This window comes from Coregonus lavaretus (genome assembly GCF_964263955.1).
Source record: "Coregonus lavaretus genome assembly, chromosome: 37".
Classification (NCBI taxonomy): domain Eukaryota; kingdom Metazoa; phylum Chordata; class Actinopteri; order Salmoniformes; family Salmonidae; genus Coregonus; species Coregonus lavaretus.
The window spans coordinates 25,021,617-25,084,116 of record NC_140024.1 but is presented as its reverse complement, the minus strand read 5'-3'; the positions used below and the strand labels follow the sequence as shown (position 1 = coordinate 25,084,116).

General features: G+C 44.0%; 3 protein-coding genes across 3 annotated transcripts; 1 reads left to right on the top strand and 2 right to left on the bottom strand.

Moving 5' to 3' along the window:
* Nucleotides 1-14,634: 14,634 nt before the first annotated feature.
* Nucleotides 14,635-16,019, bottom strand: LOC311111244 (RING finger protein 148-like). Its single transcript, XM_084153957.1, has one exon. The coding sequence runs from the start codon at nucleotides 15,983-15,985 to the stop codon at nucleotides 14,828-14,830; it is 1,158 nt and encodes a 385-aa protein (XP_084010083.1). The 5' UTR covers nucleotides 15,986-16,019; the 3' UTR covers nucleotides 14,635-14,827.
* A 13,162-nt stretch (nucleotides 16,020-29,181) lies between these two features.
* On the top strand, nucleotides 29,182-42,493 carry LOC311111155 (sodium/potassium/calcium exchanger 5-like; the record flags this gene model as incomplete). Its single annotated transcript, XM_084153844.1, has 9 exons — nucleotides 29,182-29,341; nucleotides 29,662-29,841; nucleotides 29,942-30,025; nucleotides 30,238-30,341; nucleotides 31,880-31,980; nucleotides 32,584-32,855; nucleotides 33,001-33,207; nucleotides 40,665-40,766; nucleotides 42,171-42,493. 9 exons carry the CDS (start codon nucleotides 29,182-29,184, stop codon nucleotides 42,491-42,493), a joined length of 1,533 nt encoding a protein of 510 aa, XP_084009970.1.
* Nucleotides 42,494-44,907: 2,414 nt separating this feature from the next.
* Nucleotides 44,908-54,725, bottom strand: LOC311111915 (myelin expression factor 2-like). Its single transcript, XM_084154838.1, has 17 exons — nucleotides 54,562-54,725; nucleotides 52,949-53,343; nucleotides 52,060-52,112; nucleotides 51,070-51,077; nucleotides 50,052-50,145; nucleotides 49,523-49,720; nucleotides 48,786-48,939; nucleotides 48,425-48,474; nucleotides 48,197-48,257; nucleotides 47,869-47,970; nucleotides 47,465-47,509; nucleotides 47,287-47,349; nucleotides 46,605-46,709; nucleotides 46,132-46,191; nucleotides 45,738-45,886; nucleotides 45,410-45,461; nucleotides 44,908-45,236 (listed from the first exon to the last, which is right to left on the bottom strand). Exons 1-17 carry the CDS (start codon nucleotides 54,645-54,647, stop codon nucleotides 45,073-45,075), a joined length of 1,839 nt encoding a protein of 612 aa, XP_084010964.1. The 5' UTR covers nucleotides 54,648-54,725; the 3' UTR covers nucleotides 44,908-45,072.
* Between the last annotated feature and the right edge of the window lie 7,775 nt (nucleotides 54,726-62,500).

The window sequence follows — 62,500 nt, the reverse complement described above, 5'->3', positions numbered from 1 at the left end:
ACGAGCTAGCGAGATCCTATTGGCGCGTTCTAGCAGACATCTGCATGTTTCCGTTAGGGAACACCTCCTCTGTGAAGTGCACGTGTGCAATAACTCAATTCGCCTTTGCACTCCTTCTAAACAACGCAATTTAAAAAAAAACTTTGCAAAGGATAAAGTCTACAAAACTTATTCCACTCTGTTCATGACAGATTCTAGTTTTGGGAACAGAAAACTGTATTGAGATCAAATGTTTCATCGATTAGAAAATGTGCAGAATGTCAGCCAAAATCCATCTCGCACCATCTTCTCCCACTGCCGGCCAGTGGGCTTCCTCTCACTACCATATTGATTGTGAATGGAAACGCTAAGCGGATGCTTCACATCTATCTGTTGTATAACCCTATAGCCTCTTGTGATGATCAGTAGATTTACCGTTTTTTTCGATTGCTAACAAGCATTGTTCAATACTGTGGATACATGTGCAAAACTCTAAATACAGTTATCACAACAACACTCTATGTGGCAACCTGTGGGTCATTTGTCATTGCTTTGACACAAAATGCATTCAATGACATCTTTCAAATTACATACATTCTTGTCTCACAAAAACACATTTACCAACAAAACTGTATCTACAGACCATTTTACAAATGTTAAGATACCCTTATCAAAACTGTTAAACTCAAGTTCAAAAGCTACTGAAAATTGAATTAGACTGCAATTTTTTACATTGCTACAGTAAAAGCAAAATAGAAATTCTAAAATAAAAAATATAATAATAATAACTCTTAATTATTCACAGCTGATTTTCATTCTACATTACGTAACTGAAGACCTACCCAGGTGTTTTCCATTTTTATGTCATTACCATCTCTACAAAAGGCGACATCTTTGGAATATATTTTACATAATCATGGACCCAGCCAGAGATCGTGTAGTGGCTTACAGAGGTGGAAGAGTTGCTGAGAGAGGCAGAGGATTACGTATCCGTGGTGGAAGACGACTCAGGGGAAGACCCAGAGTTGTAGTGTCAGATGAGATTAGGGCTACAATCATTGATCATGTTGTCAATCATGGTCTATCAATGAGAGATACTGGTCTCAGAGGGCAGCCAAATTTGCAACGCTCAACTGTGTCATCTATTATAACCTTCCAGCAAACTAACAGGTAAGATATGCATTCTGCATGGGCATCTAACTGTACTGAATATTACTGTAGAGTAGTAAATCGAGCAAAAGCTCTCCGAACCACTTGTGTGTCATTTTATTTATGTTTTAGGACCCAACGGTTAACAAATGGAGGGGGGAGAGGTAGGATTTTCTCTGCTCAGCAGGAAGCTGTAATTGTTGACATGGTCATTAGCAACAATGCCATAAAACTGTTACCTCCCGAGTGGCGCAGTGGTCTAAGGCACTGCATCGCAGTGCTACAGTGGGGAAAAAAAGTATTTAGTCAGCCATCAATTGTGCAAGTTCTCCCACTTAAAAAGATGAGAGAGGCCTGTAATTTTCATCATAGGTACACGTCAACTATGACAGACAAAATGAGAATTTTTTTTCCAGAAAATCACATTGTAGGATTTTTTATGAATTTATTTGCAAATTATGGTGGAAAATAAGTATTTGGTCAATAACAAAAGTTTCTCAATACTTTGTTATATACCCTTTGTTGGCAATGACACAGGTCAAACGTTTTCTGTAAGTCTTCACAAGGTTTTCACACACTGTTGCTGGTATTTTGGCCCATTCCTCCATGCAGATCTCCTCTAGAGCAGTGATGTTTTGGGGCTGTCGCTGGGCAACACAGACTTTCAACTCCCTCCAAAGATTTTCTATGGGGTTGAGATCTGGAGACTGGCTAGGCCACTCCAGGACCTTGAAATGCTTCTTACGAAGCCACTCCTTCATTGCCCGGGCGGTGTGTTTGGGATCATTGTCATGCTGAAAGACCCAGCCACGTTTCATCTTCAATGCCCTTGCTGATGGAAGGAGGTTTTCACTCAAAATCTCACGATACATGGCCCCATTCATTCTTTCCTTTACACGGATCAGTCGTCCTGGTCCCTTTGCAGAAAAACAGCCCCAAAGCATGATGTTTCCACCCCCATGCTTCACAGTAGGTATGGTGTTCTTTGGATGCAACTCAGCATTCTTTGTCCTCCAAACACGACGAGTTGAGTTTTTACCAAAAAGTTATATTTTGGTTTCATCTGACCATATGACATTCTCCCAATCCTCTTCTGGATCATCCAAATGCACTCTAGCAAACTTCAGACGGGCCTGGACATGTACTGGCTTAAGCAGGGGGACACGTCTGGCACTGCAGGATTTGAGTCCCTGGCGGCGTAGTGTGTTACTGATGGTAGGCTTTGTTACTTTGGTCCCAGCTCTCTACAGGTCATTCACTAGGTCCCCCCGTGTGGTTCTGGGATTTTTGCTCACCGTTCTTGTGATCATTTTGACCCCACGGGGTGATATCTTGCGTGGAGCCCCAGATCGAGGGAGATTATCAGTGGTCTTGTATGTCTTCCATTTCCTAATAATTGCTCCCACAGTTGACTTCTTCAAACCAAGCTGCTTACCTATTGCAGATTCAGTCTTCCCAGCCTGGTGCAGGTCTACAATTTTGTTTCTGGTGTCCTTTGACAGCTCTTTGGTCTTGGCCATAGTGGAGTTTGGAGTGTGACTGTTTGAGGTTGTGGACAGGTGTCTTTTATACTGATAACAAGTTCAAACAGGTGCCATTAATACAGGTAACGAGTGGAGGACAGAGGAGCCTCTTAAAGAAGAAGTTACAGGTCTGTGAGAGCCAGAAATCTTGCTTGTTTGTAGGTGACCAAATACTTATTTTCCACCATAATTTGCAAATAAATTCATAAAAAATCCTACAATATGATTTTCTGGATTTTTTTTCCTCAATTTGTCTGTCATAGTTGACGTGTACCTATGATGAAAATTACAGGCCTCTCTCATCTTTCTAAGTGGGAGAACTTGCACAATTGGTGGCTGACTAAATACTTTTTTTCCCCACTGTAGCTGTGCCACTAGAGATCCTGGTTCGAATCCAGGCTCTGTCGTAGCCGGCCGCGACCGGGAGACCCATGGGGCGGCGCACAATTGGCCCAGGGTAGGGGAGGGAATGGCCGGCAGGGATGTAGCTCAGTTGGTAGAGCATCGCGTTTGCAACGCCAGGGTTGTGGGTTCGTTTCCCACAGAGGGTATAAAAAAATAATGTATGCACTCACTAACTGTAAGCTAAATGACAAAACTTTTTTTTTTAAACAATTTGTTGCCCTGTGGATTTACAATATTTTAGTGTCATGGAGCTTGAAGCCAGGCCAACACCCCACATGTTCGTCTTTGTGGATGAGGCTGGTTTTAACATGGCCAAAACACGCCGACGTGGAAGGAATGTGATTGGGAAAAAAACAACAGTGAATTTCCCGGGTCAGAGCGGTGCCAACATCCCAATGTGTGCTGCAATATCCTCTGAATGATTGCTGTTACATAAACCACTAACTGTTGCCATACAACACAGAGCACCTCATTTCATTCATGGATGACCTCTATGGAAGGCTTTTGCTAGGAGAAGAAAGAGGGCAAGTCAGAAGAAATATGGAAACCTGGTTAATTGAATGGGACAATGTGGCATTTCACCACTCCCATGTGGTTTGCACTCCCAGCCCATCCCGGGATGGTGTCACTTTTCCTCCCCCCTTACTCTCCCTTCCTCAACCCCATAGAATAATGATTTTCCTCATGGAGGTGGAAAGTTTATGACCACCATCCACATGATCAAATGTCACTCTTGGATGCAATGAATGCAGGATGCCTGGATATCTCTGCAGAAGATTGCCAGGGATGGATCAGCCATGCAAAGAGATTCTTTCCCAGGTGTATTGCGCGAGAGGCCATACAGTGTGATGTGGATGAGAACTTGTGGCCCAATGCAGCAGACAGGGTTGACTAGCATTGTTATATATCTGTTTCATTTGGACAATATGCTATGCATATTCATAGTGTGTATACACTTTTTGTTTGTTTAACAGTACTGGAATTATTTATTTTTGTGTATTTTGGAATTACTCTGCAAAAAGCAAAATACAGTAATTTGCAAAACTACAGTAAATTGTATTGAAGCATGTTGCAGCCTTTCTGCTTTATTTATTTACATATCTTGCAGGACATTCTATACAGTACAGGTTTGCCACTCTTCTTTTGTAAAAATGACTGTTGGTTCATCTAAAAAAATATGATATTAAAGACAAATTGACACATTTTCAAGTGGTAGCTGTTTTTAGAGTTTTGTAGGTCATGATACTATGAATGACAAAGTGTGCATGTCGTGAGAGACTGTTAGCTTTCATTTGGTAGAAAGATTTGCTTTTGAGACATGTAGGATGTGCATTGCCAAGTTGCATGTTGTTTTGATAACTGTATTTAGAGTTTTGCACATGTATCCGCAGTATTGAACAATGCTTGTTAGCAATCGGAAAAAAACTGTAAAGACACACACGCACATCCTGTACTTGCATGTACACACGCACGCATGCACGCACACACACACACACACACACACACACACACAGGCAAAGTGACTGAGACAGAGGGTGCTTGTGAATGCAGGCAGTTCCTCAGACCTTTTCAGCTCTAAAGGTTCAGACAGATACTCTACGTATACACCCCTGTGTGTGTGTGTGTGTGTGTGTGTGTGTGTGCGTGCATCTGTGTGCGTGCGTGTGTGTGTGTGTGTCTGTGTGTGACTGCAGTGGGGAGTCTACGGGGGTAGAGTGGAACAAATTGCAGCATTTTTCCTGCCAAGCAACAACACAGCGAGAGGTGCCACTGATCAAAACGCAGATCTGAGAATCACACACAAACACACACTAGTACCGCTGCTGAGAAGTACACGCAAACTCTTATGGCTCACAAATGGCCTTCTCAGACTCTCTTTAATCTGTCTATTGTGGGCAGCGAAGCTCGTAGTGAAGCTGGCAAATCTGTGTCTGACTGGGAGAGAACAGAGGAAGAGAGAGAACAGAGGAAGAGAGAGAACACAGAGGAAGAGAGAGAGAGAGAGAGAGAGAGAGAGAGAGAGAGAGAGAGAGAGAGAGAGAGAGAGAGAGAGAGAGAGAGAGAGAGAGAGAGAGAGAGAGAGAGAGAGAGAGAGAGAGAGAGAGAGAGAGAGAGAGAGAGAGAGGTAACTCCCATAGGCTCCACATGCCATGTTACATGTGTAATATCAACATCTCGCCAACAGGAGGCAGTGTTCAGCTCAGATACTAATGAGTTCTATTCAGATTGAAATGTGTTGCATTATATTATCAACACATTTTATAAACTTTTAAAAAGTTTGTCAGTAGGCTATAACTGTGTGAACGATCCAATGACTGCTGACAAGTGTTGACAGTGATGAGTACTTCCTATTACTTATATGGTCACTGTGGCCTCACATCATCCAAATACCCTCTTATTGGATATACACACACTCTCTCACCCCACCTCTCTCCTCTCTGCCTCAACCCTCCTTACCCCTCCTCTCTCCTCCTCTCTCTCTCACCCCTCCTCTCTCCTCTCTGCCTCAACCCTCCTTACCCCTCCTCTTCCCTCCTCACCCCTTCTATCTGCCTCACCCCTGCTCCCTCCTCCTCTCTACCTCAACCCTACTTACCCCTCCTCCTCTCTGCTTTAACACTCCTCATCCCTCCTCCCTCCCTACTTACCCCTCCTCCTCTCTGCTTTAACACTCCTCATCCCTCCTCCCTCCCTACTTACCCCTCCTCCTCTCTGCTTTAACACTCCTCATCCCTCCTCCCTCCCTACTTACCCCTCCTCCTCTCTGCTTTAACACTCCTCATCCCTCCTCCCTCCCTACTTACCCCTCCTCCCTCCTCCACTGCCTCAACCAACCCTCCTTACCCCTCCTCTTCCCTCCTCACCCCTTCTCTCTGCCTCACCCCTGTTCCCTCCTCCTCTCTGCCTCCCTCTCCTCACTCCTCCTCCCTGCCCATATCCCTCACCCTATATGCGTCCACATGCTTCCCAGCCGAAACAGTTTGGAAGAGTTTGTGCATATATTATGACGACATTTTGTGAAATTTTTGTTCGGGCACACAACATTTTTTCAGGAGGCAAGCCGTAGTCGGTAGCCGACTTTGGCTTGCAACGTTTCGTCGGTGATTGGTCAACAGTAGGGATCTTCAGTAAAGTCTTTGTTGTCATTCAATGAGAGACGACTCATTTTCATGCAAATTTTTTCATTGAGAAATACTGCACCAAACATCTTAGTTAGATGTAACATTGCAAGACTAAGATCTCCTCGGTAAAAACGTCAAAATTAATGACAGATTTCTTGAGTTATCTTAGATTCATTCTGACTATTTTGAGGAAGTGTATACTGGCTACGGCGTCTCAAGATGGACTATTGGCGCTTTTTTCAAATTTTTCAAGTGAAGGTCTTTTAAGGGAGTATGCGAGCACACTCATTCAGTTCGCCTAGCTAGGTGCCAGCTGAACTGAAGCATGCTGACGCCTTAAGACCTGGCTGGTTGGTAGTAGCAGGAAAGACATAGTGGACAATGAGGGACAAAGAGACAAGATGACAGCTGACTGTATTGTTCCTCCTCGTGGACTGTGTCTATTGATCATCACTATCTCATCAGCATGTTATCAGGTTGTGATCTGCTGTGTGTTGGGGTTTGGTGGGGTTGTAGAGGGGGTCAGGTTAGAGGGGGTCTGCTGTGTGTTGGGGTTTGGTGGGTTTGTAGAGGGGGTCAGGTTAGAGGGGGTCTGCTGTGTGTTGGGGTTTGGTGGGGTTGTAGAGGGGGTCAGGTTAGAGGGGGTCTGCTGTGTGTTGGGGTTTGGTGGGGTTGTAGAGGGGGTCAGGTTAGAGGGGGTCTGCTGTGTGTTGGGGTTTGGTGGGGTTGTAGAGGGGGTCAGGTTAGAGGGGGTCTGCTGTGTGTTGGGGTTTGGTGGGGTTGTAGAGGGGGTCAGGTTAGAGGGGGTCTGCTGTGTGTTGGGGTTAAGTGGGATTGTAGAGGGGGTCAGGTTAGAGGGGGTCTGCTGTGTGTTGGGGTAAGTGAGGTTGTAGAGGGGGTCAGGTTAGAGGGGGTCTGCTGTGTGTTGGGGTTAAGTGGGATTGTAGAGGGGGTCAGGTTAGAGGCGGTCTGCTGTGTGTTGGGGTAAGTGAGGTTGTAGCCATCGTACCAACAGGAACAGCCTGAGGTACAGAACAAAGAGGGTCAAGAGGACTGAGCTGATGATAGTCTATCAGGAACCAAACAATGAACCTACAACACACCTCCTGGGAGTTAAGACCAGTGGTAAAGACACACACAGAAAACACCTGAAGGGACATTTACCTGGTAAAGAACAAGATCTAGCCAAATACTCAAACATTAGATGATGTATTATCTTATTGACAATGTATTAACATATTTTCAATGTATTAAACATAATGTATTAAAACATATTGTTAATGTCCTAACCCTTACATATCTACCCATGTATTCAGTTATAAAGATGGGTGGTGGAGAATACTGTGCTGGTTCCCAGAAAACACACAGCACAGCAGCTTTCTAGTTAATAAGTACTGCAGAGGACAGACCAAACCCACTTATCCAGCAAATGGATTCATCTGACTCCGGTCCTATATTTCTCTGATCTAATGAAATCTCCTCCTTCATCTAGCTAATGACCCAGAGTAGAGAGCCAGAGTGTGTGTGTGTGTGTGTGTGTGTGTGTGTGTGTGTGTGTGTGTGTGTGTCAGACTTCATTACAGAAGCTTTCCTCTGAGGCAGCACTTAGGACAGAACACACACCCACACACACAAACACACACACACACACTTGCAGACTGTCAGAGAGTGAGTGATGGTGCTGCTACAGTTAAAACCTCCAGTTTGCTGATTGAGAGGAAGAGGAGGACTTCTGAACTCTTCATCCTCTGATAGATGGGCCTTTCAGTTAAGACAGACTGATTTAAAGTGGTTTTAAATAACATTAAGTGAATGAGGAAGAATATGTCCACACTGAAACAGCCTGGAGGTGTCAGCTAAAGCCTTGCTGTGGCCACCACAGTAAATACTGAATGAGTACAGTCATCTTTATAGGTGAGCTTTGTATGACAAGGAATGCAGAAATGATACAGTAGTCTGCATGTATTATATTCATAATCATGAATGAGATTCAAGTGAAGTTGCTAATCTATTCCACTAGATGGCAGTGCAGTATTAACCATATTGAGATGCTTATTACACCACAGATTTACATCATTTAGCAGACACTCTTAGCCAGAGCGACTTACAGTACAGTGAGTGCATACATTTTCATTCTTTTTAATACTGGTTCCCTGTGGGAATCGAACCCAAGCGTTGCAAACACCATGCTATACCAACTGAGCCACACAGGACCACAGCAGAGTAAGAGTATCCAAAACAATACTCACATTCAAAAGTAATATGTTCCTCACACTCAACTTTAGCTACCATCCACTGGTTTAACACACACATAAAACCAGACTAGCTTTACCAATGTGTAAGAGCTAAGCTACAGTATTGTATTGGTGGTCCAGCTAGCTCTAATGAGTTTGACTGTTGGATGGATGTCTAGCACTGAAGGTCAACACAGGAATGGGGCTAAAGCCACCTACACCACGAACGTGTCCCAATCTTTTCCCTTCTACGGCTGTTATCAATCACCCACCACAGTAACAGTCTGAATGACTCCAGTTCATTATCACCTGCCTCTCTCTCTCTCTCCCTCGTTGCTCTCTCTCTCTTAGATTTTTCTCTCTCCATCCTCTCCCTCCCTCTCTCTCTCTCACTCTCTTTCTCCGCTCTCTTCTCGCTCGCTCGTTCGCTCTCTTTCTCTCTCTCTCTCCTTTCTCTCTCTCTCCTTTCTCTCTAATCTCTCGCTCTCTTTCTCCGTTAATACCTGTTCAGCCAGTTAGGTGTTTATCGATTTTCTGTGTCTCTCTTATACCTTCATAACCTCTGACCACCACACAACACTAGGACTCTAATCTGGTTCCCTGCTCTGACCACCACACAACACTAGGACTCTAATCTGGTTCCCTGCTCTGACCACCACACAACACTAGGACTCTAATCTGGTTCCCTGCTCTGACCACCACACAACACTAGGACTCTAATCTGGTTCCCTGCTCTGACCACCACACAGCATGAGGACTCTAATCGGGTTCCCTGCTCTGACCACCACACAACACTATGACTCTAATCTGGTTCCCTGCTCTGACCACCACACAGCATGAGGACTCTAATCTGGTTCCCTGCTCTGACCACCACACAACACTAGGACTCTAATCTGGTTCCCTACTCTGACCACCACACAACACTAGGACTCTAATCTGGTTCCCTGCTCTGACCACCACACAACACTAGGACTCTAATCTGGTTCCCTGCTCTGACCACCACACAGCATGAGGACTCTAATCTGGTTCCATACTCTGACCACCACACAACACTAGGACTCTAATCTGGTTCCCTGCTCTGACCACCACACAGCATGAGGACTCTAATCTGGTTCCCTGCTCTGACCACCACACAACACTAGGACTCTAATCTGGTTCCCTGCTCTGACCACCACACAACACTAGGACTCTAATCTGGTTCCCTGCTCTGACCACCACACAACACTAGGACTCTAATCTGGTTCCCTGCTCTGACCACCACACAACACTAGGACTCTAATCTGGTTCCCTGCTCTGACCACCACACAACACTAGGACTCTAATCTGGTTCCCTGCTCTGACCACCACACAGCATGAGGACTCTAATCGGGTTCCCTGCTCTGACCACCACACAACACTATGACTCTAATCTGGTTCCCTGCTCTGACCACCACACAGCATGAGGACTCTAATCTGGTTCCCTGCTCTGACCACCACACAACACTAGGACTCTAATCTGGTTCCCTACTCTGACCACCACACAACACTAGGACTCTAATCTGGTTCCCTGCTCTGACCACCACACAACACTAGGACTCTAATCTGGTTCCCTGCTCTGACCACCACACAGCATGAGGACTCTAATCTGGTTCCATATTCTGACCACCACACAACACTAGGACTCTAATCTGGTTCCCTGCTCTGACCACCACACAGCATGAGGACTCTAATCTGGTTCCCTGCTCTGACCACCACACAACACTAGGACTCTAATCTGGTTCCCTACTCTGACCACCACACAACACTATGACTCTAATCTGGTTCCCTGCTCTGACCACCACACAGCATGAGGACTCTAATCTGGTTCCCTGCTCTGACCACCACACAACACTAGGACTCTAATCTGGTTCCCTGCTCTGACCACCACACAGCATGAGGACTCTAATCTGGTTCCCTACTCTGACCACCACACAACACTAGGACTCTAATCTGGTTCCCTTCTCTGACCACCACACAACACTAGGACTCTAATCTGGTTCCCTGCTCTGACCACCACACAACACTAGGACTCTAATCTGGTTCCCTGCTCTGACCACCACACAGCATGAGGACTCTAATCTGGTTCCATACTCTGACCACCACACAACACTAGGACTCTAATCTGGTTCCCTGCTCTGACCACCACACAGCATGAGGACTCTAATCTGGTTCCCTGCTCTGACCACCACACAACACTAGGACTCTAATCTGGTTCCCTACTCTGACCACCACACAACACTAGGACTCTAATCTGGTTCCCTGCTCTGACCACCACACAGCATGAGGACTCTAATCTGGTTCCCTACTCTGACGACCATACAACACTAGGACTCTAATCTGGTTCCCTGCTCTGACCACCACACAGCATGAGGACTCTAATCTGGTTCCCTGCTCTGACCACCACACAGCATGTTGACTCTACTCTGGTTCAATACAATACAGTACAGTATAGTACAGTACAGTATAGTACAATATAGTACAGTATAGTACACTACACTACAGTATAGTATAGTATAGAACAGGATAGTACATTATACTACAGCATTGTTGAATACTTGTTTCTGAATGACTAGAAGGGCATTCTAGAATGGACATTAGAACCAGACAATGGGACAGTTGGAAAATATATCAGGACAGTTGGAAAAGATATCAGGACACCTTGCAATCATGACACAATATGCATCTACACATGCAGGCCGCACTTCCTACAAAGTTACAGAACGCTAAACCAACAACTATACAAACTGAAATGGGATACATTATAAACGCAGGTCCAACAAGGAAAATACTTACAGTAGCTAGCTAGCATTGATTTGTTTTTGCAGATAAATACTTTTTTTTGAGCATTTGAGTGATGAACATGAATTTCTCCGGTCCCCTCCGCCACTAAAGCTGTCCAATCCTCCCACATGTTTCTAGTTTGACCAGCTGTTTTCAGCAACTGATATTTTTGAATTTGGTTGTCATATTGGCAGGTTTGCTAGCAACAAACTATTTAGCTAGCTTCTAGACTAGAGTTTGATATGCAATGCGATCTCCTCGTAATTAACAGTCAGTATTGACGAGTGTCCTGACAAGAAGGCAAACTTTTCTAGTTGTGCCAGCGAAATCGGGCATTATCAGCTCATTGTTATGGATGTATCCAAATGAATGTCAATAGAAAACAGCTACCTTGCTGTTATTCTGGCTGCAGAGGTCATGACTGTTTTAGCCATAGCTAGCTGGCTAGCTAACAAGTAAGGGATAGGGACATTGCCAACGAGCCTGGCAACGGAACATAAAGAACGAACGGCTGGGTCGCGTCTCTAGCAACCAAAAGATGAGACAGTGAATTTGCTTATATAAATGAAAATATTAACTCTTTTTTTTCTACCGGTAAATGTGTGCTTAGTATTGTTTTCTTTGGCAACTGTGGTATAAGCAGGATAAACAGCTTAACCAAACACAACGCAATACACTTAGCTATTATTCTGGCTGCAGAGGTCATAACTGTGTAGCCATAGCTAGTTGGCCAGCTAGCAGCAAGCAAGGGTTATAAGCATGTTGCCATGCTATAAAGAACTAATGACTGGGTCACGTCCGTAAATATCGAACTAATCGAACAAACGACTGGGTCGCGTCTCTAGCAACCAAAAGATGAGAAAGTATGAATTTGCTAATCAAAATTGAAATATCAACAAATGTTTTTATTTCTACCGGTAAATGTGTGCTTTCATATTGTTTTCTTTGGCAACAGTGGTATGAGTGGGATAAACGCCTCCATTCTGTACATTACGTTGGAAAAATGAACTCTGCGTCGTCCATTATTTCCAAGTGTCAAAGTTGCGTCAATTCAAATCTGGCATTAGGAACAAAAGAGGTCAACACGACTTCTAAGATATACTAGTATTTTAATTCATATAAAACCTTCAATGGTAAATATGATGTTTCGTATATACGGGCTCTTTGAAATACCTCGCAGGGCACTTCAGAGAACTAAATTCATTGTTTCAGATTGTTCTTCAAATAGAGAGTTTCCCACCTCTCTGCTGGCCAATCAGAGTAGAGACTTGAGCGTGGTTTAGACTTACTCAGCCTATCCGTTGGCGCACCGGCTGTTCCCCGCCTCTTCTGTTACCAGGCATACGTTTATCATAACAACCTGTCATAGTGAGAAGAGCCAGCTCCCCTAGACACCATTCCTACGTCCAAGGATGGTTCACAGATCACAAAGAACCAGTATTGTCTAGTATTTGGAGACATAAATTACTATCTTATCTTATCCCCTAAAACAGCTCTTCACATCAATCACAGCTTGCCAGGTGTCACAACCTACATCAGCCCAGTCAAGAATGCATTCTTTCTAAGTTAGTCATCCCATCAATTATAAAAATAATAAATCTCTCACACAAGGTAATGTACCGAACGGAGGCATTTAACAGTTCCATTTCGCGCCTTGCTGTTCATATAAATAATTTATTATAATTTACCGATTTCCCTCTGTTATCCAGGGAAAAGGGAGATGTTTGGGGGGTAAATCCCTGTAAATCTCGGTAACCGGGTTCCCGCTGTCACGCCCTGGCTCTGGGGACTCTTAAAAGTTGAGCCAGGGTGTGTAGTGTCTGTGTTGTGTTTTCTATGTTCATGTTCTAGTTCGTGTATTTCTATGTTGGCCGGGGTGGTTCCCAATCAGAGGCAGCTGTGGCTCGTTGTCTCTGATTGGGAACCATACTTAGGCAGCCTGTTTTGCACAGTTCATGGTGGGATCTTGTTCCGTAAGGTTTGTGTTGGTGTATTAACCTAGGACTTTACGTATCGTTTTGTTGTTTTGTATATTTGTAAAGTACTCATTAAAAGATGTACGCATATCACGCTGCGCCTTGATCCGCTTCTTCCGACGATCGTGACACCCGCCATTCAACCCTAGGCAGAAGAGGGCAGCAGTCATTCAGCTGGGTTGTTTCCTGCTAATTAATGACCAAGTTCTATTAGCCACATCCTGGGGAGCTTCTATACACACACAATAACACACACTACAGGCCCCTGAGTGGGAGGGAGGTGATTATGGCTGATCAGTAGGTGTGAGGTGAGTGGAGTCCTACTGCTAGAAGGAGGTAATTATAGACTTTCTCATCCTCTCCTCTCCTCTCATCATCTCTTCTCCTCTCATCCTCTCATCCTCCCCTCTCCTCCCCTCCTCTCATCCTCTCCTCTCCTCTCATCCTCTCCTCTCCTCTCATCATCTCCTCTACTCCTCCCCTCCTCTCCTCCTCCCCTCCTCTCCTCCTCTCATCCTCTCCTCTCCTCTCATCCTCCCCTCTCCTCCTCCCCTCCTCCCCTCCCCTCCTCTCCTCTCATCCTCCCCTCTTCTCCTCCCTTCCTCCCCTCCCCTCCCCTCCCCTCCTCCCCTCCTCTCCTCCTCCCCTCCCCTCCCCTCCTCCTCTCCTCTCCTCTCCTCTCCTCTCCTCTCCTCTCCTCTCCTCTCCTCTCCTCTCCTCTCCCCCTCCCCTCCCCTCCTCCCCTCCCCTCCTCTCCTCTCATCCTTCCCTCCTCTCATCCTCCCCTCTCCTGGTCTCAGACTGGCAGGGCTCTCATCATTAGGCCCAGGCGTCCTTCCTCACCACATGACCAGTCCAGGTTAAGAAAACTCAACATGGCTTCCATTGTCACTTCAGGATATTCATTGAAATTGTATTCAAAAGTGCCATTTGTTTTTAATGAAGATTTGATCAATTCATGAATTTAATTCACTTTCTGAATTGACTGATTTAAAATGAAATTGACACCTACCCTGCCACAGACACATGTACAGTACATCTCTAGCTATACTAAACCAGATTAGTACGTAAATTAGTACATATTCTGTTTTGTTGGTTAATCATTTCATTTCATATGTTTCAATGTGAACCATTACAGTATACTGTAGTTTGATTCATTCTTATATACAGATTTTTTTTTTTTTTTACTCTTAGAATATCTACTTTTAAAAATACAGCAGTGATATCAATTTAATATACAAATATATTCAGCATTTCTCATCATAATAAAAGTGATCATTTGTTCATTTAACAAATTATAAAGAAGTAGCTTTGATCTCAAAGAGAAGTTAAAAGAGAAGCCTGCACACCAGCAGCTTTTCTGGACCAGGGTTTAGGCTACAGCTCTCTATGCAGATATGTAGAGCTAGAAACTATTGTCATGATAGTAGTGTTGATAGCACAAGTAGTTATTTGATCATCAGTAAACCGTGTTTGAATCCAGGGAGATATTTTCCTAGCAGTACAGTAGATATGGTTTAGCTAACAGTGATAGTACAGTATATCACAAGCCACTGCTGTAGCTGTGTGAAGTTGTCTATGGGTTGTTGTTCATGCTCCAGGTAGAAATTACCATTATCCAGTGTTGTTGTTGTTGTCGTTTATCCTCTGGTGGCCACGTTCCCCTGATGGCGTGTCTCTCCCTCGAAGGCCATATTGTCATAGTGATGTGGTTGCCAGGCCTCGGTGGGGGGTCGAGGGGTCAGGGTGGGGGTCGGTGGATGTTTGTTGTTGAGAGGGACCTCATACAGCAGCTCTCCGCCTGATCCTCCAGACACTGTGACGATAGGGACATCTGGTGGTGGGATAGAGGAACTGCTGCTCTCCTCCTCCTCCCCGGGCCCCTCCACTCCTAAGGCCTTCAGGATGTCAGCCTTACACATGGGGCAGGTCCTCTTGTCCAGCAGCCAGGGCTCGATACAAGCCTTGTGGAACAGATGACCACAGGTCAGAACGGTCACTACATCTCCTGGGCGGTACGACTCGATACACACGGCACAGGTGTGGCTGTCCGACTTTGTCTCCTCGTCCCCGCGCTTCAGCGTACGCACCTCCAGTCGACCAATCGCTTTCTTGGCCTCATTCCTCAACCGCCGATCGGCGTGACGGATCGCCCTGAGACTGTGCAGTCGGTGGGCGGAGACAAACCCGAAGTAGACAATGGAGGCGCCCGTCATGATGAAGAAGGCAATAGACAGGAAGTAGAGCCAATAGGTGTCCATCCAGGGCCCATGGGCTTTGCCCACCTCGATCACCATGGAGACGGCCAGACCGCCCCGCACTATGTTGGCGATCTCTACCCCCTGGAGGTTACCGATCATAATGGCCACGGTGCCAGGGGTGTTGCTGTGACTCATGTAATCTGAGCTGTTACCGGTCCCGTCCAGGTTATAGACCACTACGGCCGCTGCCCCCCTGGCCCACGCTGCCTTGATCTTCTCACTGAAGGTACAGTTTCCCCTCTTGACCAGAGCGATCCAGGGCCCCTGGGAGGTGGTGTTGTCGTTGGAGGGGTAGGGGTTCAGGCTGCACCCCTGGGGGTCTGAGGCAGGGAGGACCACCATCCCGGCAGCACTCTCTAGAGGGGAGGAACGCCCGTACCACCCACACTCACAGAACCTGGTCTCCGTCTGGTTAGTGCTGCTGTCATAGAAATGTATCCCCACGTACGCCGTCCATAATATCATCGCTGTCGTAGACTGGACCAGCAAGGACAGACAGACGAAGAACAGGACAAACATATCTGTCTGTTTAGCCATGGTGGCTCACTTCAACACTAGCACATGGACCAGTCTCTCTCTCTGTTAGGACTTCAGTCTTCTGTTTGTCTGCTGTTCAGTTCAGTTCCACAGTTGTTAGTTAGTTAGTTGTTGTTCTCACTGCATTCGGCGTCTCTCTACCTGTCTGTTTCTGCCTCTGCCTCTCTCTCTCTCTCTCTACCTGTGTTTGTGACCTGTGTGTTGATAGTAATCAGATACCAGCCTGCTGTAACCCTGCCTCTCTCTGCGTCAGCCCTTCAGACTAATTATCTAAATGGACCTTGGACTGTTGGGTAGAGACCAGCTATACAGCCAGGCAGGAGGGCTTGTGGTCTACCTGGTACAGGTCTAAGGCCACAGGGTCCAGGTACCGGCTACGGTAAGGAACAGCACAGCACAGCACACAGCCATAAGGACATAAGCAAACAAAGAGATAAGAACGCCATAAAGGAGAATTCCAAAGGAACTGTGACAAAGGGCGGTTGTGAAACTGTTAGTTTTAGATGTGTCACGCTGCTGAGAGGATACGCCCACAGTTATAACAGAGGTTTTTATAACTAACGTTGGCACTTTATCTTCTTACTTCTAAGAATACATTATGTTGTTTCCATGAGTCACACAAACCAGGTGGCAATACACTGAGTACACTAAACCCGCTCTTTCCATGTCAGACTGACCAGGTGAATCCAGGGGAAAGCTATGATCCCTTATTGATGTCACTTGTTAAATCCACTCCAATCAGTGTAGATAAAGGGGAGGAGACAGGTTAAAGAAGGATTTTTAAGCCTTGAGACAATTCAGACATGGATTGTGTACATGTGCCATTCAGAGGGTGAATGGGCAAGACAAAACATTTAAGTGCCTTTGAACGGGGTATGGTAGTAGGTGCCAGGCGCACCGGTTTGTGTCAAGAACTGCAACGCTGCAGGGCTTTTCATGCTCAATAGTTTCCCGTGTGTATCAAAGAATGGTCCACCACCAATAGGATATCCAGCCAACTTGACACAACTGTGAGAAGCATTGGAGTCAACATGGGCCAGCATCCCTATGGAACGCTTATGACACCTTGTAGAGTCCATGCCCCGACAATTGAGGCTGTTCTGAGGGCAACTCAATATTAGGAAGGTGTTCCTAATGTTTGGTATACTCAGCGTATATGGCCATGTTTGTTTCTGTTTTTTTCTCCTAGTGTCACACACACACACACAAACACCAGGGCTCAATGGAAGTTTACCCTACTCCTTCTCAGAACCAAGATTTGTTTACACAACAGACACACACATAGACTTGATGGCAGTTTTGAACACAGTTTCATTGAGTCAAACAGCAACGTCAGTGATAATGATAAATATGGTACAGTGCCTTGCAAAAGTATTCATCCCCCTTGACGTTTTTCCTATTTTGTTGCATTACAACCTATAATTTAAATGGATTTATATTTTGATTTTATGTAATGGACATACACAAAATAGACCAAATTGGTGAAGTGAAATGAAAAAAACTTGTTAAATCTTTTTCTAAAAACTAAATAACGGAAAAGTGGTGCGTGCATATGTATTCACCCCCTTTGCTATGAAGCCCCTAAATATGATCTGGTGCAACCAATTACCTTCAGAAGTCACATAATTAGTTAAATAAAGTCCACCTGTGTGCAATCTAAGTGTCACATGATCTCAGTATATATACACCTGTTCTGAAAGGCCCCAGAGTCTGCAACACCACTAAGCAAGGGGCACCACCAAGAAGACCAAGGAGCTCTCCAAACAGGTCAGGGACAAAGTTGTGGAGAAGTACAGATCAGGGTTGGGTTATAAAAAAATATCTGAAACGTTGAACATCCCACGGAGCACCATTAAATCCATTATTAAAAAATTGAAAGAATATGGCACCACAACAAACCTGCCAAGAGAGGGCTGCCCACCAAAACTCACAGACCAGGCAAGGAAGGCATTAATCAGAGAGGCAACAAAGAGACCAAAGATAACCCTGAAGGAGCTGCAAAGCTCCACAGCGGAGATTGGAGTATCTGTCCATAGGACCACCTTAAGCCGTACACTCGACAGAGCTGGGCTTTACGGAAGAGTGGCCAGAAAAAAGCCTTCGCTTAAAGAAAAGAATAAGCAAACACATTTGGTGTTCACCAAAAGGCATGTGGGAAACTCCCTAAACATATGGAAGAAGGGACTCTGGTCAGATGAGACTAAAATTAAGCTTTTTGGCCATCAAGGAAAAACGCTATGTCTGGCGCAAACCCAACACCTCTCATCACCCCGAGAACACCATCCCCACAGTGAAGCATGGTGGTGGCAGCATCATGCTGTGGGGAGGTTTTTCATCGGCAGGGACTGGGAAACTGGTCAGAATTGAAGGAATGATGGGATGGCGCTAAATACAGGGAAATTCTTGAGGGAAACCTGTTTCAGTCTTCCAGAGATTTGAGACTGGGACAGAGGTTCACCTTCCAGCAGGAAAATGACCCTAAGCATACTGCTAAAGCAACACTCAAATGGTTTAAGGGGAAACATTTAAATGTCTTGGAATAGTCAAAGCCCAGACCTCAATCCAATTGAGAATCTGTGGTATGACTTAAAGATTGCTGTACACCAGCGGAACCCATCCAACTTGAAGGAGCTGGAGCAGTTTTGCCTTGAAGAATGGGCAAAAGTCCCAGTGGCTAGATGTGCCAAGCTTATAGAGACATACCCCAAGAGACTTGCAGCTGTAATTGCTGCAAAAGGTGGCTCTACAAAGTATTGACTTTGGGGTGGTGAATAGTTATGCACGCTCAAGTTTTCTGTTTTTTTGTATTATTTCTTGTTTGTTTCACAATAAAAAGTATTTTGCATCTTCAAAGTGGTAGGCATGTTGTGTAAATAAAATGATACAAACCCTCAAAAAATCAATTTTAATTCCAGGTTGTAAGTTAACAAAATAGGAAAAATGCCAAGGGGGTGAATACTTTCGCAAGCCACTGTATGTTTTTTAAACAAGCTCAATGGGTGACATGTCTGGTGACCATGCAGGCCATGGAAGAACTGGGACATTTTCAGCTTCCAGGAATTGTGTACAGATCTTTGCGACATGGGGCTGCCCATTATCATGCTGAAACATGAGGTGATGGTGGCGGATGAATAGCACGACAATGGGCCTCAGGATCTCGTTACGGTATCTCTGTGCATTAGAATTGCCATCAATAAAATGCAATTGTGTTCGTTGTACGTATCTTATGTCTGCCCATACCATAAACCCACCGCCACCATGGGGCACTCTGTTCACAATGCTGACATCAGCAAACCGCTCGACCACACAATGCCATACACGCTGTCTGCCATCTGCCCGGTACAGTTGAAACCAGGGATTCACCGTGAAGAGTACACTTCTCCAGCTTGCCAGTGGCCATCGAAGGTGAGTATTTGCTCACTGAAGTCAGTTACGACGCTGAACTGCAATCAGGTCAAGACCCTGATGAGGATGACGAGCACGCAGATGAGCTTCCCTGAGATGGTTTCTGACAGTTTGTGCAGACATTCTTCAGTTATGCAAACCCACAGTTTCATCAGCTGCCTGGGTGGCTAGTCTCAGACAATCCCGCAGGTGAAGAAGCCGGATGTGGAGGTCCTTGGCTGACGTGGTTACATTTGGTCTGCTGTTGTGAGGCCGGTTGGACGCACTGCCAAATTCTCTAAAATTACGTTGGAGGCGGCTTATGGTAGAGAAATTAACATCAAATTCTCTGGCAGCAGCTCTGCTGGACATGCCTGCATTCAGCATTGCATACTCCCTCAAAACTGTCCCCAGCACAAGGTGCACCTGTGTAATGATCATGCTGTTTAATCAGCTTCTTGATATGCCACTGTCACGATCGTTGTAAGAGGCAGACCAAGGCGCAGCGTGATAGGCGTACATCTTTTAATGAGTACTTTACACAATAACAAAACAACAAAACGATACGTGAAGTCTAAAGGTTCACCAACACAAACCTATACAGAACAAGATCCCACAATTAACTAGTGCCAACAGGCTGCCTAAGTATGGTTCCCAATCAGAGACAACGAGAATCAGCTGCCTCTGATTGGGAACCACCCTGGCCAACATAGAAAACACGAACTAGAACAAAAACATAGAAACTACAACATGGAAACTAACACCCTGGCTCAACTTTTAAGAGTCCCCAGAGCCAGGGTGTGACAGTACCCCCCCCCCCAAAGGCGCGGACTGCGACCGCGCCAACCAAACACAACAGGGGAGGGGCCGGGTGTGACCACCACTCTCTCGCTACCCCCCCGTAGCGCCCCTGGTCTGGTCTGGCCCCGCTGGCCGGAGCTGGACTGGACACCGGTGGAGCGGATTGCTCAGGCTCCGGTGTGGAGCAGCTGACCGGTGCCTGACCAGGTGGAACAGGCACGGGCTGTGCCGGACTGACGACGCGCACCACTGGCTTGGCCGGACCGGGCTGTGGAGACGGACTGGAGGTCTGGAGCGAAGAGCTGACACAACCCGTCCTGGCTGAATGCCTATTTCTACACACTCTGTGTGAGGCATCAGCACAGGACGTACAGGGCTGTGCACTCGTACTGGCACTACAGCACGTGGCACTGGCGCAGCATATCCGGGACCGAGGAGGGGTACTGGAGGCCACGAGCGTTGAGCCGGCACACTCCGTCCTGGCTGCATGCCCACCTTAGCACGACACGTGCGTGGTGCTAGCACAGGACGTACAGGACTGTGCCGGACCACTCCAGCCCCCCAAACCTGGTGGCCTCCTCTCCCAATCCGCCGATACGTCCTGTAGCTGCCTCCAGCATCCCCGTCGTCCATGCCGTGTGCCCCCCCCAAAACATTTATTGGGGTTGCCTCTCGCCTGTCCGACGACGACCCGGTTGGCGCCGCTTCTCCTCTCCTGCCTGGGCATCCTCCCTCATCGCCCTCCGGTAGCGGACGGCCTCCTCCTCTGTGATTCTCCCCCAACCGAGGAGGACATCTACCAGAGTAACCTCCTGTTCCATACCCGGCATTTGCTCCTGCACACGCTGCTTGGTCCTATTTTGGTGGGATCTTCTGTCACGATCGTTGTAAGAGGGAGACCAAGGCGCAGCGTGATAGGCGTACATCTTTTAATGAGTACTTTACACAATAACAAAACAACTAAACGATATGTGAAGTCTAAAGGTTCACCAACACAAACCTATACAGAACAAGATCCCACAATTAACTAGTGCCAACAGGCTGCCTAAGTATGGTTCCCAATCAGAGACAACGAGAATCAGCTGCCTCTGATTGGGACCACCCTGGCCAACATAGAAAACACGAACTAGAACAAAAACATAGAAACTACAACATAGACACTACACACCCTGGCTCAACTTTTAAGAGTCCCCAGAGCCAGGGCGTGACAGCCACACCTGTCAGGTGGATGAATTATCTTGGCAAAGGAGAAATGCTCACAAAATTTGAGATAAATAATATTGAATTGGACACTATGACACACGCGCACACACACACACACACACACACACACACACAGGGGCATATAGGGGCATATAAGTGGAGTATCTGTCTGTAGTAGATTCACCTTTAGAGCTGAAAAGGTCTGAAGACCTGCCTGCATTCACAAGCACCCTCTGTCTCAGTCACTTTGTGTGTGTGTGTGTGTGTGTGTGTGTGTGGCTTTAAATCTACTGATCATCAAAAGAGGCTGGAGGGTTATACTCAGCACCCTACATCCATTAAGAGGCTGGATCTTTAGTCACATGACTTAGTAAAAACAACATTTCATTTAGATGTACTAAAAGCCCTGAAATAGATGATCAGCTCGTAGAGATGTCGATAGTGTCAGAATAAAACACTGTTCTGCATCTCTCTATCTATCTATCTATCTATCATCCCTCCCTCCTTTCCTCCATCCCTCCCTCCTTTCCTCCATCCCTCCCTCCTTTCCTCCATCCCTCCATCTATCCATTCCTCTATCCTTCTATCCATCCTTGTTAGTCATACTGCCTCCTGTTGCCTCTAACTCTAATTAATGACATATTAGCTTAATTGCGGTGAGCTAAAGGGATGGAGAGAGAGAAGGAAGTTGGGATGGAGAGAGTGAAGGAAGTTGGTGTGAAGAGAGGTTATGGTTTGGATAAGGTATCAGAAATGGATGTATCTCTGGTATGTTTCTGTGGTTATGCACGACCCTTCAGTAGGATCAGCTGATAAACTGAATCAATAAAATAAAATAATGTAATTCTACTGGATCAACTCTAGGCTACTACTGGCCAACTCTACTGCATTCAGATACCACATTCTATTTGAAGCAGATTAGTTTGCAGCATCATTTCCATCCAAGGACCTTCCTAAAACTATGTTACTTTGATGATCAACTTACATAGGCCTATAATTATGTTGCTATCATATTGCACAAAAATATACATCACAGAATAAACTATAACAACAGCTGTTTGAAATAATTATCTTCTTAAAACTGTATGGTCTGAGTTTGAATTGAGGCACAGTACAAGGGCCATTAGTCAACAGGTTTAACCAACTAATAGATATTATTCCACATGAACCAAGTCTGTCCTCTAGTGGTCTATGAGAGCTACAGTCCGTTGTATTACTGTGACAGGGGAGGCCTAGATCAGAAAATTGTTTATTTCTGAAACCATCACATGGGGGCGCCGTAACCCAATATGGCGATAGCCTACCACAGCCGTAGAACCATTGTATAGAACTGTTAGCAGTCTGCAACAGGTATGTATGCCTGCAGTAATTTTCCACCCAATTCTAATGTCATAATGTAGGCCTATGGACCCAGTACGGTCCTGCTTTAAATTAGGTGCAGCTTATAAAGCCTTCATAAAGCCTTCATAAACACTATATAACTGTGTTATGAATCATCTATAACTGTATGTCATGCTTTATAAAGGGTTCATAAATGTGGCATAACTGTGTGACATAACCACCAATGTCAAATGTGACATAACCCACTATGTCAAATATGACATAAACCTGCTTTGTAAAAGGTGCCATAAGCACCGCTTAATAAAGGCCTTATAAATCATATTAAATTGAGGCTTCACAACGCATTTATAATGCTGTCATGCATCTTGGTAGAGCATTGCAACGGCAGGATATTGGGTTCGATTCCTGGGACCACCCATACGTAAAAATGTATTCACGCATGACTGTAAGTCGCTTTGGATAAAAGCATCTGCTAAATGTTATATATTATATTATATTTCACTAAAACATTTCTAGGATGGCCCAACCTCTTTCCCTCTTGGGTGCATAGTCAATATGATATAATACATAATAATATAATCAATATTGGATCTGACCTCAACTTCCCCCAAAATGCTGTGCTGCAGGATGACACACACTCTAAAGTCCAATCATGCACAGCAAAAAAAACATTTGTAGGGCCTTTTAAAATCTGTTTTTATCCTACTGTTATTTTCCCAAATTCCATTTTCTTTGTTTAGTTTTTCCCGGTTTCCCCAATTTCTCCTGGTTTATCCCATTTTTTTTCACACTTTTTTTATTAGAAACACAACAGAATTAGATTTTCTGTGTTCACAACAATGCTTAAACCACATCAGGGGATGACTATTGAGGTCTGGGAAAAAATCTAAGAAACTTAGATTTTTTAGTGTAGTTGCCCTTTAATTCAGTGGGCATCCCCTGCACTGTTGTTTAGTTAGCAGGTTTTCTGTAGTGCAGTAATCGCACATGATGTGATTCGGCCGCCAATGGAATGGGTGGAGTAAAAGGCCAGCAACACTCCGTATTATTCAGAGCCCCATGAAATGACACCATATAAACATTCTACAGACCCTACTGAATATTCCCATCAATCCCTTTACTGCGGCACCTAGAATAGTTCTTGCTCTAAGCCACTGTATTGGCTCAGAGCAAGTGATTCGCATTGGGGGCATTTATTTGACCTTGGAACATGTTTTTAGAGCCACATATAATACAAATGCCACTTAAATATGAACAAATATGAATCATTGTTAATGTTTAGACAGTTATTAGTTTTATATATCATGAATGGTTATTGACACTTTTCTACAATTACGTGATTGACTTTTATTTTGAAGTTTTCCGAAATTCCGTGACCCGGAAGTACACACAGCACATATAAGCCTGGGATATCAACCATTCATGGTTGGCCTTAGTGGGAGTGACCATAGAATTCTATAGGAGTGACCTTACTGAGTAAAGTGTTTGTCATGGTCACCACTTAACACAGTCAAAAAGTCATAATTATGGCTAAACCCTGCCCATTTCCACAATTTATCTTCATAAAATTTGATTTTAAACCTAACCCTAACTAATGATGGCCTAATTTGATGCGTTGGTCCACCAGACCTTCCGCACATTTGGGCGGAAGTGTCTGGAAACGAGATTAGGTGTAATGTGACTAACATGACATCACTTTAGAGCGTATGTCACCCTTTATAAAGCACATGTTTATATCATATTCGACCACAGGCGGTTGGTGGCACCTTAATTGGGGAGAACGGGCTCATGGTAATGGCTGGAGCGGAATAAGTGGAATGGTATCAAATACATCAAACACATGGTTTCCATGGTTTCCATGTGTTTGATGCCATTCCATTGACTCCGTTCCAGCCATAATTATGAGCCGTCCTCCCCTCAGCAGCCTCCACTGTTTCGACATAGTGGGTTACGTCACCTTTGAAATTGGTGATTATGTCACACAGTTATGCCACATTTATGAACCCTTAATAAAGCATGACATATGGTTATAGAAGCTTTGTAACACATGTATGTAGTGCTTATAAAGGCATTGTAAAGGCTTTATGAAGCCTTTATAAGTTTAACATAATTTAAAGCGGAACCGAAAGGGCAGTGTCGATGGAAGTTTTCCTTCTTCCTTCTCAGAACCCAAGATTTGTTTACACACACGCAGTGTTCAGCTATATTGTGGGCTAGACATTAGACAATGTAGTATGTGGCCAAGAAAATTACACAGAAACATTGCAAAGGCCTGTTGGGATGTTATAGTTCTGCCCACCAGTGGGTTAAAGCATGGCTACTTTGACTTGAGCAGAGCTCCCGCTTTATTCAGATAGGCAAATCTGTAAATTACATCAACACTGAAAATAAATGAAATGGCATCTCCATCTTACCATTTTGACGCCACTTCTCTCTGGTGTGCGAGGCGTTCAATCTTTCATCTTGCTCAAGATGCTCACACAGGCTTTGCATCACATGGAGCAAACGCGTGCACAGTTGATAAACAGAGCCAGTATCACTGCTAACTGCCACAGGGTCTCTAGAGAGTAGAGACCCCCCATCAATCAATTACATGTATTTATAAAGCCCTTTTTACATCAGCAGATGTCACAAAGTGCTTATACAGAAACCCAGCCTAAAACCCCAAAGAGCAAGCATTGCAGATGTAGAATGGTGGCTAGGAAAAACTCCCTAGAAAGGCAGGAACCTAGGAAGAAACCTAGAAGAACCAGGCTCTGAGGGGTGGCCAGTCCTCTTCTGGCTGTGCCAGTGGAGATTATAGGAGTACATGGCCATTTAGGCCAGATTGTTCTTCAAGATGTCCAGCAGGGTCAAATAATAATCACAGAAGGTGCAACAGGTCAGCACATCAGGAGTAAATGTTAGTTGCCTTTTCATAGCCAAGCATTCAGAGGTTGAGACAGCAAGTGCGGTAGAGAGGCATTATTTATGCCTAAAATAATGGCTTACTGTCTCATACTCACATTCTCTATAGGTCTACTATACTTTTTTTTCACCGACCATTTGGATTTAGGCTACTCTACTCTCTAGGTAGCCCATATGGAAAAACAATATATTTACATATATATTTTAACATGTATTTAAGCCTTATATATACATATATTTAAATAGGCTATATGTACAAAAAGATATGTACGTATTACAAAATTGGCCGTTTTCATATAAAGTTCAGCACTAAATCACAATAGCATGCTGTGGTACACTTTGAAAAGTTTGAATGAATGACTCATGACTGTTAGAAATTGCGTAATTCAAATCTGGTATTGGAATAAGAGAAAACATAATCAAGATATTCAATCCAAGCTAAATTTATTATATGCAAAATGTATGTATGATAAGTATGATGGTTCGTATACGGGCTCACTGAAATACTACACAGGGCAGACAGAGAACTGATCCATTGTTACAGGTTCTTCTTCAAATACTCTGACAGATAGTTCCCGTTCTCTGCTGGGCCTATCAGGGTAGAGACTGAGCGTGGTTTAGACTTACTCAGCCAATCGTTGGCGCACAGGCTGGTCCCAGCCCCTTGGCGCTCCACTGTTGCCAGTTGTCTAGTTGTTTTGCAACTTATCCAGAAAGTCAGCACTTTTGCAGTACACGTCCTTGAGTATGATGGTTTAACAAAGAGGCAGTGTGTATGTGTCTGTGAGAAATACAAGTTCTTATCTCATCCTACCTGTCACACTCTGGCTCCGGGACTTTTTATGTTGAGTCAGGGTGTGTAGATTTCCGTGTGTTTTGTACTGTGTTTAGTGTCTAGGTGTTCTAGTTCTATGTTTGGTCAAGTGACTCCCAATCGGAGGTAACGAGTGTCAGCTGTCGGCTCGTTATCTCTGATTGGGAGCCATATTTAAACTGTCTGTGTTCACCTTGTGGTTGTGGGTTTTTGTTCCATGTTCCGTATTGGTTATTGTTACTAAGGACGTCACGAGTCGTGTTTTGTATTTTCGTTTATTCACCATTAAAGTATTATGTTCGCTACTAACGCTGCGCTTTGGTCCACTCCTTATCATGACGATCGTGACAGAAAAACCCACCTTAACCAGACCAAGCAGCGTGTTCAGGAGCCGGAGCCGCCTCCGAGGAGCAACACCCACCCAGCCCTCCCCTATTTGGGGTGTAGGCGCGGTCGGAGTCCGCGCCTTTAGGGGGGGGTACTGTCACACTCTGGCTCCGGGACTTTTTATGTTGAGTCAGGGTGTGTAGATTTCCGTGTGTTTTGTACTGTGTTTAGTGTCTAGGTGTTCTAGTTCTATGTTTGGTCAAGTGACTCCCAATCGGAGGTAACGAGTGTCAGCTGTCGGCTCGTTATCTCTGATTGGGAGCCATATTTAAACTGTCTGTGTTCACCTTGTGGTTGTGGGTTTTTGTTCCATGTTCCGTATTGGTTATTGTTACTAAGGACGTCACGAGTCGTGTTTTGTATTTTCGTTTATTCACCATTAAAGTATTATGTTCGCTACTAATGCTGCGCTTTGGTCCACTCCTTATCATGACGATCGTGACACTACCCCCTAACGTTCCTCACATGAATCACAGCTTGTTATGTGAAACAATTTATATCAGTACAGTACAAACCTTTTATGTTTAATCATTAATGCATTCTTTCTAAGCTAGTCATCACATGTAGTTACAAGAAAATGGATCCCCACATGACTGACAACTAAGAGTGTTTTCAATTATCTTTATTTTTTTCTCAAATAACTTGCTCCATTGTTGAATTGTGGCATGGGAGTCACTGGAAGGTCGCATCTGAAACACAAAATATAATGTACAAATTACATCTGTGACCTTAACATCTGTATTTGAAAATGATGTCTTTGAACATCAAATGTATCCTTACAATGCAGATTCCTTCACCTCCAGTGTCCATATTCAGACTCACAAGTTGACAGTTACCCTGTGGATAATGCAGAGACAGAGTCAGTGAAACAATTCCACACAAGATGAAGAATAAATAAGGGGTTAATGTTCATGAAGACATTTTAATTTAATTGGGAACTAACTAGCTAAATGATACAAAAGTCTACTTCCATTGGCTGGGGTCTGTCCATAGGCAGCTGAGACTCCAGACCAGAAGGATCCACTGCAGGAGGGAAAGAAACCCAACCCTCACTAAAGCTAGCTAAATTAGCTAGTTAGCAAGCAACACATTACTTGGCTAGCCAATAACATTTAACAATAGCTTTGGCCATTAAATTATATCTAATACATACATGACATTAACTCTACTGAACTTAATTTTTCAAAACAATTCTTACCTTGGTCAGTCACACTGCATGCTGTTGGCAAGCTAAAGGAGGAGCTAACGTTAGCTATCTAGCTAGCTGTGTTAGCAAGCTCGATAAAAACCATTGCTTGCAGTTGAAGAAATTATTACCCACCAGGTTAAAAACATATTAAATGTTATGAATGTATAATCAACTAAAATGCCAATATCCACGAGAAAGCTTTGTGGCGGTGACAGCTGCTCTCTTCTTCTGAAGAATAAATTCTAAATTGTAATGGGTGCTCTGTCAGTTGGAGGTGAGGCTGGGCTCGGGGCTCGGGAACATTTGAAATTGTGATTGACAGCTTAGGTGAAAGATATTGTAATATATTTAAACATATTTGTACAGATATGTTCTACGTTCAAGTGTCTTTTTGAAATAAACACCTCATTTATTTTTTTACTACGTTTCATAAGTGGCAGGTAGGCTACACCTCAATAGCTGCAGAATGCATTTTCAACTACAACTAAATTATCCAACTTTTGCATGCAAAATGTCACTTCGGGAAAATAATGTTAAGGTACCAGAAGTCAATAGAGACTCAACATTATCATCGGGGTAGAGAAGGTTGTGAGGTGGTAGTGTGTATTTTACACATATATTAAAAATATATATTTACGTATATTTTATTTATTTATATATTGGATAAATAAATGTCCCCAATATATTTAAATACATGTCTATTTTTATTTAAATATATTCCAATATATAATTGTTCCGTATGGGAGCCTAGGCCTATATGTGCACCATGAGTGAGGCCTTTCTAATAATATTAAATTAGTGTAAATGTTTATTTCCAGGAAATCTCTTTCCTATCCTGAGACTTTTCTATGGGGGTTGAACCCTTCTAATTCCCCCGGGTAGAGGGTGCTGTAATGGGGGAGGAGGGAGGGGGTTACAGGGGGCTGGGGTGCGTTCAGCTAGAATAACTTCATCCCGTGATCTCGCTTTCTCTCTCTCTCTCTGAACACAGGCCTTAAAATATGCTTTTCTCCCCCATGATCTCTTTTCAGCCCTAATAGAGTAGGTTGTGGTAGATGTGAGTTAGTAAGAGGCTTGTTGTATACTGACTGGATTATTAGTGAGCTCATGACGCACTGCAGCAGTAGTTAATAAAACAGTTTTTTTTTAACCGCTTTCTATTCTAAAACCATGTATAAAGACGGAGTGGTGGACAAGAAGAACAGAAAAGATTTTATACCTTATTTTCTAGGAATAGTTTTAGTTTTATATTGCACGGTTCATCTTGTGTCTTTCACTGCAGCAGCAGCTCAGGAGGACTCCCATTCCAACAGAAAGCGCCGGGCGCTGGGTCAGTGTTTCTATCTCTCCATCAACCGTGATAATCAATGATTTCAAGCCAATAAATGGTGGCAATGTTTGCGCAGCTAATAGCGGTAACTAATTGAGAACAAATTTCCATAGCGTTCCTCATAAGAATAGGCACAATGTTGCCACAATGATCATTCAGTAATGTTACATTTATTCAAAAAGCCTATCATTATGTTAGTGTAGACTGTTACTTTTTTTTCACTTCAAATGTTTATTTTTATTGTATATGTTGTTGTTTTTTACTGAGTTTGTAGACTGTTACTTTCTGTAACTTAGACAACTCTGTGTGTGGTGTTCCAGAGAATGAGACAGAGTGTATTACAACCCAGTCGTCTGAGTTTCCAGAGGGGTTCTTCACACTACAGGAGAGGAAGGATGGAGGACTTGTCATACACTTTATGATCATATTTTACATGCTGCTGGCAGTTGCTATAGTCTGTGACGACTACTTTCTACCTTCCCTAGAACTTATCAGTGACCGTAAGTTATCTGTGTGTGTATGTATTAATGTGTGTGTGTGTGTGCAAGTGTGCAAGTGTGTCTGTGTGTTAATGGCAACATCTCTTGGTCTTCTTTCCAGGTCTGGGTCTGTCTCAAGATGTAGCAGGAGCCACCTTTATGGCAGCAGGCAGCTCTGCTCCTGAACTGGTCACTGCCTTTCTGGGTACATAAGGCATCTGAAACATATGCACAACATACAATTACTATGATTGCTGAGAATACCATAGGAACTGCACATCACTACAATCATAATCGTCATCATCATCAAGTGTTAACAGCTGTGTGTGTGTGTGTGTGTGTGTGTGTGTGTGTGTGTGTGTGTGTGTGTGTGTGTGTGTGTGTGTGTGTGTGTGTGTGTGTGTGTGTCTTACCCAGGTGTGTTTGTGACAAAGGGAGACATCGGTGTGAGCACCATCGTAGGATCAGCTGTCTACAACCTCCTGGGGATCTGTGCTGCTTGCGGACTCCTGACCAAAGTGGTATGTGTACACACACACAGAGAGATTATGGGAAGCCTTACCTAACCATAAAGAGCTGTGTGGTATAATAAGCATCCATTCCAGCCAGGGGAAGCTTTAGTAGGTCAAGGAGGGGTCGTGTAAACTGTTATGGTGTGTGTGTGTGTGTGTGTGTGTGTGTGTGTGTGTGTGTGTGTGTGTGTGTGTGTGTGTGTGTGTGTGTGTGTGTGTGTGTGTGTGCGTGTGTGTGTAGGGCCGGTCCTGGCCGTTCTGCCACCCTAGGCGAGACCAAAAAATAGCCCATGTTGAAATCAGGTTCATTTTCGATTCTGAATGAAAGTTCAAAATACGTCATTTATAGACGTCTATGTTTGGGCCATATCAAGGCTGGTCCAGAGCGGACCAAAAACGAATGTCCATGGACATGGAGCAAAAACAGACGTCTAAAAGGCTTACTGAGTATAGCCTACAGTGTCGCCTGAAATTACATTTTAGGAATGCCATCTATGTGGTAGACCTACCGTTTGTAAAACAGGTCATTGCATTGGCTTTATTAGTCCTGATTCCTGTGATTTGGCTATTTAAGCTCTGAATATCAGCTACCCAACTTTATCAGGAGTTATCTTGAACCTATTTGCAATGTGTTTACACAGCGGGAAATGCAGAAGTATTTTATTTTTCGCTATGATCAGCTCGTCAAAAGTGTACGGATCCGAACTTGAAACCACTGATCATGACAATTTAGCCCACGGGATGAATCTCCTGGACAGCAGTTGTGAGTAGCCTGATTGTCCACACCATATTGTCCATTTTACTTTGACCTGTCCTGTTTTTAGGATATGTTGTTTGATCGCAGTGCTAGCTGTGCCACTAGAGATCCTGGTTCGAATCCAGGCTCTGTCGTAGCCGGCCGCGACCGGGAGACCCATGGGGCGGCGCACAATTGGCACAACGTCGTCCAGGGTAGGGGTGGGAATGGCCGGCAGGGATGTAGCTCAGTTGGTAGAGCATGGCGTTTGCAACGCCAGGGTTGTGGGTTCGATTCCCACGGGGGGCCAGTATGAAAAAAATAATAATGTATGCACTCACCTACTGTAAGTAGCTCTGGATAAGAGCGTCTGCTAAATGACCTAAATGTAAAAAGTTTCTGTCTCATTACATTGTCATACATTTTATCTCCAGCCTGTAGTCTACAGAAAAGGCCACATATTCTTTCTACCATATCCTATATCAGCTACATGATTTATGCTAGATGATTTTTTGAACGGAATGTTAGTGGAGCGCCGCAGCGATGCGTCTCTCCAACAGCTCCCTGGAGAGGCGCGCTGGGAATTGACAAAATACATATTTTGCGTCCCTGTCTTTGAAAAACTGTACACCACATCAGCACTCACCAAAAACGCCCATATGCCACTGGTTGAGAGAAATTGTCATTGTTTTTGGGCAGAATTATGTGAGGTTTTATGTGTTGCTCAAGGTGGGTCTTTGTCAGTTTAGCTCAGCGTGGCGGCCCTGTGTGTGTGTACTATACGCTGTAAACAGTGTGTTTTCTGTCCTAGGTGGGTCGTCTGACCTGTTGGCCTCTGTTCAGGGACTGTCTAGCTTACGCCATCTCTGTCTCTGCTGTTATAGCCATCATCTCAGACAACAAAGTCTACTGGTGAGTGTGTGTGTGTGTGTTAGTGTTAGGAGCTAGGGTTAGTTTTAGGGTTAGGTTTAGGAGCTAGGGTTGGGTTTAGGGTTAAGGTTAAGGTTAGGGTTGGGGAAAATAGGATTTTGAATGGGACTAAATTGTGTGTCCCCACAAGGTTAGTTATACAAGACTGTGTGTGTGTGTCTGTGTGGTGTAGGTGTGTTGTAGGGAGTGCCTTGTGTGTGTGTTTGCAACAGTATAACTTTTCCAGGACAGTGGAATTTTTACATGAGGAAGTCAATGAGAACATAATGTATTATACAATAAAGTTAAAGTGCCCTGTGTGTACTGGTGAGTATCTGTGTTCAACTCCACTTCCTCAATCTCAGCACATAGTAACACTTCAAAGCCCAGCGGTGTGATACTAATAATCTAAACAATCATCCTGGGTACACAAACGTCCTATTTTATTACTGCCGGTTACAGAGTCACAATCAGTTCTAATGTACAAGTGATTGTATTAGATTTTTATTAGCATTTAACTCTCCTCTCCCCTCCTCTCTTCTCCTTTCCTCAAATCTGCTCACCGCTCTAATCTTCTCCTCTCCACCTCCCCTCCCCTCTCCTCAGGTATGATGCGGCCTGTCTGTTGTTGGTCTATGGGGTGTACATCGTAGTGTTGTGTTTTGACCTGAGGATCAGTGAGTGTGTTCTGAGGAGGTTCAGCCCCTGCTGTACCTGCCTGGGGAAAGGTTCCGAGGAGCACAGCGAGACACAGCCATTGGTCGACACCACTCTGAGGGTCCACAGACGTTCTAGAAGCGACAGCGGAATCTTCCAGGATGATTCAGGATACTCACACCTTTCCCTCAGTCTGCACGGCCTCAATGAGATACCAGAGGGTAGCTGATTCGATCTGTCACTCACACACACACACACACACACACACACACACACACACACACACACATCCCTCTGGTAGATGACACATTGATGCCATGCAGACTGAGAAAGGTGTGTGTGTGTGTGTGTGTGTGTGTATTCCAGACCACCAGAGTGTGTTCTCGATGCCAGAGAACGACCTGAAGCGGATCCTGTGGGTGCTGTCCCTCCCGGCAATCGTGATTCTATACCTGACGGTTCCAGACTGCAGGAGACGGTTCTGGAAGAAATGGTTCATGTTCACCTTCTTTATGTCCGCTGTCTGGATCTCAGCCTTCACATACGTACTGGTCTGGATGGTCACTATCGTAGGTAAATATATGTACACCGGTCTGGATGGTCACTATCGTAGGTAAATATATATACACTGGTCTGGATGGTCACTATCATAGGTAAATATATATATACACTGGTCTGGATGGTCACTATCGTAGGTCAATAAATATACACTGGTCTGGATAGTCACTATCGTAGATAAATATATATACACTAGTCTGGATAGTCACTATCGTAGGTAAATATATATACACTGGTCTGGATAGTCACTATCGTAGGTAAATATATATACACTGGTCTGGATAGTCACTATCGTAGGTAAATATATATACACTGGTCTGGATGGTCACTATCGTAGGTAAATATATATACACTGGTGGTCTGGATGGTCACTATCGTAGGTAAATATATATACACTGGTCTGGATGGTCACTATCGTAGGTAAATATATATACACTGGTCTGGATGGTCACTATCGTAGGTAAATATATATACACTGGTCTGGATGGTCACTATCGTAGTTAAATATATATACACTAGTCTGGATGGTCACTATCGTAGGTAAATATATGTACACTGGTCTGGATAGTCACTATCGTAGGTAAATATATATATAGGTCTGGAGGGTCACTATCGTAGGTATACATATATATATATATATATATACAGTTGAAGTCGGAAGTTTACATACACCTTAGCCAAATACATTTAAACTCAGTTTTTCACAATTCCTGACTTCTAATCCTAGTAAAAATTCCCTGTCTTAGGTCAGTTAGGATCACCACTTTATTTTAAGAATGTGAAATGTCAGAATAATAGTAGAGAGAATGATTTATTTCAGCTTTTATTTCTTTTATCACATTCCCAGTGGGTCAGAAGTTTACATACATTCAATTAGTATTTGGTAGCATTGCCTTTAAATTGTTTAACTTGGGTCAAACGTTTCGGGTAGCCTTCCACAAGCTTCCCACAATAAGTTGGGTGAATTTTGGCCCATTCCTCCTGACAGAGCTGGTGTAACTGAGTCAGGTTTGTAGGCCTCCTTGCTCGCACACACTTTTTCAGTTCAGCCCACACATTTCCTATAGGATTGAGGTCAGGGCTTTGTGATGGCCACTCCAATACCTTGACTATGTTGTCCTTAAGCCATTTTGCCACAACTCTGGAAGTATGCTTGGGGTCATTGTCCATTTGGAAGACCCATTTGCGACCAAGCTTTAACTTCCTGACTGATGTCTTGAGATGTTGCTTCAATATATCCACATAATTTTCCTTCCTCATGATGCCATCTATTTTGTGAAGTGCACCAGTCCCTCCTGCAGCAAAGAACCCCCACAGCATGATGCTGCCACCCCCGTGCTTCACGGTTGGATGGTGTTCTTCGGCTTGCAAGCAACCCCCTTTTTCCTCCAAACATAACGATGGTCATTATGGCCAAACAGTTCTATTTTTGTTTCATCAGACCAGAGGACATTTCTCCAAAAAGTTCGATCTTTGTCCCCCTGTGCAGATGCAAACCATAGTCTGGCTTTTTTATGGCAGTTTTGGAGCAGTGGCTTCTTCCTTGCTGAGCGGCCTTTCAGTTTATGTCGATATAGGACTCGTTTTACTGTGGATATAGATACTTTTGTACCTGTTTCCTCCAGCATCTTCACAAGGTCCTTTGCTGTTGTTCTGGAATTTATTTGCACTTTTCGCACCAAAGTACGTTCATCTCTAGGAGACAGAACGTGTCTCCTTCCTGAGCGGTATGACTGCTGCGTGGTCCCATGGTGTTTATACTTGCGTACTATTGTTTGTACAGATGAACGTGGTACCTTCAGGCGTTTGGAAATTGCTCCCAAGAATGAACCAGACTTGTGGAGGTCTACCATTTTTTCTGAGGTCTTTCTTTTGATTTTCCCATGATGTCAAGCAAAGAGGCACTGAGTTTGAAGGTACTTAGTGTATGTAAACTTTTGACCCACTGGAATTGTGATACAGTTAATTATAAGTGAAATAATCTGTCTGTAAACAATTGTTGGAAAAATTACTTGTGTCATGCACAAAGTAGATGTCCTAACTAACTTACCAAAACTATAGTTTGTTAACAAGAAATTTGTGGAGTGGTTGAAAAACAAGTTTTAATGACTCCAACCTAAGTGTATGTAAACTTCCGACTTCAACTGTATATACACATACACAACCAGTCAAAAGTTTGGACACAGCTACTCATTCAAGGGTTTTTCTTTATTTTTACATTGTAGAATAATAGTGAATACATCAAAACTATGAAATAACACATATGGAATCATGTACAGTGGGGAAAAAAAGTATTTAGTCAGCCACCAATTGTGCAAGTTCTCCCACTTAAAAAGATGAGAGAGGCCTGTAATTTTCATCATAGGTACACGTCAACTATGACAGACAAATTGAGAAAAAAAAATCCTGAAAATCACATTGTAGGATTTTTAATGAATTTATTTGCAAATTATGGTGGAAAATAAGTATTTGGTCACCTACAAACAAGCAAGATTTCTGGCTCTCACAGACCTGTAACTTCTTCATTAAGAGGCTCCTCTGTCCCCCACTCGTTACCTGTATTAATGGCACCTGTTTGAACTTGTTATCAGTATAAAAGACACCTGTCCACAACCTCAAACAGTCACACTCCAAACTCCACTATGGCCAAGACCAAAGAGCTGTCAAAGGACACCAGAAACAAAATTGTAAACCTGCACCAGGCTGGGAAGACTGAATCTGCAATAGGTAAGCAGCTTGGTTTGAAGAAATCAACTGTGGGAGCAATTATTAGGAAATGGAAGACATACAAGACCACTGATAATCTCCCTCGATTTGGGGCTCCACGCAAGATCTCACCCCATGGGGTCAAAATGATCACAAGAACGGTGAGCAAAAATCCCAGAACCACACAGGGGGACCTAGTGAATGACCTGCAGAGAGCTGGGACCAAAGTAACAAAGCCTACCATCAGTAACACACTACGCCGCCAGGGACTCAAATCCTGCAGTGCAAGACGTGTCCCCCTGCTTAAGCCAGTACATGTCCAGGCCCGTCTGAAGTTTGCTAGAGTGCATTTGGATGATCCAGAAGAGGATTGGGAGAATGTCATATGGTCAGATGAAACCAAAATAGAACTTTTTGGTAAAAACTCAACTCGTCGTGTTTGGAGGACAAATAATGCTGAGTTGCATCCAAAGAACACCATACCTACTGTGAAGCATGGGGGTGGAAACATCATGCTTTGGGGCTGTTTTTCTGCAAAGGGACCAGGACGACTGATCCGTGTAAAGGAAAGAATGAATGGGGCCATGTATCGTGAGATTTTGAGTGAAAACCTCCTTCCATCATCAAGGGCATTGAAGATGAAACGTGGCTGGGTCTTTCAGCATGACAATGATCCCAAACACACCGCCCGGGCAACGAAGGAGTGGCTTCGTAAGAAGCATTTCAAGGTCCTGGAGTGGCCTAGCCAGTCTCCAGATCTCAACCCCATAGAAAATCTTTGGAGGGAGTTGAATGTCTGTGTTGCCCAGCGACAGCCCCAAAACATCACTGCTCTAGAGGAGATCTGCATGGAGGAATGGGCCAAATACCAGCAACAGTGTGTGAAAACCTTGTGAAGACTTACAGAAAACGTTTGACCTGTGTCATTGCCAACAAAGGGTATATAACAAAGTATTGAGAAACTTTTGTTATTGACCAAATACTTATTTTCCACCATAATTTGCAAATAAATTCATAAAAAAATCCTACAATGTGATTCTCTGGATTTTTTTTCCTCATTTTGTCTGTCATAGTTGACGTGTACCTATGATGAAAATTACAGGCCTCTCTCATCTTTTTAAGTGGGAGAACTTGCACAATTGGTGGCTGACTAAATACTTTTTTTCCCCACTGTAGTAACCAAAAAAGCGTTAAATAAATAAAAATATATTTTAGATTCTTCAAATAGACACCCTTTGCCTTGATGACAGCTTTGCACACTCTTGGCATTCTCTCAACTAGCTTCACCTGGAATGCTTTTCCAACAGTCTTGAAGGAGTTCCCACATACGCTGAGCATTTGTTGGATGCTTTTCCTTCACTCTGCGGTCCGACTCATCCTAAACCATCTCAATTGGGTTGAGGTCGGGGGATTGTGGAGGCCAGGTCATCTGATGCAGCACTCCATCACCATCCTTCTTGGTCAAATAGCCCTTACACAGCCTGGAGGTGTGTTGGGTCATTGTCCTGTTGAAAAACAAATGATAGTCCCACTAAGCCCAAACCAGATGGAATGGCGTATCGCTGCAGAATGCTGTGGTAGCCATACTGGTTAAGTGTGCCTTGAATTCTAAATAAATCACAGACAGTGTCCCAGCAAAGCACCCCCACATCATAACACCTCCTCCTCCATGCTTTACGGTGGGAACTGCAAATGCGGAGATCATCCGTTCACCCATACCGTGTCTCACAAAGACACGGCGGTTGGAACCAAAAATCTCAAATTTGGACTCCAGACCAAAGGACAAATTTCCACCGGTCTAATGTCCATTGCTTGTGTTTCTTGGCCCAAACAGGTCTCTTCTTCTTATTGGTGTCCTTTAGTAGTGGTTTATTTGCAGCAATTCGACCATGAAGGCCTGATTCACATAGTCCCCTCTGTGTCTGTGACTTGAACTCAGTGAAGCATTTATTTGGGCTGCAATTTCTGAGGCTGGTAACTCTAATAAACGTATCCTCTGCAGTAGCGGTAACTCTGGGTCTTCCATTCCTGTGGCGGTCCTCATGAGAGCCAGTTTCATCATAGCGCTTGATGGTTTTTGCGACTGCACTTGAAGAAACGTTCAAAGTTCTTGAAATATTTCGTATTGACTGACCTTCATGTCTTAAAGTAATGATGGACTGTCATTTCACTTTGCTTATTTGAGCTGTTCTTGCCATAATATGGATTTGGTCTTTTACCAAATAGGGCTATCTTCTGTATACCCCACTACCTTGTCACAACACAACTGATTGGCTCAAACACATGAAGAAGGAAAGAAATTCCACAAATAAACTTGTAAGAAGGAACACCTGTTAATTGAAATTCATTCCAGGTGACTACCTCATGAAGCTGGTTGAGAGAATGCCAAGAGTGTGCAAAGCTGTCATCAAGGCAAAGGGTGGCTATTTGAAGAATCTCAACCAGCTTCATGAGGTATATATTTTGATTTGTTTAACACTTTTTTGGTTACTACATGATTCCATATGTGTTATTTAATCGTTTTGATGTCTTCACTATTTTTCTACGATGTAAAAAATAGTAAAAAATAAAGAACAACACTTGAATGAGTAGGTGTCCAAATTTTTAATTGGTAGTGTATATACAGTCCATTCAGAAAGTATTCAGACCCCTTGACTTTTTCCACAGTTTTCTGCACTGTCTGGTTAAGGAACAAGTTTTGCGTAGGAGTGACGCCACCTGTTGGAAAACAATGTAGTGTTTCTCAATACTCTTCACAGTACATCCTCAATACACAATACATCCTTCCTCAATATATTACCTTAGGCCCCCATGTACAGTCTACAACTGATTTGACACAATGTTTGAGTTTGCCTGAACCATTGTTGTGTCTCCACAACACTTCTGTAATTATTTTTGTGCAAATGTGTCGTATATCAGTGGTCCAATTTGTAAGTCGCTCTGGATAAGAGCGTCTGCTAAATGTCGTAAATGTAAATGTATAACTTGTGTATGTATGAGGCCTTACTGCCTGCAGCAGACTGCAGGTGTTATTGAGCAAAACATTTGCAAGTTTTACATGAAAAGAAGGAAGCACATTAGTTTAAACCCCTTTCATGTTCTTCAATCAGAGAGTTAAGGAAGTCCAAGCGAGGAGGTTTAGAAAGTGTGTGAGAACATGTCAGATGTTAGAGTCGAGTCACATGCTGATTCCTGGGATGCCAGAGCAGACCCGGGTCCTACAGGCTTAGTGGAGCTCCAATGGTGGCCAGACACTAGCCCAGCCAGCACCGGGATTACACACACACACACACTCACGGATGCAGACGCATGCAAATGAAGGCACACAAACACAGGCACACTTAAACACAGACGCAGACATGGACTGACGCACGTACATACACAACATGTACAAACACACAACGCGCGCGCACACACACACACACACACAGACGCACACACACAGCAGTAGGATTACCACCTGCTTCACCTCAGACACTGCATGGCTGCCAGGAGACGTCATGTGAGCTTTGGGTGGGAGTAGCCTCTAGGCACAGATCTAGGATCAGCTATCCCCAAGCTTTACCATTACAGAGAAAACACAAAGAACTGACCTTACATCAGCGTCGAGGACTGATGTTGTCATGTGATGTTGGTAGACATGAGTATAATGGGATTATTATCCTTTAACCTTCAGAACAACTCACATGAGAGAGAGAGAGGGAGGGGAGGAAGGGGTGAGAGAGAGGGAGGGAGAGAAAGAAAGAGGGAGATGGGGAGAGAAGAGAGAGGGATGGGGGAGAGAGAGGCAGAGCGAGAGAGATGGCCTTATGGGGGAGAGAGAGAGAGGGAGCGAGAAAGAGAAACCAAGAAAGAGAGGCTGGAGAGCAGAGAACGGAGAGAGAGAGAAAATAAAGTGTGCGGTCAATGGGGGCATTGGTGTGTATTTCCCTGCGGTGTCTCTCTGTCGTCTGAACTTTGCAACGTGACCAGTAAGGCTTGGGATTCCTGAGGAGGTGCAGGGGGGAAAGATGATAGAAGGGATGGAGGGATGGATGGGGGATCGAGGACTCCTTTAAAGTAGTGTTTCTAAAACATTTTGCACTGTTGTCCACCTTATTGTGTTTCCTGTGTTATATCTGCCTGTATCCTGTGTGTTATATCTGCCTGTATCCTGTGTGTTATATCTGCCTGTATCCTGTGTGTTATATCTGCCTGTATCCTGTGTGCTATATCTACCTGTATCCTGTGTGTTATATCTGCCTGTATCCTGTGTGTTATATCTGCCTGTATCCTGTGTGTTATATCTGCCTGTATCCTGTGTGTTATATCTGCCTGTATCCTGTGTGTTATATCTGCCTGTATCCTGTGTGTTATATCTGCCTGTTTCCTGTGTGTTATATCTGCCTGTATCCTGTGTGTTATATCTGCCTGTATCCTGTGTGTTATATATGCCTGTATCCTGTGTGTTATATCTGCCTGTATCCTGTGTGTTATATCTGCCTGTATCCTGTGTGTTATATCTACCTGTTTCCTGTGTGTTATATCTACCTGTGCTCTCTATGTTAGGAGAGACCCTGGCCTGGGTGTCCCAGACACAGTGATGGGCCTGACTGTGTTGTATGACATATCTGACCCCGTGTTGTGTTGTATCTGACCCTGTGTTGTGTTGTATTTGACCCTGTGGTATGTCTACGTTGTAACAGTAGAGAGTATCCCATACAGTAATGGGTCTGACTCTATGTCCTGTGTATTTGACTGTGTGTTCTCTGTGTTGTATGTAACAGGAGAGACCCTAGGTATCCCAGACACAGTAATGGGCCTGACTCTGTTAGCTGCAGGGACCAGTATACCAGACACAGTGGCTAGTGTCATGGTCGCCAGAGAAGGTAACTACTACTGTAGCTTCATTTCTGATCCTTTCTGACCTTTAGTCCCCCTGAGATACATCTCCTTTCCAGGAAAGTAGACGGAGCCCACAGCTGCAACTTCTTCCACTAGATGTCCCCCTTATCATAATCGTGCAAGTCACATAAGTCCTATCTCTCTCTTACACTATATACACAAAAGTATGTGGACACCCCGGTGTACAAAATCGAGCACACAGCCCTGCAATCTCCATAGACAAACATTGGCAGTAGAATGGCCTTACTGAAGAGCTCAGTGACTTTCAACGTGGCACCGTCATAGGATGCCACCTTTCCAACAAGTCAGTTCGTCAAAATTCTGCCCTGCTAGAGCTGCCCTTGTCAACTGTAAGTGCTGTTATTGTGAAGTGGAAACATCTGGGAGCAACAACGGCTCAGCCGCGAAGTGGTGGGCCACACAAGCTCACAGAACGGGACCACCAAGTGCTGAAGCGCCTAGTAAAGATTGTCTGTCCTCGGTTGCAACACTCACTACCTAGTTCCAAACTGCCTCTGGAAGCAACGTCAGCACAAGAACTGTTCGTCGGGAGCTTCATGAAATGGGTTTCCGTGGCCGAGCAGCCGCACACAAGCCTAAGATTACCATGCATAATGCCAAGCGTCGGCTGGAGTGGTGTAAAGCTCGCTGCCATTGGACTCTGGAGCAGTGGAAACACGTTCTCTGGAGTGATGAATCACGCTACACCAACTGGCAGTCTGATGGACTAATCTGGGTTTGGCGGATGCCGGGAGAACGCTACCTGCCCCATTGCATGGTGCCAACTGTAAAGTTTGGTGGAGGAAGAATAATGGTCTGGGGCTATTTTTCATGTCGTGCTAGGCCCCTTAGTTCCAGTGAACGGAAATCTTAACGCTACAGCATACAATGACATTCTAGACGATTCTTCCAACTTTGTGGCAACAGTTTGTGGAAGGCCCTTTCCTTTTTCAGCATGACAATGGCCCGTGCACAAAGCGAGGTCCATACAGAAATGGTTTGTCAAGATCAGTGTGGAAGAACTTGACTGGCCTGCACAGAGCCCTGACCTCAACCCCATCGAACACCTTTCAGATTAATTGGAAAGCCGACTGCGAGCCAGGCCTAATTGCCCAACATCAGTGCCCGACCTAACTAATGCTCGTGATTGAATGGAAGCAAGTCCCCGCAGCAATGTTCCAACATCTAGTGGAAAGCCTTCCCAGAAGAGTGGAGGCTGTTATAGCAGCAAAAGGGGGACCAACTCCATATGAATGCCCATGATTTTGTAATGAGATGTTCGCCGAGCAGGTGTCCATATACTTTCAGTCATGTAGTGTAGGTACAACATTGGGTTATGTCATCTTACCTCTCCTCTTTCCTCCCCTCTCTCTCTCGCTCTATTCCAGGTAAAGCCGACATGGCCATGTCCAACATCGTGGGCTCCAATGTGTTTGACATGCTGTGTCTGGGTCTTCCCTGGTTCATCAAGACGGTGTTTGTGGACACGGTCAACCCTGTGGAGGTCAACAGCACCGGTCTGGTCTTCATCTCCGCCACCCTCCTCCTCTCAATCGTCTTTCTCTTCGTGGCGGTCCATATAAACGGCTGGAAGCTGGACTGGAAGCTGGGGATCGTCTCTCTGTTCTGCTACGTCGTTTTTGCCACTCTGGCCATCCTCTACGAACTGGGCATCATTGGGAACAACCCTGTCAGACTGTGCGGCGACTGATGCACACACAGAGACATACAATAACACACAGTAACACACAGGGCTGCTGCAGGCCGCACTCATCAGACTGTGTAGTGGCTGAGGGGCAGAGATGGAGTCCACACTCCAGCCCTCCCCCAGAACCAGGCTACCCAGAACCAACCTCTTGACACTTGACCATTTATACAAAACCCAGATTCCCAGTCTCAGAGTGCTGATATAGGATCAGGTCCACCCTGTCCATGTCATCTTATTCATTATGATCTAAATCAGTGGTATTCGAAGTCGGGTCGCGACCCCACTTGCAGTGGTGTTTGTGGACACGGTCAGAATAGGAGTGTTGGATCACCAAATTCAAAGAAATAAATAAAATGTTTGTTTTTTTACAAAAACTTAACAGCACATATTATATGGGAAACTATAAAACATTTTTTGAGAAAGATAATTTGAAAAATAAAATAGTATTGAGTAAATGTATTTATTGGTTTCTTTTCGTTTCAATAAGAGATAAAATGCAATGAATTTAAGGTTATTTGTTGATGTAAAAATCTAAATGTACAGATATTAAGGTGGGGTGGCAAGAAATTCTGGTGAAAGAAATGGGATCCCCGCTGAAAAGGTTTGAATACCACTGATCCTAGACCAACACTCCTACTCTGACACGCTTTATGAATACAGGCCCAGGACTTTGGGTGCCAAGACCAAGATAATGGCTACATCTCAAATGACACCTTCCCCAACTTAGGTCTCTGGTCAAAATAAGTGCACTTAAATGTATGTAGGGCAGGGGTATTCAACTCCTACCCTACGAGGTCTGGAGCCTGCTGGTTTTCTGTTCTACCTGATAATATATTGCAGCCACGCCTAAATCACTTCCTGATTAGAGGGGAACAATTAAAAAATGCAGTGGAACTGGCTTCAAAGTCCAGAGTTGAGTTTGAGGGGTGCAGGGTGTGATTTGAGATGCAGCCCCATACTACCTGCTGAGTGAGAATGATCCAGCAACACTGCCTTTGACCTCTAACTCAGGAAATAAAGCTGCCCTTTAATATTCTATGAGACTCTGGTAATGACAAGATAAGGATAGCATTTACATTTTAGTCATTTAGCAGACGCTCTTATCCAGAGCGACTTACAGTTAGTGAGTGCATACTAGCAGAGAGGAAGAGGCGAAGCAAGAGCGATAACTGGGACCAAATGTTGTTTTTTGCTCAACAAGCAGTTTTTGTATGGAGGTCAATGAATGAATTTCATATTTGGTCACCAAAAAAATTGAATGGCCTATGCTTAGGTTATGAGTGTACTGATATAAGTAGGACACGTGACTTCCCAGCAACTTTGAGAAAAAAAAAAAACTTTATAAGGGGGATGTTGCGTCTGTACACCCACATTTCTGCCCTCTCATTTGCTAGAATGGTCCCACCTGATCTTGCCTCCTCCGACTGCCTTGCATTTTTAATTGTTAGAGCAGCCACTAGAGTCTGGTCAATATAATGGATAATCTGTCATTACTCAACGCTGGTGAACGAGGAAGGGAAGGAGGGAGGGGGTGTTGTCCAGGCAGAACAGATAAGCGTTAACAAGCAGCCTGTGTTGCGCAACAGTAAGGAGAGTGAGGACAGGATCGTAAAGAGAAGAAACCCAAAAGTTTCCACTGGTATTCTTATTTAACTAGGCAAGTCAGTTAAAAACAAATTCTTAATTACAATGACGGCTTACCCCGGGCCAATTGTGCGCCGCCCTATGAAACTCCCCATCACCGGCGGATTGTGATACAGTCTGGAATTGAACCAGGGTCTATAGTGAATCCTCTAGCACTGAGATGCAGTGCCTTAGACTGCTGCGCCACTCGGGAGCCCACTCGAAAGTCTATATGGCCTGAGAGGGGACAAACATTAACGATGACTCAGTCAGGACAGAGAGACGGAGCCTGAAACTACTGTTCAAGTTAAAGGCAAGAAAGTATCCATTCAGTTGTCCACTTCATGAAGACTCCCAGTGTATACTAGCCAAAGATCCTATTACATTATTAGTAGTATTCTAGTTCTATGATACTAGCAAACTAAACATTTATGGACACTAGTTTCTCACATCTTTTGTCAAAGTGAGCCATTATACCAGTTAACTTGACTGGTTGATTCTCCTACACCATTGTGGTCTAGTTACCTACGGTGTAGAAAAAGGTAATCTTCAGTGCTATTTTGGCTAGCCCCAGAGGACACAGTGTTACAATGGTGTACAAGTACAATGACACTTGCAATTTATTTGTGGTGTTTCACCTGCAATGAACCTTTGTATTCAATTAAAACGCACCCACACAACCCTGCTGTGAACTGGCCAGTAGCCTTTGATCCCATAATAACATTTACAACTACTAAGTTAAAAAATTAAAACGTTTATTCATTCAAATAAACTTATGACCCACAAAAAAAAAAAAGGCTTACAAAAAAAAGTAAAGATTAAAAGAAAAACAGACCTTATACACATCCAGTAGTTATGGAAACGGGGAGACATGGAAAATGTGTTTTTAAAACAAAACAAAAGCGATTGGCGATGGAACGAGCGGTTGTGGTGACCGTGTGTGTATGGTGTGTGAGGCTCTAGGCGTTGCGGTCGATGCGGACGTCAACCTCGCGACCGTTGATCTTGGTTCCGTTCATCATCCTGCAGGCCTGGTTAGCGCTCTCTGGCGAGTCAAACCTGACCGTACCACAGCCCTTAGACTTTCCTCCCTCCATCTTGATCTCTGCAAACATCACCTGGCCTGGAGAGGGAGGGCACAGAGAGAGAGAGAGAGAGAGAGAGAGAGAGAGAGAGAGAGAGCAGTAGAGTGTTTAAGCACTGACACTGCAAAAGCCATGACAGTACTGCAGCTCAAAGCTACATTCAATCCATCTGCAGGTTGTTCAGTACAGTAGACTGATTGAAGAGGCTTACCACAGACACTGAACTTCTCCTTCAGTTTCTGCCAGGTCAGGTCATAGGACAGCTACAACACAACACAGGACATTAGAACATAGAAGCCTAAAATACTTTAGGGGCATTTTCACAGAGCTAGATGATGCCTACTCCTCTGTCTAAAAGCGCTTCCAATTCACGCTACTTAATCTGTGTCCATGATGTAAATATCCATCCGTACACATCATATAGTTGATTTGATCAACCTTATTAAAACATATGTTTGGTGCTTTAATGTGCTTAAAAAGGGGAGTGCACATCATGTCATATAATGCACATTTATACAGTATTCATTTATTAAACATACATTTCTGACAAAGATCTGACATCCTCCCTTAGCTCTGTCAGACATGGCTCCTCCTCCGTAGCCCCCGAACCCTCGGCTCATGGCCATGCTCCCCCCCATACGGTCGTAGCCAGAGCCCATCCGCTCCATGGACCGGCTGCCCATACCACCTTAGTAGAGGACACAGGGAATATGAGTGAGTGTCTCAGATCGGAATTCCTACCGCAGTGGTATTCGGGATTCTGCAGGCTTTAGTTCCAGCCAAGCACTACCACACCTACCATTCATCAAATCAAGGTCAAGCACAGTGAAACATTGGCAGTCTGAAATGTGAGATGTGTGTGCTAACAGACAGTGAGAGCCGAGAGAGAGTAGACAGACAGATGTGAAGGATGTTAATGTAATGGTGGTGTACCTAATCCTCCCCCAACGGGCCCCATGCCAAAACTGCTCATGCCTCCTCCATAACCTCCTCCTGATGGAGAGAACGCACGGCATCATACACACGTTACCACAACCTATCAGCGCATCACAACTCAAACAAGTTACAGCACAAACTTCTGTCAGTAACATGTTGGAGGCATAGGGCTGAATGCTAACTTGACCAGTGTTGTGTTACCCATGTAGGAGTTGTGATTCAGCTCTTAGTACAGTCTACCTACAGGTTCCAGTTGCAAGCTACACCACGACCACACTACAACATGCCTAGTCTAATGCCACCACTGACCATGCTGTTAGCGGATGGACATATGAGGGCTATGGACTATGGAATAGATTATGATGACTGACAGTCACAAGTGTGTGTTTGTGAATGAGAGAAAGTGTGAGTGAAAGTGTGAATAGGTGAGTGAAAGAGTGAGTGAGAATGTGAGTGTGTAAACTACTCACCCATTCCTCCAAAGGAGTCCCCAAAGCCTCTGCTCATGGACATGTCACTGCGACCAAAGTCTCTGTCCATCCCTCCTCCCATCCCCCCTGACCTGTAGGACATGTCTGGAGAGGGGGAGGGAGAAGCAAAGACAAGGGAAGAGAGGAAGAGAAGGCGCAGAGTCAGAAATATACTCGGTGGAAAGTTGCCATTAAACTTCAGTGTTTGCGAATTTGACTTATTTAGTCCTTACATTAGTTGTGTGTAGTGATGGGGGGGGGGGATCTATACAGTTACATATCGCAATATTATATTGATACTATCTATTTGTAAAAATATTGCTTTTTGCTAGGTAGCGTTAGTTAGCGCTAGTCGGATGTACCTGCGCCAAAACGGCTGCATTTTTCATCCTATATCTTGTTCACATCTTTAAAAAAAAGTGTGAGCCTACATGTTTTCAGCACTTCTATTTCCCTGACTGATTTAAACTATTAAAAAAACTATTAAAACGATAAATTTTCTCATGCTGTCTCGTCTGTCTGCAGCAGACATATCGTGAACAATGAGTTTGTAACATCAAATCCCAGTAACGAATCGCGATATCTACCTACATGAGAATATAGTATCGGCACAATATTGTAACGCGAGGTCCCTGGCAATTTCCAGCCCTAGGTGTGTGTGTGTGTGAGAGAGTGTCCTTACCTCCCATCCGTCCCATGTCTCTGGCTCCGAATCCCCCCATGCTGTCCATGCCCCCGAACCCTCCTCCACGACACACACAGGATTATTATATTAATGGATAGTCTTGGCACAATAACCCATGTGTTGTCCAGCCATGTAACAGAATGATACAGCAGAGATCTATTCTCTAGGACCTTACCTCCTAGTCGGCCCATCCCTCCATATCCAGGTCCTCCTTCCATACCTGACAGACAGAGTCACACACTTCACGTCTCACTGCTTTTAAGAGCATATTCACACGTTGTTGTACTAAAGCTTATTCTACATTATCTCTAGACAACACTTTCCACCCACCAACAGTGGGTGAAGGGTGATGCATGTCAGTCTAGGAGGGAACGGTGTCAGTGTGTGATGTAAGCGCTTGGAGAACGTCCAGGAACAACATGTAGAGGATTTAAAACAAATAGTTAATCTTCACAACCGATAACTATCTTATCTATGAACTGACTGGCTCCTCGTCTGACCTGCAGTCTCTGTGCGTGGTTTAAAAAGTAACAGTGCGTTTGCTGGAGTATTATGGAGAGGTTAGGGGTCAGTACTAACCTGCAGGGCCCATGTTGCCCATTCCTCCTCCACCACTCAGCCGGTTGGCATTGATAGGTTGTCCTCCTGGTCCCAGGCCCATCCCGATCCCTCCCAGACCGCCTACACACATAGGACAGAGAGGAGAAGGTTGGAGTATGTTTGACCACACAAACGTATACATCCCTTATGAGATGCCTTGGTTCACTGGAGAAGAGAACACTGAGCAGGTGACAACATGACCCTGTTAAGAGATAATGCTAAAGTAAAGTCATTCTATCAGATTACATTAACTTAACATACAGGTGTGTTCTAGTGATAGTCAGGATGGGACAGGATGTGTACTCACGTGGTAACTGGGGAGCTTTCTCCACCGGGTGGAAATCATCAGCTGGCATAGACTTGTCATCCTGAAACACACAGAAACAACATATCAAGAGGTGGTTCTTACACAACCGATATTACCACATCAACATGTAACAACCTCTATGACCTGTGACCTTCCACACACACATTAACTGTGTACAGTGTTAGAGGTTTAGAAATCAGAAACATGCCAATAACAAAGCATACTTACCATCTTAACATGCATCTGTCTGTCAAACAGCATTTGGCCATTGAACATGGCTAGAGAACAGAGTTAAGGAATACCATCAATTACATTTTTTTGTCACATGCTTCCTAAACAACAGGTGTAGACTAACAGTGAAATGCTTATTACAGGTCCTTTTCAAACAATATAAGTGACATGAATAAATACATGGTGAATAAGGAATAAGAATAACAGCTAGGACATGTATAAAGAGTTGTGTATTAGGCCGGTATAAAAAGTTACGCGTCTTCTTCCGTAGTATAACCGTATGCGGGATACAGATAGCATGTGCAGCCTGTTGGAAGGTGTGCGTGTTCTGTGGTAGTATATAATATATAAAGGATACAGATAGCCTGTACAGCCTCCAGGGCCTGTTCGAAGGTAACAGTCCCCATCCCTCTACTCTTCCCATCCTTATCCTCCTTCACATCAGCCCTCTTCACTGTTCCTGCCATACCAAACACCTCCTTCAGCTTCTTCCAGCCCACCTTGAAGTCCAGCTGGGAGGAGACAGCACAGAGGGGACCGGGTTAGCATAGAAACAACCATTACCATACAACACATCTAAACAGACAGGAGGGGACCGAATTAGCAATAGCATTCGGCACAGCGAAACTAACATGGTACTTCAAGTTCTAGGACGACGCAGTTGGACTTGAGATTTAGAGCGCACAGCTCAAGTTCTCTTCAATTGGTGAACAGAATTATTGGTAGGTTAACTTCTGAGACTTCAAAACATCAGATATAAATATTACTCATCTCATATCTATATACTGTATTCTATACTATTCTACTGTATCTTAGTCTATGCCGCTCTGACATTGCGTGTCAATATATTTCTTTATATACTCTTAATTCCATTGCTTTACTTAGATTTGTGTGTATTGGGTATATGTTGTGAAATTGTTAGATATTACTTGTTAGATATTACTGCACTGTCGGAGCTAGAAGCACAAGCATTTCGCTACACCTGCTATAACATCTGCTAAACACGTGTATGTGACCAATAAAATGTGATTTGATTTTAGGGAGAGAGAAGAGGAGAATGAGACGTAAGAGTTCAGTATGTATGTTTGTCCTCACGTTGGCTACGAACACAGTGGTCCCTAGGCGTCCGACACGTAGAGAGCTGATGACCTCATGGGGGACGTTTGGGTTGTTAGCGATGGAAGGGGGTACACCTACACCCCCCGGTCCACCCTCCTGCCCCCTGCCTCCCCCTCCAGGGTACATCCCCCCTGTACGCTGCAGCACGCGCCGAGCACGCTCCCCATCAGGATCCTGGAAGATGGAAACAGATAACCGCTAAACGTTTACCTAGAACTTCAACTCTGAGCTTTAACCCTCCACATCAGGGTTCTGGAGCAGGGAAACAAGGGGTTAAACACAGATGGCCCCAAACCTTTGACCTATAATTACAACTCTAACCTTTGACTTTAACTAGGTCTAGTTCACAGTGAACAGTTAAGACAGTCTCAAGAGGATAAACATTACAAACCATGTTAATGCAACCACATTCCCAGCAGGCTGGATTTAAGTGCAGATTTAGCACACCACTGAGTTTAATCTCTCATCACCGTGTGGTGCCTACAGAATGTGAATGGGTCCTTACCGCCATAATATTGAGGGGTCTTCCATTCAGGTCATGTTTGTTCATGACTTCTATGGCCTTCTTCACAAACTCCTCATCTTTGAACTCCACAACACTGCAGGACAGACAGGACAGTCAGTGGATGAAGACATGTATAACAATGACTCATGAAGTTAGGTGCGTCTCAAATGGACCCTATTCCCCATGTAATAGCACACTACTTTTGACCAGAACCGTATGAGCCAGCCCCATGTGGCTCTGGTCAAAAGTAGTGTACTTTTAAAATATTAAAAAGTAAATCCGGGACACTGAAATTCGTATGACTTGTCAAGTTTGGTATAGTTACATAAAACAGAAGTTTACTTAAGGCCAAAGCAAAAAGGTGGTTGGTTGGGTTAGATGGTGGGCATATAATGCGAACGTCTAGCAACCCAAAGGTTGCGTGTTCGAATCTCATCATGGACAACTTTAGCAACTACTTACAACTTTTCAGCTACTTAGCTAAATCTAACACGTTAACCTAACCCTAATCCCTAACCTAGCTAACATTAGCCACCTAGCTAACGTTAGCCACAACAAATTGGAATTTGTAACATATCATACGTATTGCAAATTCGTAACATATTGTACAAACTGCAATTCATAACATATGCGAATTGTAATTAGTAACATTTCATAAGAAATTAATACACACCATACGAAACGTAAAATGTCATACTAAAGGGAGTTGTCTGTGATTGACATTTATTTATTTAACTAGGCAAGTCAGTTAAGAACAAATTGTTATTTACAATGACTGCCTACCCCGGCCAAACCCGGACGACGCTGGGCCAATTGTGCACCGCCCTATGGGACTCCCAATCACGGCTGGATTGTGATACAGCCTGGAATCGAACCAGGGTCTGTAGTGACGCCACTTGCACTGAGATGCAGTGCCTTAGACCGCTGTGCCACTCGGGAGCCCATTATACATACAGAATAATACGAAATGCACTGAGACCATGTTGCAAAGTTAGACAGGTAAAGTCTGGTTCCTTACCCACATCCCTGTACAGGTAACACCAGGGGATCCAGAGACAACACAGATCCATAACAGAGGGAATGAACAAAGACAGTGATTAGACTGACAACAGTTAACATCATTATTACACATCTGACATCATGCTATTAGTGGATTACATAATCCATCTTGAAGGGCCAGCTAACAGGCCTTGGTGTGGGGAGTGTGTTTTGTTTGTATCCAAGGAAAAAAATTAAGTGAATTTAAAAGACATTGACTTGGGTTGGTATAGACTCGTTTTTCTTGTTCTCAGTGGAGACATAGTATCCTTACCATCTTCAGTGGAATAACAAGGACTCAGGATATACTTACAAATAGCAAATATGTCCGTTCTGTCTACGTTTGTTTTAGAGTTAACACTAAACAGTCAGTTTGAGTTAAAGTACATATTACATTAAATGGTTGAGTTGAATGCATTCACAACCTAGTTTGCAAATTCCTGGATGTATCATAATACTAAAGATTAATAAACGATGGTGAGATTTTCTTGTGAGCCGCTGGAAAAAGAAGAAAGTTACTTTATACAATATCTACAATATTTTAGAAATAATTAGTTTTGTTCATGAAGAGATAATTGTGCCATTGATCCAAATAAAAAGGTAACAAAATTTGAAGACCAAAAAGTCAAATGTCAATCAATAAGACATCACAAAATCCCTTTGAGAAATGGTCAACTGCCAAACTTTGACACCAATTGAGAAAACTACAACAACTTAAAAACAAATGTGTACTAAGTTTCAGATGAATTCAAGTTAGTGTTCCAGAATCAACAAGAAGACATCCTCCATCATCACTCTACAGCCAACTAGGCTATAACAGGCTCTAGCTAACAGCCACCAACATATCATCCCATAGACATACATGGAGAACCCCTTGGATCAGTGCCTTACAGAACACTTGGTAAATAAAGAGATACTGCAGTGGAGGGCATTTAAAACCTCGTGCAGTGAGTTGGTCCACATCACTTACCCTTGACTTTCCTTCAGCATCCTTAAAGAGCTCCACGTATGTAACCTCACCAACTTCATGAGACATACAAAGGAAAAATACCAAGAGAACAAAAGGCATTTAAAATCACCAGTCGACTGTTGAACCACCACTCTCTCGCTCCAGGGCAGGCCGTTGCCTTGGTTATGCCGTTACGATGCTTCCCCATGATTGGTCAACAGTGAGCCCAGACCAACAGTCACCACACAACCCCCTTCCAATGCCTTCCTGGGCTCGACTGAGACAGACACACAGTCAGTCAACTACTGTCAACCTGGGAATTCAGATCACACTTCAGTATAAAAGAACAGTTTGGTCAACACGGTTCCTGTCAACATGGCAAGAAGTCACTACAGTTTAAAAAGGTGTCCTTTTCACCTTGCAAAAAAACACTTTTTGAAGAGCTAAAGACCCAATAGTTCAGTGCACAGAAAGACAATGGTTTCATTCATACAAAACAATAATTTGTCACCTTAACACAGGTTCAACTGAATCAAGTGCTCAAGTAGTCAATACTACTACTTGTCTGAGGTTACATTTTGGAGCTATAAGTCAATATCATAAAACCAATAGTAGCTAACTACATAACTAAAATCAACTTTAACAAGCACAGACATTTCAATTCAATCCAAGCTAAATTGGTGTCCACCCAGGAGTAAAAAATTAAATAAATCCAGAAATGTCTCTATTCTACTGACTTAGTAATATCTGCAATACAATAACATTCTGCCTCAGAAGGAACTACGAGAAGATGTGGCTAGGTCTATGTTCTGGTCACAAAGAGAGGACTGAGAAAGCTCCTGTTGAGCTGGCGAGAAGGGGCCCATCTCTATAGGGAGAAGCAGCTTGACCCTGTGTGTGGATGGATTACCTTTCTCTCTCATCAGATCTTTAATAGCCTGCCACTTCGTGTCATAGGGGATATTGCTAATGAACACGCGGTTCCTGTGACCCCCTCCTCCACCCTTCTTGTCCCCGGTGACCTGCTTCTCTTTGTAGGGGTGGAAGCGGTTCCCTTTGCGGCCTCCTCCAGACGTCTTTTCTTTGAGCTCAGACTTGGTATTCAGGGTTGGGGCGGTTGCATCAGTGGGGTCGTCTGCGAGGGCTTCGGCATCATTGATAGGGGCGTCATCGATAGGGTCACCATCTACAGGGGTATCATCATCACCAAGGACCTCATCTCCAAGGACCTCGTCATCACCCAGGCCTAGGTCCTCTTCTTCTGCAGGGGCATCTTCGCCAAGAACCTCGTCTTCTTCTGGCTCTCTGAAGAAAACACAGAAGAGTACAGTATTAATGGATGTAGCTAGCTTGTCTGTTATAGCTAATGTTACCTAAACCTACATGGCATGGTAATTTCACTGATGTGCCAAATAATAAAGACATGCACATAACAGTTTATGCTGTCGGCTCCGCACTGGCAATACATTACCACCAACTGTCTGCTGTTGGCTAGCTAACGGTTCGCTAGCTAAATCTCCATTAAGGGACTGTGCACCTAAACCATATAAATCTTATTAAATTACTAGAGGGGCCATCTAACTGTAAGTCGCTCTGGATAAGAGCGTCTGCTAAATGACTAAAATGTAAAGTCATAAACCTTCAAAGTCCCAGAATGGGCTGAAAATGGCAGCCAAATTGGTCAGGGAGAAATCAAAACTAATCTAATTGGAATGGATGGCAGTAGAGGCATAATCCTGATTTTAAATATGTAGTCAAATAAAAGGCATGTGACATATCAGAAATATTGTAATAGGATTGTCAACTTAAAATAGTCTTAAAATTACAGTTTATATGGACTTCATACAAATGTTCTGTATAAATAGACATGTATATATATAGATAAACCTTAAAATGTCTAAATGTTTCTTTTCTTGGAAAGCAATATTAGTACTTGTTGAATTGACAACTTGTCCAAGTCCCATCATCAACTGATTTCAGTTGGCTGTGGATTGACTGCATTGTTTGAATGGAATGTTGTCATAATCAGTAAAAAAAAACTGGCTAACTAACATACAGTGCGAATACATTCCTCAAATTCATTATTTTACACAATGTCTCATCACAGTACTAGAAAACCATGGTTGACCATCTCCCTGCCCAAAATGGCTGACCTTTATCCCCACATAAGGTTCATGGCCGTTCTAGTGTTCTATTTCCTAATTCTATGAGTTAAACGCACTAGCCAGATAGTAAACTTAGCTAGCTACACATGGTTGGATGGCTAAAAACCATTTAGTTGTCTGCATAACTAGCTAGTAAAATAACGACATATTACACAAATCTTAAATTTTTTTGATGACCAACTAAGACGATAACCAACAAGTTAGCTAGTTAGCAAGCAAAGTAGCAACTAGCTAGCAAACGTTAGCTAGTTTTAATGATAGCGTTAATGCTAGGCTAATGTCGCTAACGTTAGCTAGCCTCCATCTTGCCGGTGAGTGCAGCACAGATTGTGCCAGAAAAATACGATGTTTTAGTTACATTTTCAGGCCATTCGTGCCATCCTGAGATGTTCCCTCGGTCTCAGCCTCGATGGGTTCAATAGTTTCCTGGGCAATATCTGCCATATTCGTCTGTTTGCAGAGAAAGCTAATTCAATCGAGAGATGCGCCTCCGCTCACACTGCGCAGTTTAAAATAAGTAACGCTCCAGGCCTCCACCAACGCGAGAATTTGGCCTGGATGTCTAAAGCCTAAACACCGGTAGTTTTCCTACATACAATTTATATATTTCTACACATTTTCGATTTGGTTTTAGTAATTTCAATGTCGACTAAGATTGTTTTCCCCCGAAAAAATAAATAAATATATTTATAAATTAAATACAAAAAAAAAATTATATATATACTGAACAAAAATATAAACGCAACGATTTTACTGAGTTACAGTTCATATAAGGAAAGCGTCAATTAAAATTGTACATTTGAGTCATTTAGTAGACGCTCTTATCCGGAGCAACTTACAGTAGTGAGTGCATACACTTTCTAAATTAATTATGCCCTAATCTATGGATTTCACATGACTGGGCAGGAGCGCAGCCATGGGTTGGCCTGGGAGGGCATAGGCCCACCCATTTGGGAGCAAGGCACACTCACTGGGGAGCCAGGCACAGCCAATCAGAAATACTTTTTCCCCACAAAACGGCTTTATTACAGACACAAACTCCTCAGTTTCATCAGCTGCCCGGGTGGCTGGTCTCAGACAATCCAGCAGGTGAATAAAAATGGATGTGGCGGTCCTGGGCTGGCGTGGTTACATAGGTAAGCCAGATGAGAACAAGTTCTCATTTACAACTGCGACCTGGCAAAGATAAAGCAAAGCAGTGCGATAAAAACAACAACAACACAGAGTTACATATGGGGTAAACAAAACGTACAGTCAAAAACACAATAGAAAATCTATATACAGTGTGTGCAAATGTAGTAAGTTATGGAGGTAAGGCAATAAATAGGCCATAGTGCAAAATATTTACAATTTAGTATTAACACTGGAGTGATAGATGTGCAAAAGATGATGTGCAAATAGATATACTGGGGTGCAAATGAGCAAAATAAATAACAATATGGGGATGAGGTAGTTGGGTGGGCTAATTACAGATGGGCTGTGTACAGGTGCAGTGATCGGTAAGCTGCTCTGACAACTGATGCTTAAAGTTAGTGAGGGAGATAAGAGAATCCAGCTTCAGAGATTTTTGCAGTTCGTTCCAGTCATTGGCAGCAGAGAACTGGAAGGAATGGCGGCCAAAGGAGGTGTTGGCTTTGGGGATGACCAGTGAGATATACCTGCTGGAGCGCATACTACGGGTGGGTGTTGCTATGGTGACCAATGAGCTAAGATAAGGTGGGGATTTGCCTAGCAGTGATTTATAGATGACCTGGAGCCAGTGGTGAGGGCCAGCCAACGAGAGCGTACAGGTCACAATGGTTGGTAGTATATGAGGCTTTGGTGACAAAACGGATGGCACTGTGATAGACTACATCCAATTTGCTGAGTAGAGTGTTGGAGGCTATTTTGTAAATGACATCGCCAAAGTCAAGGATCAGTAGGATGGTCAGTTTTATGAGGGCATGTTTGGCAGCATGAGTGAAGGAGGCTTTGTTGCGAAATAGGAAGCCGATTCTAGATTTAACTTTGGATTGGAGATGCCTAATGTGAGTCTGGAAGGAGAGTTTACGGTCTAACCAGACACCTAGGTATTTGTAGTTGTCCACATATTCTAAGTCAGACCCGCCGAGAGTAGTGATTCTAGTCAGGCGGGCGGGTGCAAGCAGCGTTCGATTGAAGAACATGCATTTAGTTTTACTAGCGTTTAAGAGCAGTTGGAGGTTACGGAAGGAGTGCTGTATGGCATTGAAGCTCGTTTGGAGGTTTGTTAATACAGTGTCCAATGAAGGGCCAGATTTATACAAAATGGTGTCGTCTGCGTAGAGGTGGATCTGAGAGTCACCAGCAGCAAGAGCGACATCATTGATATACACAGAGAATAGAGTCGGCCCGAGAATTGAACCCTGTGGCACCCCCATAGAGACTGCCAGAGGTCCAGACAACAGGCCCTCCGTTTTGACACATTGAACTCTATCTGAGAAGTAGTTGGTGAACCAGGCGAGGCAGTCATTTGAGAAACCAAGGCTATTTTGTCTGCCAATAAGAATGCGGTGATGACAGAGTCGAAAGCCTTGGCCAGGTTAAAGAAGACGGCTGCACAGTACTGTCTTTTATCGATCGCGGTTATAATATCGTTTAGGACCTTGAGCGTGGCTGAGGTGCAGCCATGACAAGCTCAGAAACCAGATTGCATAGCGGAGAAGGTACGGTGGGATTCGAAATGGTCAGTGATCTGTTTGTTAACTTGGCTTTCAAATACCTTCGAAAGGCAGGGCAGGATGGATATAGGTCTGTAACAATTTGAATCTAGAGTGTCACCCCCTTTGAAGAGGGGGATGACCGCGGCAGCTTTCCAATCTCTGGGGATCTCAGACAATACGAAAGAGAGGTTGAACAGGCTAGTAATAGGGGTTGCGACAATTTCGGCAGCTCATTTTAGAAAGAAAGGGTCCAGATTGTCTAGCCCAGCTGATTTGTAGGGGTCCAGATTTTTTGCAGCTCTTTCAGAACATCAGCTGTCTGAATTTGGGTGAAGGAGAAGGGGGGGCATGGGCAAGTTGCAGCAGAGGGTGCAGAGCTGGTGGCCGGGTAGGGGTAGCCAGGTGGAAAGCATGGCCAGCCGTAGCAAAATGCTTGTTGAAATTCTCGATTATCGTAGATTTATCGGTGGTGACAGTGTTTCCTAGCCTCAGTGCAGTGGGCAGCTGGGAGTAGGTGGTCTATAAACACGTGTAACCACGTTTGGACGTACTGCCAAATTCTCTAAAACAATGTTGGAGGCGGCTTATGGTAGAGAAATTAACATTAAATTCTCTGGCAACAGCTCTGGTGGACATTCCTGCAGTCAGCATGCCAATTGCACGCTCCCGCAAAGCTTGAGACATCTGTGGCATTGTGTTGTGTGACAAAACTGCACATTATAGAGTGGCCTTTATTGTTCCTAGCACAAGGTGCACCTGTGTAATGATCATGCTGTTTAATCAGCTTCTTGATATGCCACACCTGTCAGATTGATGTATTATTTTGGCAAAGGAGAAACGCTCACTAACAGGGATGTAAACAAATTTGTGCACAAAATTTGATAGAAATAAGCTTTGTGTGCGTGTGGAACATTTCTGGGATCTTTTATTTCAGCTCATGAAACATGGGACCAACACTGCCATATATCTTTGTGCTGTGCTGTGATGTTTTACATACATTTTGAACCTTTCTAATCGTATAGGATCCACATGGTGAGCTTCACATGTTACATTTATATTTTGTTCAGCGGGCCATATGTTTGACACCCCTGCTTTTGCCCCACTGCATCTCTCTCACACACTCTCTCTCTCTCTCGCTCTCTCTCTCTCTCTTTCTCTCTGAACTTAAGGCCCTTTAACTTTGTACATCCATAACAGTCCATAAAGAGCTCTTTCTTCTATGAATTGATAACATATTTCCAATCCATCTAACCATATAAATATGATTCATTAACTGAACATCAATAATGTAATAATGATCAAACTAGCCAGGTCCAAAGTGTCATGTTGAACAGTCAGAAGCCCAAATATATCTCTGACCATGTGCTTGTGGCATCAAGTTGGTATCTGTGGGTTCTGAAAGGGAGCCAGAGATGTTTGGCAAGTGGGGCACGTGCCCAGGGGCCCCAGACCTCCAGGGTTGTGGGCCCACGCTTGTAGAATATCTGGAAAGTTGCTTTAAAACTAAAACATTTTCTCTCATCCTAATGGCAAAATGTGAAGAATAGCATGAGATGAGCTATAAAACAGTAATGTTTCTCTCTGTCCCATGGTCAAATGTGTTGAAATGCAGGAAATTGGCTTTAAAACTGCTAACTTATCTCTCAGCCTCATTGCAAAATGTGTAGAATAGCATAATGAAACTGCAAATGTTTCTCTCTGCCCCATGGTAAAATGTGTTGAAATGCAGGAAGTTATCTGTTTTACCCCAAAAATATGTTTTCCTAAAGAAAAAGGAGGTAGCTGCCCTGGGGCCCTAAATGCGGTAGTCCGGCCCTGATCAGGTACATTCAGTGACACTGACACTTCTCACAGTAGCAATATGCTTTTTGAGGTCTGAATGTGACTTGTGTAATGTACCTTGTACATACACTAATAACAGTGAAGTGATACCACTGAAGGCCCACTGTAGAATAATGTGAATGTAAGTGGTCAGAGAGGAGCATGAGGGGTGTGGCTGTGGCAGTATTTTGCAGATATAACACCAGTCAGCCTAATAAAGATGTCTCAGCAACAGGGCTCTGATTGGAGAGAGTGCAGACTGCGTCTCTGTTCCTAATGTCTCTGTCTCTGTAAGTCAATAACCAAATAACCATTACCCCAGGGGTTCTCTGTAATGGCCCAACGGGACACAGGCCAGAGAATGATGTGATTACATTCATCATGAAAAACATCAGAATGTCTCGAGGGAGAATTAAGGGAAGATACTGCTGCCCTTTCGGGAATATAGTCTAATGACACAGCTCTAGAAAACTGGAGAAAAGGAAGGGAGAGAGAGAAAGAGAGAGAGAGAGAGACGCAGAGGGGCTAAAGCAGGGGTGTCAAACATATGGCCCGCTGAGCAAAATATAAATGCAACATGTGACGCTCACAACGTGGATACTATACGATTAGAAACTGGAAAGGGCCTTCCCCAAACTGTTGCCACAAAGTTGGAATCACAGAATTGTCTAGAATGTCATTGTATGCATTGTATGAGTTAAGATTTCCCTTCACTGGAACTAAGGGGCCTAGCCCGTACAATGAAAAACAGCCCCAGACCATTATTCCTCCTCCACCAAACTTTACAGTTGCCACTATATGTTCGGGCAGGTAGCATTCTCCTGGCATTTGCCAAACCCAGATTTGTAAGTCGGACTGCCAGGTGGTGAAGCGTGATTAATCACTCCAGAGAATGTGTTTCCACTGCTCCAATGACAGCGAGATTTACACCACTCCAGCCGACGCTTGGCATTGCGCATGGTGATCTTAGGCTTGTGTGCGGTCTGCGCGGTCATGGAAACCCATTTCATGAAGCTCCCGATTAACAGTTGTTGTGCTGACGTTGCTTCCGCACTCGGTGGTCCCGTTCTGTGAGCTTGTGTGGTTTACCACTTCGCGGCTGAGCCGTTGTTGCTCCTAGACGTTTCCACTTCACAATAACAGCACTTACAGTTGACCGGGGAGCTCTAGTAGGGCAGAAATTTGACGAACTGACTTGTTGGAAAAGTGGCATCCTATGACAGTGCCACGTTGATAGTTACTGAGCTCTTCAGTAAGGCCATTCATACTGCCAATGTTTGTCTATGGAGATTGCATGGCGGTGTGCTTGATTATCTACAACTGTCAGCAACGGGTGTAACTGAAATAGCCAAATCCACTAATTTGAAGGGGTGCCCACATACCTTTGTATATATAGTGTATCTTCTACTGATTATGAGATTAATCTCGTCGATGACAACCCAATATTTCCACTGCTGATAATATGCTATGTGTGCATACAGTATATATAATATCTGCTCATTCTGCAAAGGTGTCTGGCACGATCAAATCTCAATCTACTAATGTTTTATTGTAATTACTTTTGGATTGGACTTTCCTGGAGTAGGCTACAATATGCAGTGAAAATCGAAAAATGACATCTTAAAACGGGAACAGCAGTAAAGCTTGGTCACACACCAGATTGAGGATGTGAATACAGTAGCCTACTCAAGCCCCAAAGGTAATTTACTAGGTTAAAGTTGAGTGAGAGCACATTCTCTCGTACAATAGCCTAATGACCTAGAGAAGAAAGTCAGGGCATGATAATATGCATAGTATTGTAAGAAGCAGCAGGTGATGTTGCAGTGATTGTTTTACAGTTGATTATGTTTGTGTTCTCTAGTGTCCTGCTGACCAGCTCTCTCTGATAAAGACTATCTTTCTCTCTCTCTCTCTCTTTCTCTGTCTCTCTCTTTCTCTCTCTCTCTCTTTCTCTGTCTCTCTCTGTCTCTCTCTCTGTCTCTCTCTCTGTCTCTCTCTCTCTCTGTCTCTCTCTCTCTCTCTCTCTCTCTCTCTCTCTCTCTCTCCTCTCTCTCTCTCTCTCTCTCTCTGTCTCTCTCTCCTCTGTCTCTCTCTCTCTCTGTCTCTCTGTCTCTCTGTCTCTCTCTCTGTCTCTCTCTCTCTCTCTCTCTCTCTCTCTTCTCTCTCTCTATCTCTCTCTCTTCTCTCTCTAGTCTCTCTCTCTCTCTTCTCGTCTCTCTCTCTCTGTCTCTGTCTCTCTCTCCTGCTCTCCTTTGTACTCACAGTATGCTCACAGTATGCACAATATGTAAACATTATTAAAGTGACTAGTGTTCCATTTCTTAAAGTGGCCCAGTGATTTCAATAGGCAGCAGCAGCCTCTAATGTGCTAGTGATGGGCTATTTAACAGTCTGATGGCTTTGAGATAGAAGCTGTTTTTCATTCTCTCGGCTCCCAGCTTTGATGCACCTGTACTGACCTCGCCTTCTGGATGATAGCGGGGTGAACAGGCAGTGGTTGACGTCCTTGATGATCTTTTTGCCTTCCTGTGACATCGGGTGTGCTGCATGTGTCTTGGAGGGCGGGTAGTTTGCCCCCCGGTAATGCGTTCGGCAGACCGCACCACCCTCTGGAGAGCCCTGCGGTTGCGGGCGGTGCAGTTGCCGTACCAGGCAGTGATACAGCCCGACAGGATGCTCTCAATTGTGCATCTGTAAAAGTTTGTGAGGGTTTTAGGTGCCAAGCCAAATTTCTTCAGCCTTCTGAGGTTGAAGAGGCTCTGTTGCACCTTCTTCACCACACTGTCTGCGTGGATGGACCATTTCAGTTTGTCGATGATGTGTACGCCAAGGAACTTGAAGCTTTCCACCTTCTCCCACTGCGGTCCCGTCGATGTGGATAGGGGGGTGCACCCTCTGCTGTTTCCTGAAGTCATCTCCTTTGTTTTGTTGATGTTGAGTGAGAGGTTATTTTCCTGGCACCACACTCCCAGAGCCCTCACCTCCCTCGCCCAATAGATATGGGAGTTTATCATCAAAATTAGATTTGTTTTCGAATTCTTTGTGGGTCTGTGTAATCTGAGGGAAATATGTGTCTCTAATATGGTCATACATTTGGCAGGAAGTTAGGAAGTGCAGCTCAGTTTCCACCTCATTTTGTGGGGCAGTGTGCACATAGCCTTTCTCAATAGCAAGGCTATGCTCACTGAGTCTGAACATAGTCAAAGATTTCCTTAATTTTGGGTCAGTCACAGTGGTCAGGTATTCTGCCACTGTGTACTCTCTGTTTAAGGCCAAAATAACATTCTAGTTTGCTCTGTTTTTGGAAATTCATTCAAATGTGTAAAGTAATTATATTTTTGTTTTCTCATGATTTGGTTGGGTCTAATTGTGTTGCTGTCCTGGGGCTCTGTGGGGTCTGTTTGTGTTTGTGAACAGAGCCCAGGACCAGCTTGCATAGGGGGCTCTTCTCCAGGTTAATTTCTCTGTAGGTGATGGCTTTGTTATGGAAGGTTTGGGAATCGCTTCCTTTTAGGTGGTAGTAGAATTTAACGTCTCTTTTCTAGATTTTGATAATTAGTGGGTATCGTCCTAATTCTGCTCTGCATGCATTATTTGGTGTTTTACATTGTACACAGAGGATGTTTTTGCAGAATTCTGCATGCAGAGTCTCAATTTGGTGTTTGTCCCATTTTGTGAATTCTTGGTTGGTGAGCGGACCCAAAAACCTCACAACCATAAAGGGCAATGGGTTCTATAACTGATTCAAGTATTTTTAGCTAGATCCTAATTGGTATGTCGATTTTATGTTCCTTT

Excerpts from the sequence above, each read along its gene's own strand:
- LOC311111915 (XM_084154838.1), bottom strand. The coding sequence starts at position 54,647 with ATGGCAGATATTGCCCAGGAAACTATTGAACCCATCGAGGCTGAGACC. Across the intron at positions 53,344-54,561 it reads GGCACGAATGGCCTGAAAAT|AGAGCCAGAAGAAGACGAGG; the intron begins GTAACTAAAACA and ends TGTTTTCTTCAG. Across the intron at positions 48,258-48,424 it reads GACAGATGCATGTTAAGATG|GATGACAAGTCTATGCCAGC; the intron begins GTAAGTATGCTT and ends TGTGTGTTTCAG.
- LOC311111244 (XM_084153957.1), bottom strand. The coding sequence starts at position 15,985 with ATGGCTAAACAGACAGATATGTTTGTCCTGTTCTTCGTCTGTCTGTCC.